Source organism: Erinaceus europaeus, chromosome 15 (genome assembly GCF_950295315.1).
Source record: "Erinaceus europaeus chromosome 15, mEriEur2.1, whole genome shotgun sequence".
Classification (NCBI taxonomy): domain Eukaryota; kingdom Metazoa; phylum Chordata; class Mammalia; order Eulipotyphla; family Erinaceidae; genus Erinaceus; species Erinaceus europaeus.
In genome coordinates, this window is record NC_080176.1 from 56,628,804 (window position 1) to 56,700,892 (window position 72,089).

Genomic DNA, 72,089 nt, shown 5'->3' on the forward strand with positions numbered 1-72,089 from the left:
TATCTTAGGAGACCTGGTCTGTATTTTGTGACTTTGTTAGAAGTGAATCACCTGGAATGGAATTAGAGAATACTATGAAAGGAATGGTCTCATTCAAGTAATGAGGGTGAATGGTTGACATCCCATGCCTGATGTCTCTGGACACAGTCTGAAGTGAAGCATGCTGAGGTGGTACTTGTTGTGTTGATTAGGCTGGGATCTGCGGATGCAATATCATTTGGTATGAATTGAGAGAAACATGCAGGAAAGTGAGCTCCACCCAAGAGGTTCCAGGACTGGGGGAAATATAGGCTTTACAGAGGAAGTGGAAGGTTCCTGCTTTCTTAGGGCTTAAGAAGGCAATAGATAGTTATTGCTATAATCATATTATTTGGCAATTGGGTTAACTTTGAAATATCCCTTATCATACACAACATCACCATAATTTATGTCCTATGACATAATTTGTATATAACTGTGCCACTGGTTGTTTCTATTCTCCCTGCTAAGTTTTTAAGAGAGTCAACATATCAAAGACTCAGCCTATGGTCTGTGCATTAAAAAGTTTGAGACATTCAATCAATTTTTCCCCTCATATTGATTAAATAATTCTGTCTTTTCTAAGATCATCTTCTCCCCGGGGTCATATTGTTGGGATTACCCAGGATTTTACCTGTAAACTCTGCATATCTTTTATTTATTGATTTATTCATTTATTGGATAGAGACATCCAGAAGAAGAAAAGAAACAGAAATGGAGACATCATACTCCCAGCTCTCTATGGACATCATAATCAAAACAGCCTAGTACTGGAACAAAAATAGGTACACAGACCAGTGGAAAAGAAATGAAAGCCCAGAACTAAATTCCCACACCTATGAACATCTAATTTTTGATAAAGGGGTCCAAATTATTAAATGGAGGAAAGAGGTTCTCTCCAATAAATGGTGATGGGAGAACTGGGTTGAAAAATGGAGAAGAATGAAACTGAACCACTTTATCTCACCAGAAACAAAAGTCAACTCCAAATGAATCAAAGACCTGGATGTTAGACAAGAAACTATCAAATACTTAGAGGAAAACATTGGTGGAACACTTTCCCACCTAAACCTCAAGGACATCTTTGACAATACAAACTCAATTGCAAGGAAGACTAAAACAAAAACAAATCAATGGGACTACATCAAATTGAAAAGCTTCTGCACAGCAAAAGAAACCATCACCCAAACAAAGAGATCTCTCACAGAATGGGAGAAGATATTCACATGTCACACATCAGACAAGAGACTAATAACCAAAATATATAAAGAGCTCACCAAAGTTAGCAACAAAAAAGCAAATAACCCCATCCAAAATTGGGCAGACGATATGAACAGACTATTCACTACAGAAGAGATCCAAAAGGCTAACAAACATATGATAAAGTGCTCCAGCTCACTGATTGTGAGAGATATGCAAATAAATACAACATGGGCTTTACAGAGAAAGGGGACTGTTCCTGCTGTCTTAGGGATTAATAAATACTTGAAATATAAAAAACTTATAGTATATATACAAATGAGGGCTTTACTCAACCTAAAAAATTGTTTCAAATTATTACATTCTGTCTGTCCAATTTTAATATTGGGTTCAAATTGTTAATACATTTCTAATTTCGAAATATTAAATCTAAAAGCTTAGACTCAGAAGAACAGAAACAATTGGTGGCGTCACTTTATAAGATACAGCTATAGGGAAATAGCATAAAAATACATAAGTTATGATGAGGTCTTGTATGATACAGCAAATCCTAATGGGATTTTCAAAGTTAACCCAATTGCCAAATAATTTGGTTATAGCAATAGCTACTTACTGCCTTGTTAATCCATAGGACAGCAGGAACCTTACACTTTCTCTATAAAGCCCATATTTTTCCCACACCTGGAACATCTAGGGTGGGGCTCACTTTCCTGCATGCTTCTCTCATGTCATACCAATTAATACTGCACCTGCTGATCTCAACCTAAGCAATGAAACCAGTACCACTTTGGCATGTTTCACTTCGGACTGTGTCCAGAGACGTCGGGCATGGAATGTCAACCCTTCAGATAAATTACTCTTGTGAGACCTTTCCTAGCTCATAGGACTCCTTAATTCCATTTTTGGGTGGTGCACTTTTTAATAAAACCTCAAAACCTAGATATAGACTAGGGCCTATGAGATAGGGCATATGTATAATCTCTTCAATGGTTATGCTATTCATAAGCCTCAAATTCACACAGCAGCAGATAATTGGTAATGAATCACCATAAATTAGAATGATCCCATATTTCAGTATTTCACAGAAGTCAGATGAGGCTATGCCTGAGAAGACTGAGATATCTCCACCTATAGAGTATACTGAATGAATGCACCACATAGGCTACTTTGGATGGACTCCAGAACCCAAATTCCTGGATGGCAATTCAGGTTGCATCCAGCTAGGCAAGCAGTTTACTCAATGGTGCTTGAAGAGATTCAATGGCCACCCTCCCCACTCTCCTGGCAAAGACAAGGATGGTTTCCTGCACTCCCCTCTCCAGCTCCCTCAAGAACAGTCTACTTAGACAAGATGACATTTTATACATAATTTCTCTTTTAAATTTCTAAATATTAATTTAATTTTTTTCTGAACTTAAATAGAGGGGCAACCTTAATTTACTTTGGTTCTTTGTCCTTGTAAGAGTTTGGCCATTCATTTAGTTAACAAATATTTATCTAACATTGAGCATCTGTCAGGCAACATTTTTATCATGATTTACTTTCAAATAAATTGAAAGCCAAAGAGATAATTTTTTTTCTTGGCTGCACATTTATGCATTTATGTTTGCATCATGTGGATGGAGAGATGAATTTCAAACCTAGTGTTAAATATAAAGTGTGTGAATGAAGTATATATTCACAGCATTGTTTAAAAGGGTAAATGTTAGCATATTTAGTTGAGTGCTAAGTTTAACAATGAGAATCAGAAATGGAATGTGTATTTGCATGACCACTGATGGTTGACTTCATTCTCTTGCATTTTGTATTTAACCCAGGAAAATCAACTTAGCAAATGTTTTTCCATGTGTTAATAGCACCATTTCAGCAAGATCACAAATGGTAGTTAAATATTTAAATTTCAATATAAAAGTATAGATGGCCATTTTTTCATGATGTCTATGATGATAATAGTTGTGCTTAGTGCTTAACAGCAAATCTCTCACTTTCCCCGTGCCCCATATCCTTCCTCTCTCTCATATACAATTTGCTTATTATTTTCCCACAGATAACCAGAGGATGAATATTTGGCGTCAAGATAGCTGGTGCCTTCAGTAGCTCAGCAGAGCAGTCTGTGTGATGCTTGTGATTCCATTTGTCACAGGAGTCTTTATGAGGGAACAGAAGATATAACGTTGCCTCATTTTTCATTTCCTCTTATCTCTCAGATTTCGGTCTTCAGCTGCTCTGTTTTCCTGTACCTCAACTGAAGTCGACATTATCAGTGCGCCACCTGCTACCACCATTACAGTTGAGGCTCTGTCAGCAGTTCCAGGAGAGTTTCCTTCCAGAGCATCAAGGAAACTCTCACTGGACAGGGAAAACCAAGTTTCCTAATAGGGTTACTTAAGTAGTGCAAAATAAAGACAATCCACAATTAATTCCAATGGAGGAATACTCTTTGAATTTTAAGACATTTATAATTGTATGAAGCATTCAACCCACTATATAGTAGCCAGTAAAAGAACAGAGCTAGTATGATTTTCGTGACTTGCACTCATGTGGATATCATGTCTCCCTTATACTCTATAGGTAGAAATGGCCAGGCTGAGGCATGCAAATCAAAGATAAATAAAGATAAATAAAAATATGAATGAGTCAGTGGAGGGATACTTACGCCAAAGAGTGCAAGGAAAACTGAATACTCACTCTAAGGCAGGAAGTAAAGAACAGAACATGGCTATGACTTAGTTATAAATATGAATTTCAGAGTGAAGAAAAGGAGAAATTGTTTGATAATTAGGGAAAGACAAAACATAAGATTATAGCACCATTTCCATTATGGGAAAACAGAGGAAACTGACTGCTGTCTATTGACCCCTGCTATCCTTTTTGATATTGTTTCTAAGAATTCAATCTTCTATCCTGGACTTAATCTACAATTAGTTTATAGATAGCACTCCCCCTCCTTTTCTTCCACTAGAATTTATCTCCCCTTTGATCATAGCTTCCTCAAATATAGACTTCCAGGAGTAAGATTTTTTTGTTTTATTTTTTTTTTACATATTCTACACATTTTTATTACTGTCATCCTACATAGATACATTCCTGCACCAGAATTTATTGTTAATTCTATACTAGTTTTTTTTTTCTATCAAGTCTCATACCTCTACTTGATCTTTAGGTTCATTCTTTTTTATTATTATTATTTTTATTTATAAAATGGTAACACTGACAAAACCATTGGATAAAAGGGGTGCAACTTCACACAATTCCTACCACCTGAACTCCATATCCCATCCCATCCCCTGATAGGTTTCCTATTATTTAACCCTCTGGGAATATGGACCCAGGGTCATTATGGGGTGCAGAATGTCTGGCTTCTGTAATTGCTTCCCCATTGAACATGGGCGTTGGTAGGTCAATCCATACTCCCAGCCTGTCTCTCCCTTTCCTAGTGGGGCAGAGCTCTGTGGAAGTGGGGCTCCGGGACATATTGTTCAAGTCGTCTGCCCAGGGAAGTGTGGTTGGCATCATAGTAGCATCTGGAACCTGGTGGCCTGTCTGGAGAATCCCAGGTTGAAAGCTGCTTCCTTTCGGAGCTCAAACTAGGTGTTGTCTTCAAGCTACATCTTGGCTCCACCTAGGTTTAGTCTTAATCATATACCCACCCTTCTTAACTCTTTAGACAAAAAGCTTCAGCACAATCCCATCCCCTGCCTCTTAGGATAGATGATGTGAACCTCCGCTCAAGATCTGGGGATCTATGAGCTACTGAGTAATGCTTTGCTGTTAGCTTTCTGTCAATCTGCCTGGCCACCTAGTATGTACATGACATCTGCTTGTCCTCTTTAATGGAAGTTGTAATTTCCTGGATGTTGGAATTGTGTTTTAAGCCCAGATGAGTAAAACAACACTAAGACCTACACGGGTTTGCTGGGTGTTCCACAATCTGTATGTTCTTCAGATTTCTCCATTATATTCTAACTGTATTCTTCTTCAAAATGCACTGGTTCTCTTTATGGGCCATGATCTCACCAAATTGCATTGAATTGATGCACAGCAAGTACTAAAGACATTTCACAACTCGCCACAGAAAAGACCAGGAAAATAATATTATAAAGTGCTTTTCAAGTCACTAAAGGCACCAGATTGATGAAAAAACAGAGTTTATATTTCTGGCCCTGTACCTTTGATGAGACAAGAAAACAGAGGAAAAGAAACTTTAGCCTGGAGGGACTACAATGGGAACAACTATAACCACGGGAAGTTCTACTCAGCGATATCCACACAACTGGTATACTCCCTGAAAAAGAAGGAGCTATTGATTTCCAAAGCATCCTATTCACCCTCTTCGATTGTTCCATCCCAAGTCATTCTTGAGGGTTTCTTTTTTTCTTTTCTTTTCTCTCTTTTTATTTTATTTTTTTGTCTTGGAGCATCTTGTAAGTTTAGAAATGAACTCTATAGTAACCTAAAACAGTTGTTGCCCAAGTGTGAAATGCTACAGATAATCTTAGGTGATACACAAGTTTGGCAAATAAACTTTAATCACATAGTGAGAAAGTTATTCCCTTTTCAATTTTCTTTACACTCTTCTCATGATATGAAGGATAAATTCTCATTCAAGAATTTCTCATCTTTAACACTTTCCCCTCCCAACCCACCTTTTTTTCTTTTCTTTTTTGTCAGAAAAGCTTAAGTCTGCAGACATTGAGCTCAGATCCTTTGGCAGGTAACAACATATTTTATTAAATTAATAAAATCACTTAGTTATATCTATTTTCATATAGACTGTCTTATTATGGAGAGTGGTGCAAAATATTGAATCAAATTTACTCTTAAAACACGTGTCTGGTTTTTGGGTTTTTTTAAATATTTATTTTTATTTATTTATTCCCTTTTGTTGCCCTTGTTGTTTTATTGTTGTAGTTATTATTGTTGTCATTGTTGTTGGATAGGACAGAGAGAAATGGAGAGGGGAGGGGGAAGACAGAGAGAGGGAGAGAAAGATAGACACCTGCAGACCTGTTTCACAGCTTGTGAAGCGACACCCCTGCAGGTGGGGAGCCAGGGCTTGAACCAGGATCCTTATGCGGGTCCTTGTGCTTAGCGCCACCTGCGCTTAACCCGCTGCGCTACAGCCCAACTCCCACATGTCTGGTTTCAAGAAAGTTGATAGGTTTGAAGAAAAACATAAGCAAATGAAAGACAGATGTTGTGTGGTATGTAGCAGTAGACCTGAGGAAAAGTCACTGAGATGCCAGTGGCTGGTTGCAGTTTTATCTGGGTCATATTTTCACATTTCTTCCACTGTCCTACAGAATTCTCTCACCCTCCCTATCCTTTATTTCCTCCTTCTCAAAATAAAATTTCAGTTGCAGTGCATCTTGAATGGCTTGACAGTAAGTACACAACTTGCTAGTATCTGTTCATTTCATGTTTGTGTTATTATTATCACTAAAAGCTCAGATATACTCGAGGGAATGAGACAGTTAGCTCACCCAGCATCACTTGGGGAAGCTGGAATGGGGTGGTGAATGAATCATATCAGCACAGAATGGGAACATAGATCCCATTCCAGTCTTACCCTTACCCCTAATATGTCCAGTTGCACAAAATGATGGGGGGGGGGGAGGTAGGGAGAAAGAAATCACAGTCCTTGAATTTTGGTAACTGATTTCTCAAAATAAAATGGCGTATTCTTTTTTTACTTTCCTTAATCTCACCTAATAGCACCAGCATATTATATTCTACACACTGAAAGCTGGGTGTATAAATCTTTGCAGACACAGTGAGGCCTTGTTGGGTTTGCCTGTTGTTTCTGAAAAGAGTATAGGGGACATAAAATGTAAGTGAATCAAGCCCTCAGCTAGCATTTAATTGATAAGAACTAAAGCTAATATTAGATAACAAATAAATGGTCTGTTGCACAGGCATTTAATTAAACACCAAATTAATGCAGTAATGACCTACTGGAACTAACAGCCAGGAATGCTTTACTGCGCGCCAGCATCTGGACGCATTCACCTTCCAGTCCCCCGCCTCCTTCCCCCGCCTCCATGGCCAGATACATTATAAAGAAATACATTCTCACATATCCTGTGTGTCCTCAAATCTGTATGTCCCAACTCATCGTGCATAACAATCTACTTTGCCCAAGAAAGCTTGACTATTTAGCAAACTCTCTACCAAAAAAGTCCCAAACCTCAGCCCTTGGGACTGCTTGAAACCCTAGTCTTGTAGCCCTTGGCTGATTATATGCTGCCTTGAAGATTAATTGCAGACAGTGTTTTAGATAATGGCTTCAGAGAAGAGCATGCAAAATCATGAAGGGAAGCTCAAGAATCAATATGTGCCTTTGTCTGGGCCTATCTGGGAGCTTTCAGTCATACAATAAAATACATAATAGGTATAAGAGATTAACTCCAGTCCGATTTACTCAACTCACCCCTATTGGATTTCACACAGTTCATCTAAACTGCACTCACATGAACCTAATGCTGACTTATGTCCACAAGTTAGAGAACAACGCTGGAGGCACTTTAGGAATGTCACTTGCATACTCAGACCATAAGAATCTCTTACACGCCATGTTCCTCTTTTGAACTTCCCTTTGGTACACGAGGGAAGACTCATTTCAACATTGCCCTTCAAACATTTTTGTCTTTCTATGAACAAGTTCATTTCAGTGAAGAAGTGATTTTCAGGCCCTAAGAATCTTTTATTGGTGTACCATTCTAATTCAGGGTGTGATTTCTCCTGATATAAGTGATCTTTGTTGGGATACTTCTACAAAATTCTGGGGTTTGGTATGGTTTAATTTTTCTTCCTTGTAGAATGAAGACAGAAAACTTTCAGTGTTTCAAATGATATGAATTATAATGTGTGTGATTGCATGTACACACAAGCATTCCTCTATAGAAAGATGCTCTGATGAGCATAGACTAATAACGCTCCTCAATATTAGGTCCTATCCACTTTTCAGACAGGATCACCAAATTGAACTTGACATAATGACTTAAAGCCTACTGATACTAGACTTAACATTATATAGTGGGGAAAAAGTGTATTATGTGTATGATTGTATCTATCAACACAGATTTTCTAGTTAGAACTAGTTTCTCTCTGAAGGACTCTCCTACTTATTTTATCATTCTCTATTCCCTTTACTTCACTATCTCTTTCACATCTCACTCTCACCCTATTCCCAAATCTATCCTTCTTTCAGAAACTTTATTCCTTCATCTTTCCACAGAACTTCCCGTGTAATTCTTCATACCTTATATTCCTGCCAATGGGTGTTAAAAATACTTTTCCCGCTGGACGCCACCGGGGCCAGGGGTGGTGTGCTCCACAGGGGGCCCTCCCCTCCCCCCACACCCTCAGACTGCACCCCAGCCTCAGCTGGCTCCTCTCTGACAGCTGCCCTTCTCTGGCTGCCCGGCCGGCTCAGATAACTCCCAGGACGCTCCTTATTGTGCAAAGCAATATCGTGAAGACAGCTGGCATTAAATTCAGCTTCTTGTGAAAAACCTCCCTTTACAAGGGTGCTCTTGTTGGAAACTCAAGATGGAAGAATACCATAAAATAGAGGTTATCAGAAGACAGAATGTGGGGTTTTACTAAAGCAGTTCTTTACATTGGCTATTAGACATTAGTTCTGTTTGTTGTACATTGGAGTTAAGTGCAAACACACGTGGTGTATGTAAAATGGACACAACAGGAATAATTGTATCAGGAGTAAACATTCGTAAAGCTGATCCATGTGTCACTTGCATGGAGGAGCAGATTCACCCGTATGACCATTCAGACTTTCTGCCTGGAGATGACCCTGCCAGCAGCAGTGTCCATCTGACACAGGGCATTAACAGAGCTTATACCACTCCAGCATCCATGCCTGCACCTTGGCTGTTCCACATGGTGCTGAGGATTTGCATGGCACGGATGCTGTTCCTGCCACTCTGCTCCCCAAGGGGAGATGACCACCCAGCCCCGGGCCCAGGCCTGCATTGCTGCTGCTACACAATGCTCTCTGGGCCACTGGGCTGCTGTGCTGTCAATGAAGATGAATGATGGTCTGGGTGTTCTGCTGGTCACCACTTACCCCAAGGCTCCCACGTGGGGGCTTTCTCACCAGCTGTGCAGAGCTAGGGGCCGAACACCCCCACTCTGGTGTAATCCTGCTACTATGAACACTACAGAGAGGCCTCGAAGGAAGAACAGTCAAACTGTGCCACATCTCAATTCCTTTGAGTAGCCAGACCTCCACAAAGCTGAGTATAATGAGCACAGCAGGCGAAGTGTGGCTGTGAGGAAAGCTCAGCCCACTGCAAGCCTGGGGTGACATGCTCTACAGCATCTTTGCTTCCTGCTGGTCCAGTCGGACCGGCTAACTGTGCTATCTGCTCTGAATTATTTTTTAATGATGTTTGTCTTAGATTATTATTCACCCCACAAAAAAATTGTATATTTACTAATCTATAGAATACAGAAAAAAAGTAAAAAACATACTTTTCCCATATTTGGGAGCTACTCTCTCCTCTGATGCAGCTTTCTAGTCCCATCTCCAAATCTGACACCATCTCCCCAGACAATACCTTTAGCCCACCTGCATGTTAGCTGTCAGCCTCAGGCAAAAACTGGTAAAGTCATGGACCCCTTTGACTATACCAAAAAAAGACATACTAGTTTTCCCCAAAATGGAGACCCCAAATCTCATCTGCTATATACTTGCCTTTAGGTTCCTGAATATTAAACAATTTGTTCTGCCTTCCACTGTGATGCTTTTTCAGCCACCAAGATGCAGATGCTACCATGACACCAACCTGGCTTCCCTGGGCAGAGAACCTCACCAATGTACCTTGTTATCCCACCTCTACAGACCCCTGCCCCATTGGGGAAAGACAGAAACAGGCTCGGAGTATGGATTGACCTGCCAATGCCCATGTCCAGCGGAGAAGCAATTACAGAGCCAGACCTTCCGCCTTATGTACCCCATAATGATCCTGGGTCCATTTCCCAGAGGGATAAAGAATAGGATATCTTCCAATGGAGGGGAAGGGGTATGGAACTCTTGTGGTGGGGATTGTGTGGAATTGTACCCTTCTTATCTTACGCTCTTGTGGATCATTATTACATCAATTAAAAAAATGAAGGTCAAAAGTAACTCAAAGAACTCCCTTAGAAGTAAGTTCTGGGAGTCGGGTGGTAGCGCAATGGGTTAAGCACATGTGGCACGCAAATTGCAAGGACCAGAGTATGGATCCTGGTTCGAGCCTCCAGCTTCCCACCTACAGGGGAGTCGCTTCACAAGCGGTAAAGCAGGTCTGCAGGTGTTTATCTTTCTCTCCCCTTCTCTGTCTTCCCCTCCTCTCTCCATTTATCTCTCTCCTATATAACAACAACATCAATAACAAACATAATAACTACAACAACAATAAAAAGCAACAAGGGCATCAAAAGGGAAAATAAATAAATTTGAAAAAAAAAAAAAAGAAGTAAGTTCCATCTGTGAGGTGATTAAGAGACACAAACCACTCCCCCACCCTCCTCCTCTCACTCTTCCTCCTCCTCTTCTAACTCCATACTCTGTTTTTTAATTAGCATATATATATATTTTTAATTTTTGGATACAGACAAAGAGAAACTGAGAAGGAAGAGACAGATAGAAGGGGAGAGATACAGAGAGACACCTACAGTAATACTTGACCAATTGTGCATCTTCCCCCCTTAGAAGTGGGGGGCTGAGGGCTTAAACCCAAGTCCTTATATCATGTGCTCAAATAGGTGCACCACTGCCAGCTCCCCAGCTCCATGCTTTGTATTCTCCCTGCACCATATGATTATGCTCATATCAATCCCAGCCAACACCTTTCAGAGAGGATTCAGATAAACTGTTGACAGTAGTTTAAGATTCGTTAGGGATATCAAAAATACCAAGGAAGATCACATGTCCAAACTCAGGTTTCAGAATCTTTTAAAGTTGTTGTTTCTTCAGAGGTTTAGCTGTATTTGGATGAGATAATCAGATTCAAGGATTTGAGAGGAGATTATATATACATATATATACGTATATATTCAAATATATGAGATATATATTCAAATATATATCTTCAAATATATGATACATTTTATTCTATCAATTATCATCTTTCTAGCTATCTTGCTAAGTATTTTCCCCAATGCCATACAATAAAAATCATCTAGATGACGTAGAAATAACAATATAGATTTTTTTTAATTGAGAATTTTGACAAAACCTCTGCTCCAGCATATGTAAAGGATCAAACCAAACTCAGACTTTACATATGCAGGTCTGGGGCTTTACCTTCTGACCTACCACCCTAGCCACTATGATTTGAAATAAGTCAGAGGAGACCAGAGAAGTTTAAAAAGTCATGCAGTGATTTAGGACTAGAATTATAGGGGAGAAACTGACTTCTAAATCAAGGTGTCTTTTGATGATGACACATTATCCTCTGCCCTGGGAGACAGCTATGCACACCACAGAAATAAACTGTCTGAGAAGAGGCAACCATGTAATAAATTTTAAATCTAAATAAAGAGATAGGAAAATTATCTCCTCCAATTTTTGTTCTTCAGTCATATGTTTTATCCCAGGATAGCAAATTGTTTACAAGCAATTACAGTAATTAAGCATAAATACACCCCAGTGAGGCAAATATTATTATCCACTTTTTAACAGATGGGAAAGCAGAAGTGGAGAGAAGTGGAATGACCTGCACAAGGCCAAAGACAGCAAGCACAGGAAAGACCCAAAACCACAGTCAACCTGAATAAGCTGCACTTTAAGGGGAGAATGACTTTTCGAAAAGGAATTAAAATAGAAAGGTGCTTGGTAACAATGACAGGCAGAGAGACACGAGAAATAACAATGGCAATAGGGAAATGGTTTGAGAGATGCAACATGGTGACACAGCCTGATACCTCAGAGGACTTTGAGACAAGGTCTGGGTTCATTCGGAAGCTCTAGATGTTTGGAATTAAAGGTCATAAACGGAACATGAGTGAGTGTACTCTATGAAACAAGGTGACCAAGGTTTCTTTTCTTTTCTTTTCTTTTTTTCAACCCCCAGTTCTGAGCAATGATCCTGAGCCCCTAAAATGAAGATTACTAGAGCCACAGAATAAGATGTGCTCATGAAGAAGACACAGTTGTCCTTTCTGAAGGGCTTTGGAATTTGTCAGTCAAATGTACAGTTGCATTAATATTAGGGAAATTACATCCAAAGGAAGATGCTGAAAGACAAGAAGGCTAACTTCTCATGCTGCGTATTTCTGTCCATTATCACATTTGACAAACAGTTTGAATTCAAGCAGAAAGCATATGGCCAAATAGAATAAGACAAGGAAAAAAAAAAAGAAGATGGCACTGAATTAACAAAAACATAGCTGAAATGAAAAGTTGATAGGCGAGGTTCATGCCACATTCCAAAAACCAAACAAATCTTTCTGTTGCAACATTTGGGAGTTTTTTTTGTTGTTGCTGTTGCTTTGTTTTAATTTTCTGTATTATTACTTATCTGCATAAGATGGATGCAACAAAACAAAAGGAATTTGCAAGTCTCTCTCAAATAGCTTTATATAGTTGTATGTGCAGGGCACAAAATGTTCCAGGCATCCAGTTCTACAGGATAGTAAGAGTAATTTATGGTGGCACTTGTTATTGCTAAGGAAATTTACAGAGTCACTTCATATCAACCATAGGAAGGGGAGAGAAAAAGAGTGTGGGGGAGTTTAGGGGGTAAGAAAAGAGAGAAAGAGAGTGAGGGGGAGAGGCATTTTATTATCAAAATAACTAGTCTTATTCCACCTCAGAGAGTCAGCTGAGGGTAAGAGCAGAATGTGTAGATGTTTTAACTCTAATTTTCTCAGAAGCAGCAAGACATTAAAAATTGTATATACCTTCTGGGAGATTTCTCAATTCAAATATGTTTTGGCTAACACTGGCACAAGTATGGACTGCCATTACTTTTCATGAAATAAATTTAGCTAATTTGATATGTTTTTTAAAAACCTACTAGAGAAAAAAACTTACATGTCAGAGAAAATATACATTTCTAAATCTTCGGTGTTGCAATGGTACATTCAATGTTGTTTTTTTTTTTCCAGTGGTGAAGGTAACAGCCATTCTGCTTTGATTGTTACCACTCCTTTGATGTTTCTATATGCTACTAGAAATAATCAACTGTTTAAGTAATAAGAAAAAGAATGGTGAAGGAAATAATAAAGTTCTATAGCTTATAAAGAACTACAAAAAATTTTACTCCTCCACAATAAGTTTTAGATCCTACTAGAAATGATCTCAAAGATCAAAATCTGAGTAAACATGGCAAAGTAGGATGGCTAGAATACAAGTTGACTGTCAATTCCTTTTTTCCTAATATTTTGTTGAGTTATAATTATACATTCTCAAATTCAGAGTATGAACTCCAGTAAAACAAAGCTACCAAGCTAAAGGAAAATTAGGTGAATGAATAAATGAATAAACCACAAGTAGTTTTGTCTTCGCACTACTTACACCTGCTTTACAGTTTAGTAACTTGAATACTGAAATCTTGGGGTCCCTTATCTCTAGCTTAGACTGTTCAGCCATCCCAACTATAATATACCTGTTGCATGTGGTAGCATGCAGGTTGAGATAGCATACACAGTAAATACCCAGGAAGCAGCATTCTCGAGCCAAAATGACTGCCTAGTCGATTGTCACTCAGGAATCTGGATTTAGGCTTGAGCATATTTCCAACTTTGTATAGCATCCTAGCATATTAATAAGCTACAAAAGAAATAAATTTATAGTAGTAGTATTGTTTGCCGAGAGAGAGAGAGAAAGGAAATTTTACAATTCTGAGAATGTGAATAATGCCCCCATTAATAACTGTCTCTCATATCCACCAAATTTCTTTCAGATAAAGGAGTTCATCTGTCAGGAAAACATTGGACATTCATCTGGATAGTGTGTTGTTGTTTTTTTTCTCTTGAGCACAAGTGTTGTTGAATAATGGTGCTGTTCCCTTCCAAATCACTGGAGAAGATCAGGCCCCTCTGGAAGCAATTACCAATCCTGGTGGTCAGTAGGTAAGCAATAGTTCCTGTTCCCAGACCTGTATTTCAACAATATGACCAAATACCACTATTCTGTAAGACTGGTTATCTACCGCATGCCTAAAAGAGAACTGTCCAGTAAAGGGAGTATCTAATGACCTCCCCAGTTGATGAATTTCCAAATTTCCAATATGACATTTGAGTAAAGTCATGCCCATTCTCTGCAGATTTTCCCAAGCCCAGATTCTAGCTCATAGGTTAGTGAAGCAGGTTTACAGGGTTTCAAATCTCTCCTGTACTTTCCTATTTTACACAAACACTTTATAATCATTAGGTGCATTGTGACACCATATGTTTCCTAGACAGCCAATGACTGAAAAGTCTGACTGCAAGTTGTAGTAACCAATTTTAACTTCCACTTTGGCACCTAGAGAAGTGCAGTGATTAGGACAGTTGTCATTGATTAGATGATTAGAATCTTTAATTGATTTATAGTCAATCCAGCTGCCATGTCTTCCTCTGTTGGTTAATCATACCCCACCCGCCCTAAAGAACTTAGGGAAAAAAATTAAATTAATTTGAATTAAAAAATTAGTGTGGATTTATAGGTTTCTTTCCTTACTTGTTTATCTATTTACTAATGAATATAGAAAGGAGGAGAACAGGAGAACATTTTTATTCTTACTCTTTATCTTCTTTTATGACCCGTTATATGTTTATAAAATTAAGTTTCGAGGGGGGCGGGCACATAGTACAAAACACAAGGGCCCAGTGCAAGAATCCAGGTTGAGTGGGGGTCAAGCCGTAGCGCAGCGGGTTAAGCGCATATGGCACAAAGTGCAAGGACAACTCAAGGTCCCGGTTCCGGCCCCCAGCTCTCCACCTACATCAGAGTGGCTTCACAGCAGGTGAAGCAGGTCTGCACGTGTCTGTCTTTCTTTCCCCCTCTCTGTCTTCCTCTCCTCTCTCCGTTTCTCTCTGTTCTATCCAACAACAACGACATCAATAACAACAATAACAATAACCACAACATGATAAAACAATAATGGCAACAAAAGGGAAAAATAAAACAACAATGGCTTCGTGGTGCAGGCACCGAGCCCCAGCAATAACCCTGGAGGCCAAAAAACAAAGAAGCAAGGTTCGATCTCCGGGCTCCCTACCTGTAGGAGGTGCTTCACAAGTGGTGAAGCAGGTGTGCAGGTATCTTTCTATCTCCCTCTCTCTCCTCCTCCCCATTCAATTTCTCTCTGTCCTATCCAATAAAATGGAAAACATGGCCACCAGGAGTAGTGGATTCATAGTGCCTCACGGAGCCCCAGCGATAACTCTGGAGGCAAACAAATAAAATAAAATTTCTAAAATAGAAATATCAAGTACACTTATAGTTCTGGTTTATTTTGTAATTTCAGCACTTCTCTCTCCTAGGCATATTATTCCTGTTCTGTCAACTATGACAGAAAAGAGATTAAGATGATCTTTCATAATTAGTTAATCTACTTGAGTGATTTGTGAATATACCACCTTTTAATTCTGTATTAACAGTTTTCCCCAGGACATATAAGATGATTCATGAGCCTAATAGTCTGGGTGGATGGTCTTTCTGTCTAAGTGCTATAGTCAATAGTGGCACGACCATGCACCTAAACTGAGAAAATTACACCAATAACCTCACCACACAGAGTGGTAGTCTCATCACATATGAACCTGACTCTGACCTTCTTTTCAAAGTAGCCATGGATTTCATGAGTGCGGGCCTCATGTCAACCATTCCACTTTCGTAAGTCAAGGTTCCCTTGTAAGACGTTTGTGTGGAAACTCCAAAGCTCATGTAAACCACTGTGATGCCAGTAGGCCTGGACATTCTATGATATCTTGCACATTTACCATGCCATCTCTCCTATTTATGACAAGCTGAAGTATTCTTTCAATCTGGAATTTTCTTAGTAGCAATAATGTACAATGTTACATTTTTCTGATGTATGCTTCCCAATAAAACAAAGTTTACATATAACAATACCATGCAGTTTTCATTAAGAAGTACTGAAATTGTGTGTATGTGTGTGTGGAGGGGATAACTTTTTTTTTTTTTTTTTGCCACCAGGGTTATTGTTGGAGCTGTATGACAAATCCACAGTTCCTGGAAGCCATTTTTTTACCTTTCTTTCTATTTGATAGGACGGAAATAAATTGAGAGGGAAAAGGTAGATAGAGAGGGAAAGAGCGAAAACTACAGACTTGTTTTACTTCTCAGAAAGCACCCCCCCCCCGCACAAGTGGGGAGCAGGGATATTGCTGGGCTTGGTGCCTGCACCATGAATCCACTACTCCTGGAGGCCATTTCCCCCCCCCTTTTGTTGCCCTTATTGTTGTAGCCTTGTTGTGGTTATTATATTTGTTATTGATGTTGTTCGTTGTTGGATAAGACAAAGAGAAATCAAGAGAGGAGGGGACGACAGTGAGGGGGAGAGAAAGATAGACACCTGCAGACCTGCTTCACCACCTGTGAAGTGACTCCCCTGCAGGTGGGGTGCCAGGGGCTCCAACCGGGATCCTTGAGCCGCTCCTTGTGCTTTGCACCATGTGTGCTTAACCTGCTGCACCACTGCCCAACCCCCCAGGGTTAATATTTCTATGGCATATGAGTCTATAATTCAAGGAATAAAATCATAGCAAATAGTTTTCTGAACATGAAACTCAAAAAGTCATATTACAGTTTTTAGAAACATTGTTTGAAAGTCAAAACCAATTTCAAATAGGTCATCAATTATTTCCTCTATTTAATCAATGTCCTTAATTAAGAATAAAAGATACCTCATGTTTGTTTCATGCATCATGCACTGACTCCTCATATAATGATTTGGACCAAGACACTATATCAAGATGATTTGTTATCACTCTGTTTTCGTATCTTGACCTTAACGCTCACTTTCTGAGCTATATATGATTCCTCCGACATGCACCAACTGCAGTTCCTTAGTTAATGACTGTTTGTCGGATCACCCATAAGGGTTAAAGTTCATTATTATCAAATACCATAAAGGGGTAAAGAATCATAGCAAAACAACGTAAGTGGGAGAAAAATGCCATCAATCACTGACCTATGCATACTTTTCTTTGCATTCTGGGCCAATTTCAGTGTCATTAGTTTACCAAAATTAATACTTAAAACTGTAGACTGCTATCAGACACATGGTTCAATTTCACTTCTTTCATAGTTTGACACATTTCATCTACCAACTTTATAAACTCCCAGAATAAGATAAAGCAAACACATCAGAATCACAAACTCTCAATTATATCTCCATGGAAGAAAAGGAAAATCAAGTGATGAATGTTTTTTCTGCTGGTAGTGAAAACTTAGATTCAAGTCACCTGTGGATCTAAATGTAATTGGAATCTAAGTAAGGAATATATACTTTTCTTTTGTGCAAATATTGCCATATAATTTTCAGTTATACTAAGATTATAGACAGAATACAGAGTTTATAAAGTTCAGTATCCATGGATGGAGTTCGTGTTCTGAACTGTGGCTTAAATTAATAGACTCACATCCTATGAGTGGACAAAGAATAGAAAGCTGAAATATGTAAGACTCTACACTATTACTAAATATTTAAAATGTCAAAGTAACTTAAAAATGGACTTAATTTGAATATGACATTTTGATACTCTGGCATCCTTTATAAATACTGCATTTCATCTAAGGAGATAGTTCAGTCTTAGAGCCTAGGACTTGCATCCCTGAAATCCCAAAGTTCCTGGAGTCACTATACACCAGAAATGTGAGACCCTTTGATCTAAATTTCGTCCTTAAGTTTAGTAAATAAATCATTTAAAATGGTATTTCAAGACATTTAACTGAAAACCATCTTTTTAGAGCTTGTAGTACTTGTGCATAGGAATGTGATCCTTAGGATATCCTTTCCATCGCCCCATTTTCCATTTTCCTGGGCTACCTCACATCTGTGCTGTTTAACATTCCTTTTCAGTACACACTAGAAAGACGTTCTTGAACTTGTCCACAGCTATTTCTAATTTGTCTGATCTTCATCAGTCAGTTTAAAGGAGCATAAAATGTCATCTGCCTCATCCGTCACTGTATGTGTGTTAATGTATTTATCTGATTCACTTCCACTGACTCGTCTCAGCTTGATGCAGTTCTGAATCTTTCCCATCTCCTAATTTATTTCAGTCACTCCTCTTGTATACCGGAGATGAATTTCTCAGGTAGACTTGTCTGAAAAGATGCTACGCTTTAGCAATTCCATAAGCAATTATCTTCCTAACTGTCTGCACGTTCTGCTTTGTATATTCACTGTTGGTTGGCAGCCAGAGAGGTCCATTTCCCCATACATCTCTAACTTAGTACTTTCCTGAAATTTGTCAGTGGAGCAGTGGTTTTACTTGACTTCTATGGGATGCCTGGAGATTATTAGTTATTCCATATCAATATGCAAGGCTGGTGTGGATACTAACACTGGCATGATGACAGTGTGGTCACCATTTTCATGATATCAAAGAAAAAGATATTCAGTCCATTTTCTTGCTGCAACAGACATGGTGAGCTGGGATGGTCAGACCAGCTTTATCCAGTGACTCAATGCAGTCAGAAGATTGATTTTCATCACCACCACCACCAACATGACTAGCTTAGAATCTAAGACTTACTATGGATATTCTATTGACACTTAGAGACTAATGGTGAGTCCTATGCACACTAAGAGATATAATGATGCAATAAATCTCACCATAGATAGCAAATACTGATTCTCATGTAGGTCATAAAGCCATAGGATTTTGTAGTAAGAATGGAGCAGTCAGATGAGACACCAGGGCACATTATTATCCACCCAGTGGGGTATTTTGCCATCAAAGAGAGGTGTGGGCATGTGCAGAGGGAGTTGGAGGACAATGTAAACAATGATATGTCCGGAATAACAAGCCAAACCACCAATGCAAATTTAACCTTAACATTGGGCAGTAAAAATTTAGATTGTAGAATCTTTTGAACTAGGAAGCATGGATTTCAATCTTAGGCAAGCAGAGGATGAGGGTACACAGGACTCTTGTCTCAGAACTGAAATGTTTCCTGTATGAATACTATACTATCAGCTCCCTCATTTCTATTCATTCAACAAAGGTTCTTGTGTGCATACTATGTGCCAGCAACATTTTGGTGCTAGGCATATGCCAGGAAACAGGACAAGAACTGTCCCTCTCAATATGTAGTATATTAGTTTTCTAGAACTGCCATAACAAAATACAATTAACAGGGTGGTTAAACAGCAAACATTTAGGTTATGCATTTATGGAGTCTGAAAGTCCAAGTTGAAGATGCTAGTTAGGGGCTGGGCAGTGGCACATTTGGTTAAGTGCACATAATACTAAGCACAGAGACCCATGCAAGGATATGAGTTAGAGTCCTTGCTCCCCACCTGCAGAAGGGATACTTCACAAGCAGTGTGAAGTGGGTCTGCAGGTTGTTTCTCTTTCTCTTGCCCTCTCTATTGCTCCTTCCCCTATCAATTTCTCTCTGTCCTATTGTATAAAATAGAGGGGAGGAAATGAAAAAAATGGTGGCCAGGTGTATTGAATTCATAGTGCCCGCACTTGACCCTCAGTGATAACCCTGGTGGGGGGAAAAATACTAGTCAGGACACTTTAGAGTTTCTCTATCTTACTTTTTTTTTTTCCTTTTCTTACAGATGACAGTTCTACTGCTTGATCACAATGGCTGGTTAACATAGGCACATCCCCTGAATTTTTTTTTCTTCTAATGACACCAGTCATATTGTATGAAATTCTCTTTGGAATGACTTCATCTTTACTCAACCACCCCATTCATGATGATTTTTTAACTTTTTATTTTTATTTTTTTTATTTATTCATTCATTTATTCCTTTTTTGTTGTTGCCCTTGTTGTTTTATTGTTGTAGTTATAATTGATGTCATTGTTGGATAGGACAGAGAGAAATGGAGAGAGGAGGAGAAGACAGAGAGGAGGAAAGAAAGACAGACACCTGCAGACCTGTTTCACCACCTGTGAAGCGACTCCCCTGCAGATGGGGAGCCAGGGGCTCAAACCGGGATCCTTAAGCCGGTCCTTGCGCTTTGCGTCACCTGCGCTTAACCTGCTGCGCTACCACCCAACTCCTGATGATTTTTAACCATATATGTGGTTACTGACCCCAATTGGGGGGAGGAAAAATTTCATTATAAAAATTTAGAAGTGGCAGAATGTAGCCCATAATGAAGAGTCAACATTTTCAGTGATGGAAACAATCTCTTGCCCTCCTACAAATGAACTCCACTGTGAAACTCTAGCAAGAGGCCTCTGGCAACCCACCATACCAGAATCCAGGAAAGTGTAACAGATACTAAAGTTGGTCTTCCTGTCATCCACATACTGTAACTTTTCTCTTTTTTTATAATAACATTTTCTAACGATGTGAGAGGAAGGTAAAGTTTCATCTCTTCCATAAAGTGGCTACTGTCGCATATGTTCCTATCAAGGATTCTCTTGATGTGCAAACACAACCATATTTCTCTTGAGTATGTTGAAGACAGGACTAACAGTGAGATCTGGCCTTGGAGCCATATGTCCAAGGGGTGATGCTAATCACAAGGTTCAAATAGGGATATAATAAGAGAAAAAAATGCTTTGAGAAATGAATGTACTATGCATAACCTGAATTGACTAGTCTCAGCAGTCTGTGGATAAAATCAGGTCACATTAATATTAATAATAATTTTTCTGGCCTGTAGCCACACCTGAAGAGCAGCAAATTCTCATCCTTCATTTCCCTGCCTCATACCCCAAAGTCTTTGATCATCTCTCAGTTATTTCTGGAAAGCCCAAGGGTGAATCTAGATCCTGTTCAGGAATGAACACAGCTCTGATCATTCTATCTAAACTCCTTGAAGAAGTTCACTGACCAGGATATTGGGGCAGCCACTCACCACCACACCACAGCTGACTATGTCTTCTGAGAGCATTAATTTATCCTTACTGTTCCCCTCATTTCTGCCAAATTTTACCACCCTTCCTTGGAAAACTAGGTAATAATAGACTACCTTCAGGTGCTGCTTGCTCCCCCTCACTAAAAATGTCAGCCAGCAACACCATTTTCTCCAGTTTCACACATCTTTTCCTAGTTTGCTCCAGAAGCAAAGAGGAGTAAGCTACCCTCTACAGTCTGTCTTCTCTACATACAAGCCCTCAAGTGAACCTACTCATGAAAATAAACAATTACGGTGAAGAGTAGAACTAGGAGTTGAGGCAGAACCTGCCCTTACAGACCCACCAAATTTCGCTTTGGCCCATCTGATCTTATCCACAGTGCTCTTTATAGGAGAACAGATTTTTTTTAACTATTTCTTTATTGGGAGATAATTGTTTATAGTTAACAGTGAAATACACTAGTTTGTATGTGCATAGCATTTCCACATAATAATACAACCCCCACTAGGTCCTCTTCTGCCGTCAGGTTCCAGGACCTGAACTCTCCTGCCCCCACCCCTGAGTCTTTTACTTTGGTGCAATACACCAAAACTAGTCCAAGTTCTGCTTTATGAGGAAAATAGATTTCTTAATCACCCCTGGGGTATGTAGGAAAATACATTTTCATCATTTCTAAAGATGTGATAGCAATCTTGAAATCATGTATTCTACTGTTTAGAGTTTGGTTACTTAAATTTATGTCAAATATTTTCCATCAAGATGAAAAAAAACCACTATCGATTGTAAATATTTTTCTAGAGACAACATGAGTTTAACCTACCTCAGTCTCAACGATTTTTAAACACCTCTCACATGCAAGTTATTTTCCTAGGAGAATGCAGAGGTCGTGTGCCAGGGATAAGAAAATCTTACCCTTTAAAATAATTAATACTTATTTTTCTCTCTCCTAAGGACTTAATGGTAACTGGTTTTGATATATTCAAGAATACACACACACATACACACACAAACACACCCCAACACTGTTGGAACTAAATATTTAATCAAATGTTATAATTTCTACAAGAATATTCAAAAGTAACAAAGTGAAGCCACAAACAGCTAGCCGGCATCATCTGCACTTCTGGCCATTGTTCAACTAGACTAGTTAACTTTACAAACCTCTTGCATTTTCTCTGTTGTCTGAATATATGTAAGATAAATCTGAATATATGTAAGATAAATCACAAGTGGTGAAGCTTTCCCCCTGCAGGTGGGAACAGGATACTCAAACCTGGGTCCGTGTGCCCTGTAATATGTGCGCAAAACTAGTTGTGCCACTACCCAGCCCCTAGGCTGATTTCTATGTAAACAAAATTTTGAAGAACTGTTGGAGAGTGGGGCCCATTGTCCCAGAAAGTCCAGGCCATTGTTTCCATGAAATCTGAGCGAGTTGACCCCCAACTCTCCCTTTGGATCCAGACAAGGGCAGGTTCCCCTGGTCTCTGGAATTTATGACAGCTGGACCCCCAAACATGGGCACCTTTCTATACATGCCACCTTCCCCCCTTTTCTTATTTAATTAAAAGCCAAGGATTACTATGTGCGGCTAACCTTAAAACTGCCAGCAAACATCCTGATTGCTCAGCTGCCTCCCTTTCCCCCTTGCTGCCCTAAAGTGCCTGCAATCTACCTCCAGAAAAATGTACATTGTAAAGCTCGTGACCAAACCTTGTATCATAACCTTTTACTTATGATCAAACCGTCTGTTAGTCAAAATGTGACTATGCATTGTGTTGCTCTATGTTTGGGCTAATGGTTACCCCAACCTTACCCCCGAGTTATGGATATATCTACCTGCTTTTTTCTTTCAATAAATAAATTTTCCCACTAAGGATTTCCCAGAGCTGACTTCCCTGTCTCTCTACATACTTTGCCCAGGACTCTCCGGGTGGCCACTCAGGCCTCTGTCTCCCCAAGGCTGGGGGAGGCGGGCAGGACCTGGAGTGGCTGGCCCCGCAAAGAACTTCCAAAGATAAATATTTTATCTCCAGAAAATTTTTTTCTCACAAAACTCTCAATTAAGTAAATTAATAATTGTTAACCTGTAACAAATAATCTAGCATTTCCCAGGACACTATGGGGCTATAAAGCTATGAAATAAATAAGAAACATACTAAACTATATTCTTTTGACTTAAAATAAGATTGAAAAGAAACTGGGAAACTGCAAGAGTCTGGACAAAAATAACAATCAAGTCATAGCATCAGTTATTGGATTAAAGCCCCACATTAGTAGTTAACAATTTTCTACAGAACCATAGTGGCAATTTGGTGGAATATTCTAAACAAGTGGTATGGAAAAAAACAAGGGGAAGTGTATGTATGTACTATATGACCCCATTTGTGACCTAGAAAACACAAGAATTCCATTGTGACAAAAAGCTTATCAGTGCTTGCCTGGTAAGGGTGATGGTATAGGAAGAGATGGATGGAATGGTGGTGTCAGAAAGAATGACAGATACTTTCCCAAACTTGGTTATGACAATGAAACAAATGTATATGACTAACAATACTTATCCCATTGTACTAATCAATTAAGTACATAAAATATTTATTTTCTGACAAATCTACCTGAAAATATATTTTTTAAGTAATGTTAACTCTTTTTCCTTTTTTTATGTGTTTGATTATATTTTATTGTCACTAGGCATCATGGCTTTAGGATGGCTTTTCTAATTAGAAAAAGACAAAGTCAGAGATTATTAAGAGACAAAGGAAAACATCACCACACTCTAAAACATCCTCAAATGCAGTGAGAGTCATGTTGAAACCTGGGTTTTGTGCATGACAACATAGGCACATGACCTAGTTAAGCTGTTTTCTTCAGTCCATATTCATATTTTTTAAAAGTAAAAATTGAGGCAACAGCCATATCCAACATTAAGATAAATCAATAATTTGCATTAAATTGATTACTATAGATAAACAGAAATAATAATGACCAACAGTCTTTATTCATGCAAAAACATGAATGAATTTTCAGCATCTGAGTAAAAATGACAAATGACAGAAGCACAAAGTTATCTTTCATTCACAAAATAGAAAGTGTTGGGCTGGGCTGTTAGCTCAGTCTATTATAATATCAACATGCATGCCTAAAACCACCCTGGGTTGCAGGTTCAATCCCTGGCATCACTGGATGCCAGAGCTAAGCAGTGCTCTAATTTCCTCTCTCTCTCTCTCTCTCTCTCTCTTGCTCTGCCTTTCTGACCTTCCTTATTGCCTCTAATGAATAATTTTTAACAGTAAACTGCTAAAAGTATAAAATATATATAACAAAATACTATGTGATATTGGACTATATAAATCTGTTGTAAGACAATGGTTTCCTGGGCAAAAGGAAAGAAATAAACTTCATGAGAGTCTCGTGTGTTTTCTCAAATTTAACTAAACTATTTCAAATTTTAAACTAGGTGGTGACTCATAGGGATGTTTCTTATGCAATTAGTTTTTACAAAGATTTGTAAGAATCCTTCCTAATGTATTCAGTATTTAATAAGATGCTTTACCTTAGCAAGTCTTGGAACTTAAACACTCAATTAATAGGTACATATTGTCAGACTCCATAAACAAAGCATGACCATGCATATACTCTCTAGTAAAGGTGCACTTAAAATAAAAAGACCAAATGGGTTGCAAGTGCAAGAATGGGGAAAAAATAAATCATGAAAGCAATAAGCACAAAGAAGCACATTTAGCTACTTTAATGTCAAAGTAGACTTTGAATCAGGAGTATCATCAGCAGTAAAGAGGAACATTTCATAATGATCAAAGTGTCAACATAACAAACTAATGGGAATGGGAGGAAATCATTATCAAACAATAAACCTTGATCACAAAGCAGGTAGGTATAGAAGACACAGATATTCTAGAGCTGTTTGCCTTGATAAATTATAAGGACAATGAGATGTTAATAGATAACCGTGTTCCTGTCTCTTACACCCCAGTTTCCTGTACCTCCCACCATCCCAACATCTAACTTAGTGTAACATACCATCTTTGCCACCTGTTAGCCTTTCAGTGTGGTCTTTGTTTTCCTGATTCTGGTAAGTGTCCATGTGTTATTATTGTTTGTTAAGGCTCATCTGACCAATGTGGAACATCCTGATCTCATTCACCTTTATCATAAAAGCAATACCCCTCTGAATAAATGGAACTACATCAAACTGAAATGCTTCTGCACAAGCAAAACATAAAGACACCCTACTGAATGGGCCACATATCAGACATAGGGCTAATAGCCTAAATGTATAAGGAATTCACTAAACTCAGGTGGGGGGGACTTATTAAAAACTGAGGAGCCCAAGAGATAGCCTGATTACTTTTTTGTTTTTTGCAGGTTCTTATACTTTCCTTGTGTATTCTTTACATAAAAGCAAAACTATCCCATCTGGTAGTTGTCCATCACAATTCTATTTCACTTACCATAATCACCTTCAGTTACATATCTGTTTTGTTCTGAAAGATGCAACCTTATCCTTTTTGATCACAGGGGAGTACCATTTTGAAAAAGGATGTGGTGACTTACATGTACTATGCAGGGGTACAAAAACACACCTACAATCTTATAATCTTGCATTATATAGCTAAATAAGATAATAAATATATATATATTTTAATGGGAACAACATAAAGAAGATATCCATATGACCAACTTATAAAAAAATTGTTCAAAGTCACTGATTATTAGAGAATTGCAATTTAAGCTAATAATGAACAACCACTTTACATCTGTGAGAACAATATGCATTGGAAAGAACAGAAATTTAAAAATGCTGACAACAGTATGTTTAAAGAAGAACTCTACTACACTGTTAGGGGGAATGTAAATTGGTTCAAGTCCTATGGAAAACAGCCTGGAGACTATTCCAAACATTAGAGAGGGATCTACTCTAGGATCCAGCAACTTCTGTCAAAAGAACAGAAAAACACCCATGCAAAGAAACTTATTTAGGGGCCTAGCGGTGACACACTGAGTTAGGCGCACATAGTTGAGTTAGTACAAGGTCAAGGAGCCACACATGCATCCCAGGTCGACCTCCCACTCCCCACCTGGCAGGGGGGACACTCTACAAGCAGTGAAGGTCTATAGGTGTCTTTCTTGCTCCCTCTCTATTATACTCTCTTCCCTCAACTTCTCTCTGTCCTAGACAATAAAATGGTAAAAATGGGCACAGGAAGCAGTGGATTTGGAGTGCAGGGACTGCATTCCTGGAGGCAAAAGATAGAGAGACTTATTTACACTTACGTTCATTGGAGCTCAATGTATAATAGCTCAAACTTGAAAGCAACCGACATATACAACAACATGAGTGATTAAGAAAGTTGAAGCAGGGGGTCGGGTGGTAGCGCAACGGGTTAAGCGCACGTGGTGCAAAGCTCAAGGACCTGCATAAAGATCCTGGTTCGAGCCCCCGGCTCCCCACCTGCAGGGGAGTTGCTTCACAGGCAGTGAGACAGGTCTGCAGGTGTCTATCTTTCTCTCCCCCTCCGCTTCTCAATTTCTCTCTGTCCTATCCAACAACGAAGGACATCAATAACAACAATAATAGCCACAGCAAGGTTACAACAACAAGGGCAATAAAAAGGGGGAAAAAATGGCCTCCAGGAGCACTGGATTCATGGTGCAGGCACTGAGTCCCAGCAATAACCCTAGAGGCAAAAAAGAAAGAAAGAAAGAAAGAAAGAAAGAAAGAAAGAAAGAAAGAAAGAAAGAAAGAAAGTTGAAGTATATATACACAATCAAAAAACATTCCTCTGTAAGAAATAGTGAAGTCTCCTCTTTTCCCAAAGATTCATGTGACATGAGATAAGTCAGAAGATGATCTTACTTATAGGTAGAACTTAAGATGCAAGTAAGTTAGATGTATTACAGAAGAGCAAAAAATTCTGGCCTAGGAAGGTGGGGAGTGTTCGAGGTACACAGGAAATGACAGTGAGGAGACCTTTGGGTTGATGCTGTGAGAGGAGAGCAGACACTTAACAAGGAGAGGAAATAAACTGTACTTATGTGCCAACAACTGTCATCTAAACCATTATTTCCCCAATAAAATTATTTTTTTAAAAAACAAAAATCTAAAACTGATTTCTCTGGGGCTAGTCAAAACAGATTCTAATACAGGTTTCAGTTTAAAAAAAAAAACTGGATTTCTTTTTTTTTTTTTTTTTTGCCTCTGGAATACAGAGTTATTACTTGGAAAGGCTCAAACTCAGTTATCTTCCACAACCCACCACTCCAGCCCTGACCTGCCTGCCTTCAAGCTCTTTTGACTTCATATTTATAAACTTCTATCCTATAATGCCTAAGTATTTGCTCAAATGCTAAAGATAAGTTGTTTAGACTATGAACCATTTATTTCTGCCACTATTTTCAACTTGCTCTTTTGCTTCAGTATTTTTCTCTTTGATTTTATGTTTATGCTTAAATCAGGAATACAAATATTGAACTGAAAAATAAATTGATACATAGTTGAACCCATGTGTGATCAGAAAAATCAAAATCATTTTTCTTTCCAGACAAAAGTATTAAAATGAATTGCTATCCTGGCTAAGTGGAGACATTACGGTGACATGAGTAATATTCCAAGTTGCTGCAAAAGGCTGCAGTATTTGCTGATTACTCTATGGTAACTGTGTCAGAAACGGCTTGGGAACAGATTTCATCTTCTAAAATTATTTCCTCCGAGGAAGAGAAGCTGGCATCTTGATGATTGTGGAAGAATAAACAGAACAAAGTAACTCAAGCAACTGACATCGTCTGGGGACCAGTACAAACTACCAACTTCACTGGCCGCTGTCCATCTAGTCTTCTCTGTTAATTTACTTGTTGATTTATGCGATGGGTGTATTTATCCTCATCTTTTCCCCTGTTCACACTTTATATTTTTAGAGTTAGATTATTTTCCCTGCTTCAGTTCTCTGTAGAAGGAGGTACAGATCCATGTAACCTCTGGTGCAGTTGCAAAGGAGACCCTGCACCTGAAGAAATTTTGCACCCATTATAGCCACAACCATCTAAATGACTATAGGTCACCAAGAGGCTGGTCACAAATGAAGATATATGCAAACAGTATTTCCAATTTAAAGTTAGAAGTGTGCAGGTGGTATATAAGCATTTTTCAAATTGATTTTTATCAGCTGTGTATCTATGTGTGAACAGTAAGATTTGCATAAACCATGCACAGAAACAACCACATCATTTAGTTCCAGTACACACATGTTGTCACATGTGGAGAAAGGATTCAGTAATACAAATAAATGTTTTTATCGTTTTGGTAAATATGTATCATTTAATATTCACTGATGACACATCAGGCCATGAATTAGATACTTTGGGGACTATAAAGAAGAATTACTCATAGGTTCCCCACCCCCTCAATAGCTTATAACCTAAGGGTAGGGATAAACCTACCCAAGGACCCAAAGCTTTACTGCCAAATAGAAATTGATACTCCAGGAAGGAAAATAAAATGTGCCATGGGAGTCTGAGAAAGAAGTGACTAACCCTTGAGAGTGCGGACAGTAGAAGAGCAACATTAAAGGAATGACTTATGGGAAAAGCAGTATTTTGAAATGGGCCAGACAGTCCAGCTGGATTTCAGTAGGGGTGTTTGGTGGAGAATTTTTCCATTAAAGTGAACTGCATGGAGAGAGCTGAAGAGATATGAGAATAAGGCATATTATTGAACAAGGGTCCCAAAATGACAGAGCCCTGGGGCAATGGGCGGGGGTGTGTGTGTAAATCAAACTGTTTGCAAAACAAAGACACAGTAGGCCTCAGCCCATTTCTACTTATCTGCCCTTCTGAAGAGTTCAGTGATGTGGGGGTACTTAGGGGCCTCCAACTGTCCCTGGTTGCTCCGTATTTATTTATTTATTTATTTATTTATTTATTTATAATATTTATTTATTTTGAATAGAAGGAGAAAGAGAGATATGCCTGATGTACTGTTTTACCCCTCTTGAAGCTGTCTCCATGCAGGTGGGGGCCAGGGGTCTAAATCTAGATCCTTGTGCACTGTAACATGCACACTCTACTCTGTGCACAGCTGCCTGGCCCCTATCCCAGTTGCTCTCAATCCAGCTCTTAACATTTCTTTTTTCCCCCACTACCACCAGTATCAAATGATGGCGCTCTTTGAGAGTGGGGGCTGGGGGCATTAACTGGGACATCTTCTATCCTCCTTGAACCTTTAAGTGGCAGTAAAGTTTTCCTTTATGCAATTGCTGACATGACAAGGTTCTGACTTTCTGTAGTACCAAGCAACAGGTCTCTTGTCTGGTTTCATCATCACATGTGGATATGCCTAATTTGGGCAGAACACTAGGCTACAAAAGGAAGTTCTGGGAGATGAAACTCAAGCTGTGCAGGTTTCAAATATATGCAATGACACTGGGGAAGTGTCTAAAGAGTTTGATATGGTAATGGTACACTTGAGTATGGTGACAACAGGGAAATGGTTTTGGACATGATTACCTCTACAGATGTGCTGGAGAATGGGCCCACTGTCCCAGAAAAGTCCATGCCATTGTTTCCATGAGATCCAAGCAGGTTGACCCCCAACTGTCCCTTCAGGTCAAGAGAAGGGCTGGTTCCTCCAGTCTCTGGAATTTATGATGGCTGGACCCTCAGACATGCGAGCCTTTCTACACATGCCACCTCCCCCACTTTCCTTCTTTAATTAAAAGCCATGGATTACTGTGTCACTTTAAAGCTCCAGCAAACATTGCTCAACTTTTCCCCTTTCTCTTACTGCTCTAAAGTGCCTGCAATTTACCTCTGGAAAAATGTACATTGTAAAGCTTAGGATCAAACAGTCTGTCAGTAAAAATGTAACTATGGATTATCTTGCTCTGTGCTTGGGTTAATGGATACTCCAAACCTCCCCCCCCCCCAGTAATGGCATATATATATATTTTTTTTCCTTTCAATAAACAAACTGCCTTCTGAGGTTTTTCCCAGGGCTGACTGAGTGTTTGTCTCCCCATGGTGCGCATCGCCCTCAGCACAATGAGCTGCCCCTGGTCCCACGGGGGCCACTTTTGACTGCAGTCCCTCAATAACTGGGGAGACAGGCGGATCTAAGAGTGAGCCGGCACAGATGAAACAATTGAAAGGTAGAATTTAAAAATTTACTAAAGGTTACACAGTTTGCAAATAACAGAATAAGTATATATGTCAGAATCTTAATCCATTATCTTATATACTCTCAATAATAAAGATATACCTTGAAGAACAAAATACTATATTCTTTCCATTTCCATGCTTAGATGGTAGATAAAAGAGACACAACTCACTGGATTAAGTCACAACCTTGGTTGTTTTATTCTAAATGACAGAAAACAAGAACTGTTTGAATCAGATTCCTACAGGAGAATGGATGGGTTGTACTAGTCCGTCACTAAATCTTACAAGAAGTGCACAAGTGGTTTCAAGGAGCTACTGTCAAGTAGAAAGCAGCAAGAGCTTACATCATTTATGATGTTACTACAGTGTGTGGGCATCTAGTATCAGATACTGGGAGGTGATAAGGAAGGCATGACTATTTCACCTACTTCCTATTTCACCTACTAAGCAATAGTTTGCAGTGAAGAGAGATGGGGTTCAGGAGCAAAAGTAGGGGGAGAATATCACAGCATTAAACAACTTTCTCCATTTCCATGTTATCGCCTATGTTGTGACAGAGCTGGAACCTGGACAGTCTAAGAAAAAGTAGACATTCAACCCAGGGGACTATCCATTCCCAGTTTTAGTTTTGTCTTATTTTCTTCTTCTTCACCTTCTCGTTTTTGTTATTGTTTTTGTTGTTGTTATAATTATTGTTATTACAGCTAGAGCACAGCTCAGTTCTGGCTTATGGTGTTGCTTGGAATTGAACCCAGCTCACCAGAATCTCAGGTCTGGGAGTTTTTTAATAGCAAACGTATGCTACCTCCCCATCTGTTTTCTATTTTCTCCTCTTTCTTTACTCTAGCCCCAGAATGTCACTGGATCTCTGAAATGTGCAGACTATTTAAGTAACTCCCGCCATGGGCAAGACAGCTATCTAGAAGAGGAAATATTTTTTTATTTCTTTATTGGGGAATTAATGTTTTACATTTGACAGTAAATACAATAGCTTGTACATGCATAACAGTTCCCAATTTTCCATATAACAATACAAACCCCACTAGGTCCTCTGTCATCCATTTTGGACCTGTACTCTCCACCTCCCCAACCCAACCCAGAGTCTTTTACTTTGGTGCAATATGCCAATTCCAGTTCAGATTCTATGTGTGTTTTCTCTTCTGATCTTGTTTTTTAACTTCTGCCTGAGAGTGAGATCATCCCATACTCATCCTTCTATTTCTGACGTATTTCACTTAACATGAATTTTTCAAGGCCCATCCAAGATCAGCTGAAAATGGTGAAGTGACCATTTTTTATAACTGAGTTGTATTCCATCATTGTGTATATATACCACAACCTACTTAGCCACTTATGTGTTGTTGGACACCTGGGTTGCTTCCAGGTTTTGGCTATGACAAATTGTGCTGCTAAGAACATATGTGTACACAGTAGCTTTTGGATGGGTGTGTTGAGTTCCTTAGGATATATCCCCAGGAGAGGAATTGCAGGATCATAGAGTAGGTTCATTTCTAGCCTTCTGAGAGTTCTCCAGACTATTCTCCACAGAGATTGAACTAATTTACATTCCCACCAGCAGTGCAGGAGGGTTCCTTTGACCCCACAACCTCTCCAGCATTTGCTGCTGTTACCTTTTCTGATGTATGACATCCTCACAGGAGTGAAGTGGTATCTCATTGTTGTCTCTATTTGCATTTCTCTGACAATCAGAGACTTTGAGAATTTTTCCTGTGTTTTGTTGGTGAAACAAACTGGCGGTGGTGGCTCAACTGGTAAACTGGTAAACTGCCAAACTGCCATACTGTTACCGGCCACTTAATCTCTCTCTAGGATCCTCTCTGTCCAGGAGCCACACGTGTTTGCACTCACTGGTGATTTGGTGGGTTCCTGAAGTCATTCTAGTCCTAGCTTGTCGTGGTCCCAGATGATCTCCTCTAATAGAGGAAATATTATGAGGGTATTCCAAATCATATCTTGATAGGATTTTACTCCAGACATAACCATTTGTAAAGCTTTTTTTCTTTAGATCTCAGCTATGTTGTCCTTTGAGGCAATTTTCTAAAACTATTCCAAAATCAAATAGACACATTCCATGTTACTTGGTTTGAGAGTATCAGTGTCCCAAAGGACAAAGATAACGGTAACTTTATGTCCCTCAAAAATGGTGTCCTTGTGTTCAACACTTGAACTTAGTGCAACATGGGTGGTTAATAAACCCACTATTTATGCTTTCATCAAAGGCATTCCTACAACCATAGCAAAACGAAAGTGTGGCTGAAGAAGACTTCATAACTTTTTCACTCCCCTAAAATATAATACAGAACCCAAGACAAAATGCCTGCCTGGAGGTAACTTTTATGTTCATTAGTGTGTAACTAAACATTAGCATCATAACCAATTCTTCCCACTGCATTAAAAAAAATGACCATTTTTGTATATTGTCATCAATAGCAGTGCAAAGATGACCTGACTGAGACTGACCAGACTGTAACTGAACTCTGGGTCCCTTGGGCCACTAGGTGATATTTATTTACAGTGACAAGATGATCTTTACTTTACACTTGTTTCTCTTTGGACTGTACACTCACAGCTCTATCCATAAGCCAAAATGCAGTTAGGCCGGCTCTTTCCGCTCTGCACTTTAGTTAGCTGACTAGGTGTCAGCATTAATTTCTTGGCTGTGGGGAGGTTTGGTCTTTCTTGCCCTGGGGATGTTTTCTTGACCTTTCTAGTCTTGTGGTTGGGAGAGGCTTGGGCTTTTCTCACAAGCTCCAAACATTTTCTTTATTTTCCAGTGCGATGATTATCTCCTATGACATTTACACGGATCCCTTCAGTTGAAGCTAGAACTATAAACATGCAAGGAGCCTCAGTGACCCAGAATTCTTTTTCTATTTGAACATGCCAGTTAATAATTCTAATGGGTTTTCAGCATGAATTTGTGATTGGAGCCTTCTGAGTAATATTTTGCTTTGAAAATAACCTCTCTGTGTCTATCTTTGTCATATGAAACCTTCAAAAGTATACTTTGAAAATAATGTTCGAGCAATAATTATATATAAATAATTTTGTGACTGAATTCTACAAGATTTTGTGTGTGTGTATGTCTATCCCTCTCAGTCTTTCAGGAATCTTTTACATACAGTATCTCATCTTACATTTTATTTTTTAATATTATTTTAATGGAGAAAAAGAAAAGAGGAGAATAACTATGAGAAAGGAAAAGGTAGCACAACTCTGGTTAGCCATCTGTGGAACTTCTTCTAGGGTCATATTGCTACTGCATAGTATTAGATCTTGAAATCAGGACCTCATTCAAATATATATTCTTTTTTAAAAAAATATTTATTTTATTTATTTATTCCCTTTTTGTTGCCCTTGTTGTTTTATTGTTGTAGTTATTATTGTTGTTGTCATTGTTGGATAGGACAGAGAGAAATGGAGAGAGGAGGGGAAGACAGAGAGGAGGAGAGAAAGATAGACACCTGCAGACCTGCTTCACCGCCTTTGAAGCGACTCCCCTGCAGGTGGGGAGCCGGGGTTCGAACCTTACGCTGGTCCTTGTGCTTTGCGCCACCTGCGCTTAACCCGCTGCGCTACAGCCCGACTCCCTCAAATATATATTCTAAGGACCATCCCAGACTTATGAACTTTGAAAATTAGAAATTCAAAGGATATGTCCTGGCTATGTTTCAAGAATCCCCATAGAAAAATCTTCTGCTGGCTATTTGGAGAAATGCAACCACATAATGATTTTTTTTTATCTTTATATATTGGATAAGGACAGCCAGAAATCAAGAGGGAAGGGAGTGATAGAGATGGAGAGAGAGACAGAGAAACACCTGCATCACTGCTTCACCACTTGCAAAGCTTTCCCCCTGCAGGTGGGGACCGGGGCTTGAACCTGTGTCCTTGCACATTGTAATACATGCGCTCAACCAAGTGTGCAACCACCCGGCCCTCCCACAGACTGATTTTTGAATCCTGAAGATATGAATAATCTCTCACCACTACTACAAACATAGTAAGACCGTTTTGACTAATATTTTCACATAAATCAGCAATAGATTCTGGTTTTCATTTATTCATTTGCTGCAGAGGTTTATTCACAAGAATAAAATGTTCACCTTCACCTATCCAGACAGGGTATATACCAGACATCAGTAAGGGTTTCACAAGGAAAGTGTTTATTGATATTTTTATAAATAAAAATATATTAGCATTATCTTACTACACTATAAGCTAACTTTCAGCCACATCAGTTTAATGTACTGAAATCAGATTCAAATGATTTAACAGTTACCTCCTCTCTTTCTAGTTCTAGGGTTTCTCCAAAGCAGATATTCTATAAATAATATAATTAAACAATTTGTCACACTAGAAAAAAGACAATATACGTACTTGTCTATTATAAACTTCAACATTACTCAGAATCCATTGTCAGGGAATAGTAAAGTCTCTAGATTTATTTAATGAGGAGCTGCACATAAACGGTATTGTTTTATTTTGTTCTATCTTTGCTTTTATTGTTTGCACTTACCAATGATCTGTTTTTTTTCTTTTCAGTGAACCTTTGATATATATATATATATATATATATATATATATATATATATATATATATTTTTTTTTTTTTTTTTAAGTCAGTGGCCCTGAATGATATAGTTACAAATAGTCAAAGTTCCTAAAAAGGAGAGGGAGAAAGAGAAGGGGGGGGCAGGTCATGGAGAAACATTATTATAGGAGAAAGTGCAATGAAAGATTTATTTTCCTAAAAGGCTTCTTGAGAGTTAATTACTTCTATTGGAAAAATTTGCCCTGATAGATCACTGGCTTAATGACAGGCAATGATTTCCTCTGGTAAACACCTGGAAGCAATTGCTTCAGATGCTTACCTGGTCTCAGGTGTGTCTGAGAGCAAATACTACAGCAGTAGGTGTTTTGGGCATAAAGTTATGAAAATGATTGGCAGGTGAAGTAAAGAATGTTCCAGAGATCTGAAAGGTTTCTAAAGCAAATCGATTCAGCAATTCATTACAAAATATTTAAGTACATCTTCTCTACACTAAATAGAAATGGGCATACATATTCCCTGCTGCGTTGGGTCCATGCCATTTAAAGCAGAAGTTCAATGCCTGGGGAGAAAGGAGGGAAAGGGTGGAGAATGGGAAAGAAAAAAGGAAAAAGGCAAGGACAAGGGAAGGAGGGAAGAAAAGGAAGTTGAAACACATTAGTTTTTGACTGTCTGATTTTTTTTCTTTTTTTTTTGGAAAGGGATATATTTAAAATGGGAATTCAGAGAAAGAGTCTATATGTGATGAATAAACAGGGGAGATTCTAAAGATGGTCCCTAAAGGAAGAAGAAATGGAAAAGAAGAGAAGCTTTCTACCAAATAGTATTATTTTTCTTAAAACAACTATTAACCAGAATGAGAGAGAGAACTAGAGGATCACTATGGCATGTGTTGAGGGGATGGAACTTGGGACCTCAAGCACACAAGACCAGCACTCAACCTCTTGGGAAACTCCTGAGTCACCAAAGTGAATTCTTCTAGAACTCATCCTCTTGACACTAGACCCTAGCAGGCAGAAAGCAGTTGCAGACCTCTTCAATATATAGCATTCGATTTAGCTCCCCTCCATGAACAGATAAATCGTATCATCATTTATTCCCAATTTCACAGCGCCTTTTGATACTGAAGAAAGGACATTTCTATTACACATAAATCAATCCATTTCTTTCAAAAAATTGATTTATAGTGATATATTTAAAGCATCTTTCAAAGAAAAAATCTTTCAGTCCCTGTACAAACTGCCAAATCATGTGTTAAATTTAAAAATAGAGATGAACACTAAAATTCATCAGAGTGTAATAATTGAGCTTAGACTTAAAGAAAGAAATAGTAACAAATGCTAGATACAGGAACTAAGTTAACTAGATCTCTCCAATCCTGTGAAACAATGGCTCTGCAAAAGACTCTCATGCCTAAGGCTCCTAAATTCTGAGTTCAATCCCTAGCATCACCATCAGCTAAAGCTGAGCAGTGTTCTGGTCTCTCTTAATTTTTTGCTCTCCCATTAAAAAAGAAGGAGGGGGAGGAGAAGGAAGGAAGGAGAGAAAGAAAGAAAGAAAGAAAGAAAGAAAGAAAGAAAGAAAGAAAAGAAAGAAAGAGAGAGAGAGAAAGGAAGGAAGGAAGGAAGGAAGGAAGGAAGGAAGGAAGGAAGAAAGAAAGAAAGAAAGAAAGAAAGAAAGAAAGAAAGAAAGGAAGAAAGAAAGAAAGAAAGAAAGAAAGAAAGAAAGAAAGGAAAAAAGGAAAAAAGAAAGGCTGGGGGGGTAGGATAATGGTTTTATAAAAGACTTTCATGCCTGAGGCTCGGAGGCACTCGAGTCAATCCTAAACTCCACAGTAAAAGAGACCTGAGCAATGTTCTAGTCTCTCTCTCTCCATTCCTCTTCTCTCTCTCTCTCTCTCTCTCTCTCTCTCTCTCACACACACACACACACACCTTCTTTGTCCTCGTGTTATCTCTCATTAAAATTAAGTATTTAGAAAAAATAACAAAGTAACAATCCATTCTCTTTCACTTTGAATGAACACCATATGATCATTAAGGAAATCCTATTTCCTTGCCAACTCTGAAGTAGGTAGAGATTGTAAACAAGCAAAAGGAAATTTCTTTCATAGTGGTATAGAACTAAAAGAACCAATGTCCAAGAATCAGTTATTTTAACATACCCAAGATCACTTGGGATATAATTACACTTCTGGTCTATCCATTGTGGTGGAAGTATAACTGAATCCCAGAACTTCATTATATTATATGAATCCCAGATCATCATTATATTTATCTATCATCTATCCTCTCTTTCTCTCTCTCTCTCTCTCTCTCATCTATCTATCTTTAAGCCCACATTGATCAGCTTTGGTTTATGGTGGAGGACTAAACCTAGGGCTTCAGAGCCTCAAGCATGAGAGTCTCTTCGAATAACCATTATGCTATCTCTATTCTATCTCAGATTAGTCTGAAGTCACTTCCTTCTTATTCACTGTTCTTTTTTAAAAATGGTAAAAGCGGGAATCCAATGGTAGCACATCGGGTTAAGTACACGTGGAGCAAAGTGTAAGGACCAGAATAAGGATCCTGGTTCGAGACCCCGGCTCCCCACTGCAGGGGAGTCGCTTCACAGGCGGTAAAGCAGATCTGCAGGTGTCTATCTTTCTTCCTTTCTGTCTTCCCCTCCTCTCTCCATTTCTCTCTGTCCTATCCAACAACGATGACAACAATAATAACTGCAACAATAAAAAAACAAAGGCAAAAAAAGATAATAAATAAATAAATATTTTTAAATAAAAAAATAAAAATGGTAAAAGCTTTATATTTCATATCTTTAATGATATAGTTGTTTTTTTTACAATATATTCAATTACTAGTATCCAGTAGCATAACCTATTTATCAGAAAAAGTAATATAAGTATTAGATATCCACGTTTGTGAAAATCAGAGAATTATTAGACAAAAATATCCATCTTCATTTCTGTAGAAACTAGTTTTGGGAAGAAGTTAAATATCTATGTGTAGGACATTACAACCAAAACAAAATTCAGTAATAAAATGTATGCTATATATAGTTATAGTTAGGTTATATATCTTAAAAATTGAGTACAAGTGAGATTTTTAATCATTATTTTAAAAATAATAACATATTAATAATATTATATACAATATATAACATTATAATACAATAATATTATATAAATTTCAGATGTTCTTTTTGAAAAACAACAAGAATACGCAATGCTATTTTAAGCATGTGTTTGAGGCTGTGAACATAGTATGTACTCATTAAGCAACTGTCGATTTCTCTGTCTCTACCCAATAATAAAATAAAAATAAAGAATGTGGAACAGCTTTCAAATAAAATGAAAGGTGAACAATAAAATACAGACCAGCACTACCCCAAACTCCAGCCACCTGTGTTATGTAATTTAGCCACCAGCCAAATTGTAAGTGTTCAATAGATCCATCAAAAAAAAAGGGGGGGGGGTAGATAGCACAATAGTTATGCAAAGAGACTCTCATGCCTGAGGCTCCCTAGTCCCAGGTTCAATCCCCAGCACCACCACAAACCAGAGGTGAGCAGTGCTCTGGTAAAACAACAACAACAAAAAGGTTAAAAAAAAAAAAAAGGAGCTGGGGAGGATAATAAAAGCATGTCTTCTGCATCCCACAATGACCCTGGGTCCATACTCCCAGAGGGATAAAGGACAGGAAAACTATCAGGGGAAGGGATGGGATATGGAAATCTGGTGGTGGGAATTGTGTGGAGTTGTACCCCTCTTATCCTATGGTTTCGTTAATGTCTCCTTTTTTAAATAAAGAAAAAAAGAAAGAAAAGGAAAATAAAGTAAAGAAATCTAAAAAAAAAAAAAAAAGCACATCTTCTAAGAAGATTATAAGTAAATTCAAATAAGAACAACAATGAGATATCCTTCATCCCTATACAGAAACCATAATGAAAAATGTAGAAACAAATTCAGTGAAGTTATAGGAAAAAGAAATTCTCACACATTGTTGGTGGGCATATGAATCAGTACAACTTTTTTATTTTTCTTTCTTTTTTATTAGAAAGGACAGAAAGAAATTGAGAGATAAAGAGGGACAGAGAAAGACGAGATACCTGCAAATCTGTTTTGCCACTCATGAAGTGTCCCCCCTGTAGGTGGGAGCAAGGGCTTGAACCTGGATCCTTGTGCTTGGTAATAGGTGTGCTTAACTGGGTGTTCTACTGCCCAGACCATGGAACAACTTCTTTGGAAATAAATAAAGAGGTTCCTTGAGATGTGCAAATTAAATTTACATAGCATATAGCCTAGCAGTTTCCAACAAATTTCTAAGGGCACAATGCAGTATTGCTAAGGTCTCAAAGTTATTTATCCCATACAACCATAATTTCATACCTATTGAATAACATTCGTGTCTGGATCCTTAGGCCTAGTGCGTGAGAAAGACTGAACTAAATAAAAAAATAATTTGAGAAAAAGAAAAAGGAGTATCAATGTAAGCCAAGGAACTTGGAGAGTCCATTTAAAGATATATAATATTGAAAAAAACTTAATCCTTTGGAAAGAATTCAGCTAAAGGAAAAATTTTAAAGAATCATTTTTACCTCATGATTCCCCTTAAAGACTTTCAAGTGAAAAGAGAGAAGTTTAAATAGCAGTCCTAAACAACACTTGGAAAGAGGTGATATAGTCTAGTATGATTAATTATCAGAATGAAAGGTAGTGATATAATAGCTGTCAGGATAAAAAACATCATCTATCTCAGTTGAGCATACAGAATACTAATCAGTGTCCTTATATACCCTTAAACCTTCATGGTCACTATTTATGTTTTGCTCTGAGCTATTCTTGCATATTTGAAACCATGACTTTGTGGAATATCTCTGAATGCTTTGCCATCTGTTCAGTCAGTTCATCCCGATCACCCCACTGCATGAGTTGGACTCCAGGTCCATTTCAGTGTGCCCTTCATTTACAATTCTCTCCCTATCATGTAGCAAATATGTCACACTTGGTTTTCTTCATTTTTTATTACTATTTCACTTCTTCTTCTTCTTCTAGCGTTTGCCCTTCTTCCGTAGCCAGTCAACAGTGTCAGGTTGAGCCTGATGTAAAGTTTCGAGACCTCCTTTGAATCTGGAGAGGTGGCAGTCGTTGACTATGTGGGTCATAGTCTGTCTGTAGCCGCAGGGGCAGTTCGGGTCGTCTCTGGCTCCCCAGCGATGGAACATAGTGGCTTTATCACTCTGATCTCATACTTGTGTTTCTACAGTGCTCAGCTGGAGGGTTGGACTTATTTTATTATTGTTTAAAATGTGTTTATTTGATGAGAAACAGAATCAGGGCATCATTTTGAGAGATGAGGTGTCATAGATCAATCTCAGGATCTCACACATATGGATCTTGCACCCCATCATAGAGACACCTCCTTGGTCTAAGGGTGGGAGTTAGAAATATACTGAGAAGGGGTCAGGCAGTCACGCACTGGGTTAAGCACACACAGTGGGGAGTGTGAAGGCCAGCACAAGGATCTGGGTTTGAGTCCCTGGCTCCCCACCCACAGGGGGGTCATTTTGCAAGTGGTAAAGAGGTCTGCAGGTGTCTTTCTCTCTGCTTCTCTGTCTTCTCCTTTTCTCTCAATTTCTCTCTGTCCTATCCAACAACAACAGCAACAATAACAACAATGGAAAAATAAAAAGATGGCCTCCAGGAACAGTGGAATCATGGTGCTGGCACTGATCCCCAGTGATAACCCTGGAGGCAGAAGAAGAAGGGGGGGGGGGTGGAAGAGAAGGAAGAAGAAGGAGAAGGAGGAGGAGGAGAAGGAGAAAAAAGAAGAAACAAAAAATAAATATACTAAGAGAGACTGAGTGGTAATATACCTGGTAGAGTGTATACATCACCATTCAGGAAGATCTGTGTTCAAGGCCCCTGTTCCCATCTGTGGGGGAGGGACTAGGCTTCACAAGTATCGCACAGTATCGCAGGTGCCTCTTTTTCTTCTCTCTCTCTTTCTCTCTCTCTCTCTCTCATTTTCTCCTTCTATTTCTCTCTGTCTCTATTACAAACCTAGAGAAAAATGGCCACTGGAAGCAGTGAAGTCACTGTGTAGTCACTGAACCCTAGTAATGGTTCAACCCTGGAGGCAGTAAATAAATGAATACTAAAGATATAATAAATGTATACTGAGGACAGCTGTTCCTGATAATACAAAGTGAGGAGGCTCACTCCCTGTTAGCTGAGAGTAGGCCTTTTTATAAGTGGGAGACTATCCATTGGTTTTTGTCAGTTTCAGAGCAAAGAGACCTAAACAAGATGTAACAAGATTTGAAATTAAAGAATACTTTGAAAATGGAGTTTGAGAATGTTATTTTAGGATGGAATAGAAGAACTTAAAACAACTTGGATCAACAACAGTAGAGAATGTTCCATCCTCCGAAGCGAGGCTGGGCAACATACTCTATGCTACACCTGAGGAAGATGGGTCCTGATATTGGGGCAGCTTGGAATGTTCCTACTCATGACCACAGAAACATGAGCTTGGATCTTCAGGGATGTAGTGGTCACATAGGCTCCTAAGCTGAAAATGGGCCCCATATCAGATCAAATCAATGGGGTTTACAGTCAACAATATTTATATACCTTTCCTGTATTTGGGAGGTACTCTCTTCCCTGAATCAGCTTTCTGGTCCTTTTTCCAGCCATGACATCATCTCCCCAGACAGTAACTTAGATCCACCTGCATATTAGATTTCAGGCTCAGGAAGAAAAAAAAAAAAACTAGTACAGCCACAGGCCCTTTGGAATATAACTAAAATATGCATAGTAGCTATCTACAAAATGGATGACCCCACAACTCTTCATATGCACTATTCCAGCCTTTAGGTTCATGATTAGCGAACAATTTGTTTGGATTTATATGTTAACTCTTTTCAGCCACCAGGTTCCAGATGCTAGCATGATGTCAACCAGACGTCCCTGGACAGACAACCCCACCAATGTGTCCTGAAACTCTGATTCCCAAGAACCCCACCCCACTAGGGAAAGAGAGAAGCAGATTGGGAGAATGGATCGACCTATCAATGCCCATGTTCAGCAGGGAAGCAATTACAGAAGCCAGACCTTCTACCTTCTGCATCCCACAAAGACCATGGTACCATATTTCAGAGGTTACTCCAGTCCTTGCGCTCAGCACTATGTGCGCTTAACCCGGTGTGCCACCACCTATCCTACCCCCTCTTTCTTTCTTTATCTCTTCCCCCTCTCTATTTCTCTTCATCTCTATCATAATAAGAAACAAAAATGGGAAAATAGCATCTATGCATGGTGCAATCTTGTATAGGCACCAGACTCCAGCAGTAACCCTGGTGGCAAATTAAAATAAATTAATTTTTTAAATTTTTTTTTATTTAAGAAAGGATTAATAAACAAAACCATAGGGTAGGAGGGGTACAACTCCACACAATTCCCACCACCCAATCTCCATATCCCACCCCCTCCCCTGATAGCTTTCCCATTCTCTAGCCCTCTGGGTGCATGGACCCAGGGTCATTGAGGGTTGCAGAAGGTAGAAGGTCTGGCTTCTGTAATTGCTTCCCCGCTGAACATGGGCGTTGACTGGTCGGTCCATACTCCCAGTCTGCCTCTCTCTTTCCCGAGTAGGGTGTGTCTCTGGGGAAGCAGAGCTCCAGGACACATTGGTGGGGTCTTCAATCCAGGGAAGCCTGGCCAGCATCCTGATGGCATCTGGAACCCGGTGATTGAAAAAAGAGTTAACATACGAAGCCAAACAAATTGTTGAGCAATCATGGACCCAAAGCTTGGAATAGTGGAGAGGAAGTGTTAGGGAGGTACTCACTGCAAACTCTAGTGTACTTCTGCTTTCAGGTATATATTTGCAGTAGTTTATGGATATGTTTGAACATAAGCTCTTTCTCACAGAAACTGGTGTATATCTAGGTTTTGGGACTTTGTTAGACGTGAAATCTCTGGACACAGTCTGAGGTGAAGAATGTTGAGGTGGCAATCGTTGCGTTGGTTAGGTTGTGATTGGCGGATGCAATATTATTTGATATGGATTGGGAGAGGCATACGGGAAAGTGGGCCCTATCCAAGGGTTCCAGGACTGGGGGAAGTAGAGGCTCTATAGTGGAGATGTGAGTTTCCTGCTGTCTTAGGGTTCAAAAAGACAATGGATAGTTAATGTTATCATCACATTATTTGGTAATTGGGTTAACTTTGAAAAGTCCTTTTGTTATGGTTTGCTGTACAGTATCCAGTATCTTGTATATAGCTGTGCTATTGGATGCAATAAATATTTTTAAAAAGAATGTGGGGCGAGTCAGTTTCTCACAAAGTAGAGCACATGCATTACCATGCCCAAGGACCTGAGTTCAAACCCCTGTCTCCCGCATGTGGGGAAGGAGGCTCTCTACAAACAGGGAAACAGGCTGTAGGCCTCTTTCTTTCTTTTTTCTTTTTTTTTCTCTCTCTCTCTAAAAGAAATGGCCACTAGAGACAGTAGATTTATTTTGCAGTCACCAAGACCCAGAAATAACACATGGTGACACACAAAAAAAGTGTTTTCCTTTTCTATCCTCCAGAAACCATGCATGACAAGGATTTACTCTCTTATTAGATATGTGATTCTATTTATGGATCAAATGAGGAACCAGAAGTCAATATAGTTTAAGGATAGTAGTGTAGTGAAGATGCCTTCTTCTTATTCTTTCTCTCTCTTTTTGTTTGAAGTTTTTCATGCCCTGAGAAGGCTTCGGACCCACCTCACAGAGAAGAAATACAGACTTGCATATGAGAACTGTGGTTTTATTGTGAGTTGTCAATATATTTTACTCAGAATCTGGGATTAGGAGAAAAGGTGGACTTGCCTAGAGATTTACTTTGTCATTTGGACAATCCAATGCACATTAAATTAAAAAACCAACAAAAAACAGTGGTCTCCTTGGTAATCTCAGAAAGAGTTGAGAAAACATCAGCCTTATTCTCTTATTCTATGTCCTGTCCCCACAGGTTTAGAGCTAGTGTCTGCTATTGTCCTCCACTTGGCAACAATCCTACCCTCTGCCAACTCTTCAGTATGATTTCAAGCCAGGGAAAAGACATTATAAGGACGGGTGAAAAACAGAGCTTGGGACATTAGCATTTCCAGTCTACCACAACAGGAATCTCAGCATTTTCAATATATATTTAAAATAACGGAGCAAGACAGGCTGCTGCCTTCCCTCAAAATTGCCAACGTATGCTCCAAGATCTCCTGCATTTTGCATTGTGTCAGTCTGTGTCAGAGGTTTCAGGAAAGGTAATATAGAAGATGAATGAAAGTCTATCATTGCAGTGCCAAGATGAAAAAGTGACAGCTCATAATGAAAAGAAAAATAGTTTCCATTTTGGGCCTCTGTAAGTAAGAAAGTGACAGAGTCTTGGGAACTGTGAGTCTGAAAAATGGTCCCTTTGACAGACATGCCAGTAAGTGAGAGGGGCCCAGATATAATACCACAATAATATAGGGAATAATGATTATTTTAGGCACTGCATGATTTTGAATAAATCCTTGACTACCACTTAGAAAATGGAGTTGAAAAGAATCTAGGATGAGTGGTGGATTAATTTAAGGAATGAATGACCACATCTTTCAGTCTTTTAAGCCTAAGTTGGTTAGACTTACCTTTCTTTTTTAGAAGTGACCAATAATAGCCAATAATAATAACAATAACAAAATTTGATTTCTCAATCCTAAGGGGGAAAAAATCACTCTAAAATCTTACTCTAGGATTTATACCTCTATGGTCAAAACATCAGTGTCTGAAGATAACAGTATAATACATCGTTTTTCTTTGATTAATATTTTATTTATTTATTAATGAGAAAGATAGGAGGAGAGAAAGAACCAGACATCACTCTGGTACATGTGCTGCCAGGGATTGAACTCAGAACCTCATGCTTGAGAGTCCACTGCTTTATCCACTGCGCCACCTCCTGGACCACAACACATTATTTTTAAAAATCAAAAATTATCTTTGAAGATGTTAACATTATCTGAGAAACTATTTTCATTGTTCTTAAGTAGCTGAAATTTAAATGTAGTCTTTGATATAAACACCTTTGCAATGCTTAAAATGTTTTACTCTGCAAAATTTCTCCTTCCACATTGACAAAAACACAACCAGGAGCACACTTCCAAGTTACTTGTGCATTTGCTCTACTGAGAACACATGCTAGTGCATTGATTTTCTTAAACCAAGATATACAAAATTTATCCAGGAGTTGAGACTCCTAAAGTTTCCACTCTCTTGGTTTCAACCATAAACTAAAAACAAGTAAATAAATAAACGATCACTAACAGAAGTGATTGCTGCCCATTGAAAGTGGAATTATGGAGCCTTGAGGAGAATATGCAATTATTTATCACAAAATCTTAGAACAGAAAGGGAAGATAGGTCTGGGCTCTTGCCAGCAGTTCCAATAGCCGGAAGCTCAATGGCCCTGACAGACCAATCCCAGCTCAGAAGCCTAGTTGTGAAATGAAATTCCTGATTTTTGTTGAATTTAATTTAATTGTACAGAGACAAAGAAGAAGTGAGAGAGGAAGGGGATATAGAGAGGAAGAGTAAGAAGGAGAGGGAGAGGGAGAGAGACTAGGAGTACTACTTTACTGCTTTCCCCCTGCGACTAGGGGCCAGGGGCTTGAACCTGTACACGGTGACCTATTTGCTCAATCAAGTGCACCACCATCCATCCTCAAGATTTCTGCTTTTAAAATCACCCTTCTTCCAGCAGGCATTCTTTGATTCTATTTGGGCCCCTGGGAAAAGAAGGAAAGGGCCAATCCTTCCTTGAAATGATAGCTTTGCACCTGTTTATACTCACCCTCTTTGTCACCAGTGGACAAACTTGCTCCTAATCTTTTTTTTCCCTAAAAAGAAACTGAGTTTAAAATAACATTAAAAAGTGTCATAGAGAAGCTGGGACACTGGGATGGTGGGGGTAGATTAGCATAATGGTTATGCAAAGAGATTCTCATGCCTGAGTCTCCAAGTCCCAAATTCTATCCCTTGCACCACCATACACTAGAGCTGAGCAGGGCTCTGGTAAAAATAAATAAATAATAAGAGGGAGGAGAGAAAATTTGGAAGGAATAGCTCACCAGGTAAAGTGCATGCCCTATCATGTGCAGATCCAGGTTTGAATCCCAGTAGTTCTGGTGTCTATCCCCTCTGTCTCTGCCTTATTTTCTATCTGAATGAAAAAAGTACTCTGAAGTAGTCAAAATGAGTACATGGAGAGCCAGTACTTGGTTTCCTTTAAAATCCAAGTGTACCCAAAGCTCATAACAGGAAAGAAAAAAGTTTCCAGGGGAGGAACAAAATGCGGAATCCATAGTTTCTCTCTGTCCTGAGAATGCTGCAGCTATTCCTTTCCTTCTAGCATAGACTTGGCTACACAGCAACTATTTGCATTGTATACTGCACATGAATTCTAACAGTAGATCAGAAGACAAGCCTGGAGAAGACCTGAGTTTGCGTATAACACAGCTTTTTAAAGTGTTTTCTCTGAACTCTTTCTATAGATTTGTACTGGGTTTTATTGTTGTGAAAATCGTATTAATACCCAACAAATTCCTTAAAAAAAAAAAAGTAGACATTCAATGAATACAAGTTTCTGTTTCTCCAGAGCTTACAGTTTAATTTTAATTACTTGTTTCTTGGGTCAAAGTTACATAACAGTAATTCTGAAATATGGAGAGATAATAAGGGAGGAAGACATGAAGGAACAGGCATTTCAGCTACTTTTACAACAGGAATTGGAACAACAAGAATAGTAAGCTTGTATAAGCTAGGTTTTTTGCTTTCTTTAATTTCATTTTTAAATAGATTATGTCTCTAAATTACAATGGTGCTGGTTGTTGAAATACAGAGCCTGGGGCAATCACTGCCACCCACCTTTCCTAAGAATATTTCTAAGAAAAATCCAAAATAAGAAAGACAATGAGTAGAACTAGGAAAAGTACCATTTGGTATAACCAATCTCAGAAAAGAAAAGACAAAGTTTTGGATGAATACAAAACAGCAGGTCCTGATTCTGAGACGTATTAGTCAGGGACAATCTGTCCAACTAAGTGCAGGCAGTTTCCATTCTCAAAATAGCAAAGCAGAATGGACAACAAGTAAGGAGAACAGATTGTATTATGCTGGGCACAGAGCAACTTAGAAATGGTGGTGAAAAGATGCCATGAAAGATCTCCCATTTCTTATGCTTGTTCAGCAAGGACTAACAGTATAAAGAGAAAGAACATTTTTCTCGAGGTGCTGGGAAGAAGAAGAGCTTCCTACAAGGAAAGCTTTGCTGGCCCTAAAGAATACTGTGTGTACACTGGAATTCAACATGCAAAAACATTACAGTTTGAGAGGTGAGAGGATAAGAAGATTTCTCTAATGCTTGGTTTTTTTTCCCCACACATTCCTGACAACTCCATGCCTAGTTATTTGCACACTTCCAGGCCTGTAGATATAACCCTTATGTTCCCTCTTCCTACACTCTGCATTCATTACTAAGAACCAACACCCACCTGGCCACCATGAGCAAAATACACACTCACATATGCATGTAGAGACTCTGTCCAAGTCATGCACACATTCATGTGCACACACACACACACACACACACACACACAAACATCAAAATTATCAAAACTCAAATCACCTTCAAGTTGTGACTCAGGCTTAAGTATCACACTCTCTAGTTAACCCCTCATTATCAGTGAATTACTAGAATATAGATTTCGTCTTCCAATGATTTTGGCAAGTTATCAGTATAAAGCACCACAATTCTTCTCAAATGAATACAAGAAATTGGCAGTCAAATTAGTGAGAAAAAGTTCAGAAAACACCCCCCCCTGCACACTGCACACACACACACACACACACACACACACACACACACATCAGTGGCATTTTCCCATGCCAGTGAAAGGTGCAGAATAAAAACAATATTTAAAAGATCCATGTTTATGTTAAAGGAGGTAAGATGTCAGGCAGGAAAGGAGGATTAGAGCTTCAACTGAACCTTAAAAAGCAAGGATTTGTCTTAGATAAGTGAAGACAAGTGAGAAACAATTTTCTAAGTTTCTAGCAGAGAATTCTGCCTACAAGCAGGGGGGAATTTCCTCTTGTTGACTTGATCAAGATAGACTCCATATTTAGCAGCCCCTCAGTGTAATGAATCAGGCTTGGTGAGGGTTCTAAAGACTGAAATAGAATACCCATAGTCACACTCGTGGTTGAGTGTAGTTGCAGGATTAATCAAATCTATGGATCTGAGTTTGCCATTTACTTCTAGCATCATAACAAATGGAAATCATAAGCCTGGTCAATGAAAAACCAAATCATTATGATTTGGCTTGTGTGCTAGTTAATTTATTGCTTCTATACTTCAAGCACATCTTTGGCCTTAATTTATGATACCCTTAACTGAGTCAACAGCAGACAACAATTGCTTGTTTGTGAGCTGGATCTTGGTCTAGAAGACTCTCCTCCCACTTACCAAGTTCCTTTTCACTAACTTTTTTTTTTATAAAAAGGAAACATTCACTAACCTTTTTTCTACAACATTAAAAGTGTTGTAAAAGTGTACTTACTTTTGGTAGAACCTTTATAGGACCTTAGTATTCTCTTTTATCCATTTTAGAACTGACTACACTTTATCTATTATAGTTGTCAATTGTTCAAATTAAATCTTTTAGAATTACTGAATTGTATATCTGTAAGTTACTAAGATATCCCTTTTAAAAAAATTTAATGTGGTGCCAGAGAATAAATTTAGTGCCTTGAATTTAGTCTATACTTATGAGCATAATCAAAATCTGATTTTTTTCATTCTTTTTATTTTGAGAGATAGACACAGAGAGAGAGAGAGGAGAGGGAGGAAGAAGGAGAGGGAGAGGGGGAGAGAGGGAGAGAGAGAGAGAGAGAGAAAGAGAGAGAGAGAGGCCTCAACACTGCTCCATCATCTAGAGACCTTCTTTTAGTGCTCAATGTGGTACTGGAACATGAGCTTGATCTGGTACACACTCCATAGGGTTATCTGTCTGCCAGTCCAAAGGGAGTAGATCTTGGGGCCCAGGTGGTGATACACTAGTTAAGTATTCACTTTACAGTGCACAAGGACCTTAAGCCTTATGCAAGAGGTGCCTCAAAAGATAAATTAGATACTTGTACAAGATATTGGATACTGTACAGCAAACCATAACAAAAGGACTTTTCAAAGTTAACCCAATTACCAAATAATGTGATGATAACATTAACTATCCATTGTCTTTTTGAACCCTAAGACAGCAGGAAACTCACATCTCCACTATAGAGCCCCTACTTCCCCCAGTCCTGGAACCCTTGGACAGGGCCCACTTTCCCGTATGCGTCTCCCAATCCAAACCAAATAATATTGCATCCGCCGATCACAACCTAACCAACGCAACGATTGCCACCTCAACATGCTTCACCTCAGACTGCGTCCAGAGACTTCACATGTGGAATGACAACCCTTCGGCTTCATTACTCGGGTGAGACCTTTCCTTTTATAGTACACTCTAATTTCATCTCAGGTAGTTCACTTTCTAACAAAGTCCCATAACCTAGATATACACCAGTTTCTGTGAGAGAGAGCTTATGTTCACACGTATCCATAAACTACTGCAAAATATATACCGGAAAGCAGAAGTACATTAGAGTTTGCAGTGAGTACCTCCCTAACACTTCCTCTCCACTATTCCAAGCTTGGGATCCATGATTGCTCAACAAATTGTTTGGCTTCTTATGTTAACTCTCTTTTCAATCACCAGGTTCCAGATGCCACCAGGATGCTGGCCAGGCTTCCCTGGATTGAAGACCCCACCAATGTGTCCTGGAGCTCTGCTTCCCCAGAGACACACCTTACTAGGGAAAGAGAGAGGCAGACTGGGAGTATGGACCGACCAGTCAATGCCCATGTTCAGCGGGGAAGCAATTACAGAAGCCAGACCTTCTACCTTCTGCAACCCTCAATGACCCTGGGTCCATGCTCCCAGAGAGATAGAGAATGGGAAAGCTATCATGGGAGGGGGTGGGTTATGGAGATTGGGTGGTGGGAATTGTGTGGAGTTGTACCCCTCCTACCTTATGTTTTTGTTCATTAATCCTTTCTTAAATAAAAAATTTTTTAAAAAATTAGATACTTGTCAGGAAAGATTAGAACCTGATCTAGGTGCTATTCTGGATAAGAATAATCAAGTCCCTGGCCTTCCCTGTAGGGAAGAAGCTTCACAGCCAGTGAATCAGTGCTATAGATCTCTCTCTCTCTCTCTCCCCCTCCACCTCTCTCTCCCCCCTTTCTTTCAATTTCTGTTTCTATCCAAAGTACTAGATTGTAAGAAAAGTAATGACATATTTTTCTAAGCAAAAATGTGTCATAATTTTCCTGCCAACCCAATAAATTATAAAAGAGTAGACCTTAAAAGCTCTCATCACAATGAAAGATTGTTGTAATTATATGAGATAATATATTTTGACTAAATGTCATAATTCAGCAATATCTATATCAAATCATTATGACAAATTGCTCAAATTTATACAGTGTCATTTATCAACAATATCTCAATCAACCTGGGGGAAAAGTGCCCTATTCAAACTAACATATAGTTTCTCACCTGACTGAAGACTGACTAATGAATAGACCTTCTCTTTCCTCAAAAGAGAGCTGCTTTACTTTAATATGTGAGGTAAAGTTAGGTGTGGAGTTACAGAAAAAGACAGAAATACAGCAAGGGACCTAAAAACATCTTTAATCATTAGTCTAATTCTCTAACATGTCAACCATCAGTATAGAAATTGTGTATATTTTTTCCAGAATACTGCTCAGCTCTGGTTTATAATAGTTCAGAGATTAAATCTAGATTTCAGATTTTCATGCATGCAAATCTGTTGCCTAGCCACTGTGTTGTCTCCCAGGTCCTGTGTAATGATTTGTGCTGAATATTGGTTTACCAGTTTGCTTTCAGATATAGGCCCACCTTCCTCATTTTCTCTTTTTAAAGCACAGAAGCTAATTCATGTGGTAGTTCACTGACTAGTTTCACACCAAATAAAGCCAGTGACAAGAGAATTGCAGAATAGGAAAATGAGAGGAGTTTGGGTCACCTCCCTTAAAACCTGTATTGAATACCTTAAGCAGAGATGTCTCTCCTTCTTGGTGGTATCAGCCAAAGTAGTTTCAATTCCTTTCAGTTAGCCCTGAGCCTTGACACCATCATCTCCTTTAGTCTTTCTAGTCCTGGGTTAATAGCATCCTTCTACAGTTGATAATATCTGGCTTTGCCATTTTTCTACACTTTTTAAATAGTTATCCAGAATAAGCACCTATATCAGGTTCTAATTTTTCCTGAAAAGTCTCTAATTTACCTCTTGAGGTATCTCTCACATAATTTTCATTAATTCATATCTCAGAATGTTCTCTGATACTATCAACTGCATTTAATTTCGTATTTAATTAATTTTTATAGATAATATCATGGCTGCTTTAAAAAGAATGTCACTTAACTGAGCACACATATGCTGTGGATCACTATATAACTTCCTTAAAATTATTACCAAGAGTCATAAATGAGTAAATCTAAAGTAAATCAGCATTTCTTTTGCACTTCTACGCCATGTTGGAACACTTCCATATGCTCAAAGAATCAAAGGATAGAAGAATGGATAAAGTTTCTCTTGAAAGTTATCTTTTCTTTAAAAAAAAAAGAAAAGAAAAGAAAGAAAGGAAAAGAGAAAGAAAAAAGTCTAAATGCAACTGAAGTAAATGTTTATGAGTATAAATATTATACTTAAAAGCATTATATATCATATATATCTAAATGTTATTTATAAACACATCTGTCTTAAAACTGTTCTCGTCTTGCCATCCATACTTTGCTTGAACATCTTCTCTCCATTTATTCCTCTTTTTTCATACTTTAAATTTGTTTCATATTTCTATGGCTTGTGTTTCTAGGTCTGCTTTACTGTATATCACCTTGTTGAGAGTTAAGTATTCTTGTTTCTTTCTATGTGGCACTCCTTCCAATAACTCTTGCTAGACAGGTATGGTAATGACAAACTCCTTTAATTTTTGTATGTCTAGGTCTGTTTTGATTTCTCCTCCATGTCTGAATCACCTTGTGAGGATAAAGTATGCATGACTGGCAATTACTACATTTTAAAAGTTTGACCATACCACTCTACTCTCTCCTGGCCTCCACAGTTCGTGCAGAAAGAAAATCTGATGCATATCTGATTGTATTGCCAGTATAAGACACTTTCTTCCTTTCCCTTGTAATTTTTTTTTCTTTGTTCTTGATTTTTGATAGTTTCACAATGATATGTATTGGTATAGGTCTATGTGGGTTTAGGACTTTAGGAGTTCTCTCTGCTTCCTGAACATATATATCCTCACCACACCCCAAATTTTGAAAATGTTCTGCTATTATTTCTTTGAATATAGTTTCTGTACTCCTCATTCTCACTTTCTTCTGAGCTATCTATAATTCTGAATTTTTTTTTTCTGATGGATTCTTCAACCTCACAAAAAGTTCTTTCACTTTTCCATATCTTTCTCCTTCTACTTTGAAGTCAAACTGTGGCAAGTTTGCTATCTATGATGTTCTCTCTTTTACATGGGTAAGTCTACTTCCTTGACTTGCTATTTTGTATCCCTGCAATGCATGCAAAGTGTTCTTCATACTCTGTAACACTTTTTTCAAGGTTTCCATTTTCCTACCAAGTGAATCTTTAATGTTGTGGATTTCTTTTTTAATCCATATATTCATAATGAATTGAGAGTTTTGTATTTCTTCACATTCCCTGAGAATGAATTTCCTAAACTCATTCTCCGTAAACTCTTCTGGACATATAGTATTATGTTCCTGGACTTCATCGTGATTTACAAAGCCAGTGTTTTCTTAGTTTTATCCATGTGTTTTGTTTACTGTTGTTTTCCATAGATAGTTCTACGTTCTGCTTTATATGTGACTTAAGGAGGAAGAGAAAGGCTTTGAAGTCATTTGATATTTAATAAGGCTCCTAATATCCCTTACACAGAAATCTACTTTGGACTGGAATGGGGGTGGAATATCTCAGGTCTCTTTTTCTTCCCAGGCATATTCCTGAAAGTAAGAATGCTGCTCTGAAGTCAGTCATATTTTATGCCTGGAAGGTAGTCTGGCCAGGATTACCAGGGTCTCTATGGCAACTGGCACACCTTATAGTTTGATAGGCTCCATGATGCCACAGGATACTATGTACTGTTTCTAGATTCCTCTGGAAGACTTCTTGGAGTTTTCTCAGGAGCCTGCAGTTTATATAGCTTTACACTATAGTTAAGACCTCCTTTTGTAAAACCACATAATTCCTTTAAATTGCAAATATGGCACCTGCTAGCTGTTACTGCTTGAGTCCTTCTTTCCCTCCCCTCTTGCTCTTGCTGTCCACATGCAATCAACAACTTTCAGATAGTGATGTTCCTTTTTTTTTAGAATACCAGAAATACCAGATGTTCTCTGGCGAAATTCATTGAGTTCTTTTATTGTAATTTTTTTTGTGAGGGAGAGTGAACTTTCCATAACTAAGTCCCCATCTTTCTTTTAATTCTAGCAACCTTCTGTGAGTTGTTCTTTGTTTTTTCTATTTTTCAAGAAGGATAACCAAGACTCAGAGAACTTAATGTTGACCAGTTGGACCATTATATTAGAACTACATTTTGAAAACAGTTATTTTAAGCTTAAGGTTCAATTTATATGTTCTGATAGAAGTCCAGGTATAAAGAAAAGGCTAGGGTTTAAGTAGTATACAATAAATGAATATCTCAGCAACTCACTTGGATTCTGTCCTTCTTTACCATGCCTTTAACCCAGATTCCAGCATGACTCCTACATCACTGAAGGAAATTTTAACATTGTGTTATCTTTTCCTCTTTCTGCCTCTCTGTGTCAAATAAAATAAAGTAAAATAAAATAAAAAAATAAATTAAATAAATAGCATAGCCTCAGAGGCACTTGCTGAGCCATTAGGCAAATTCTGATAGTACCAAGATTAAATTCAGAGTCTTATATGTTGAGGGCCAGAGACTCTAGAAGCAAGCCTTACTATTTCTGATTTCTACCTGGCAGCAGACCATAGATCAAGAAAGGGCACACTTGCAGCAACTGCACAAAACATATTCTGGAGGGGAAAGTGGCTACACACGAGAAATGAGCTTGAACTCTGCAATGGCATCCACACGGCCTAAGTGTCTTTTTAGCATATGCCATCTCCCTAATAGGCTGGTAATTGCGTTGGTACCTTGGTGGAGAGGAGCCTTCAGTTTGGGGTACCTTATTAAGATGTCGATAGACCCTTGAGAGTCCCAAAAGGAGCAGAGAGATGATTACAGGGGCTGAAGAAATTGATTTATGAGGCAGGATGGAAAGACTGGTACTGTTACCACTTGGATAAATGATAGCTAAGGGAGGCATAATGATATCTATAAATATTTGTAGGGCGTAGGCAGTGAGAAGAGAAGGGATTCATGTGCTACTGATAGAATACAATAGCCTCTGCTCCCCTTTGCTGAGCTGCTGGGGAAAACTTTCTGACACCAGTGTCATCAGAAGTGCAGGAAAAATCCACCACAGGGGAAAAGGTGTAAGTGACAGCCTAGGATCACTTCAGGCCATACTCCAAGAAAATTTAGAAAGTATGTTGAAGGGCATCTTCTGCTTGGACACGGGAATGGAGTGGAGACAACAGTCCTGGGTGGTGACTCACCGGGTAGAGAACACACATTACTATGCATGAGGACCTGGGTTCAAGTCCCCAGTTCCCACCTGCAAGGAGAAATCTTCACCAGCAGTGGAGCAGTGCTGCCTGTGTCTCTCCCTTTATAAACACAAAAGAAGGGACTCAGGTGGTAGCACAGCTGGTTAAGTGCAGGTGGTGCAAAGCACAAGGACCAGTATAAGGATCCAGTTCGAGCCCCCAGCACCCCACCTGCTGGTGAGTTTCTTCACAAGCTATGAAGCAGGTCTACAGGTGTCTGTCTATCTTTCTCTCCCCCCTCTCCATTTATGTCTTATCCAATGATAACAACAATAATAATAACTACAACAATAAACAAGGGCAACAAAAGGGAGTAAATAAATAAATATTTTTAAATGACCTCTGAGAATAGTGATTTTTGTAGGCACCAAAACCAAAACATGAAAAGGAAAACAAAAGAACATAAAAAAAAAAAAAACATACACTGGAGGCACCACATGGTACAGAACTCTTAGTGGTTCCCTTGGCACCAATCAGATTTGCTTACTGTGTCCTCATTCAGACTCTTCCCTTCTTTGGAAAGCCTCCTCCCAGATTCTTTCCATCCCTCTGACTTTCACAATTAAAGAAGAAATCTAGTGGAGCAGGCACTAAGCTTGATGGAACTACACAGGTAAGAAAAAATTCACTATTTTCAAGCTTACAGGCGGCTTACAAGTCAGGCAAATAAACACTTAACATTAATTCAGTATAGGGAGTAGAAGATATATGTTTATACATCTTTCCCATATTTGGGAGCTACTCTTTTCCCTGATCCAGCTTCCTGGTCTTTTTTCCAGCCATGACATCATCTCCCAGACAATAACTTGGATCCATCTGCATATCAGATGTCAGGCTCAGGGGAAAACAAAAAACCAAAAAAAACTTGTATAGTTATAGGCTCTTTGGAATATAATTAAAATATGTCTACTAACTAGCTACAAAATGGATACTCTCCCCAACTCTTCATCTGCACTATTCCAGCCTTTAGGTTCATGATTAGTCAACAATTTGTTTGGCTCTATATGTTAAATCTTTTTTCAGCCACCAGGTTCCAGATGCTAACATGATGCCAACTGGACTTCCCTAGACAGACAACCCCACCAATGTGTCCTGGAGCCCTGCTTCCCAGAACCCTGCCCCACTAGGGAAAGAGAGAGGCAGGATGGGAGTATGGATCAACCTGCCAATGCCCATGTTCAGTGGGGAAGCAATTACAGAAGCCAGACCTTCCACCTCTTCATCCCATAATGACCCTGAGTCCATATTCACAGAGGGTTGAAGAATAGGAAAGCTATCAGGGGAGGGGATGGAATATGGAGTTCTAGTGGTGGGAATTGTGTGGAGCTGTGCCCCTCTTACCCTATTTTTTTGTCAGTGTTTCCTTATTATAAATAAAAATTTTTAAAAAGAAGACAGATGGTGACAATAATTGTTCAATAAGATGACATTAAATTTTACCTGTACCCTAGAAAATAGTACAGGGTGGGTAGTGATGTACCCAGTAGACCACACATGTTACAATACACAAGGGCCTGGGTTCAAGACCCCAGTCTCCACCTGCAGGGGCAAAACTCCGCAAGCAGTGAAGTAGTACTGTAGTTATGTCTTTGTCTCTCTTCCTATTGTCCCGCTCCCTCTTGATTGCTCTGTCTCTATGTAATAAATAAATAAATATTTTGGAGTCTTAAAACATATCAGTGCTTAAGAAGTCTCTCTCTCTCTCTCTCTTTCTGTGTGTGTGTGTGTGTGTGTGTGTGTGTGTGTGTGTGTGTGTGTGTGTGTGTTTCTAGGGCCTCTCACACACATGAATTTAGCACTCCCAAGTCAGTTATTTTTTGGTTATCTCTGTCTACCTGTTTTAATGAGTTAGACCACATGCATAAGATTTCATGACTTCCAGGCAGCATTTTCATTCAGATATAAACAGAAAGAGAGGGAGGGGTAGAGATAGCATAGCACCACAGTCCCCCCAGTGATATGACACTCCCATGTCGTACCAGGAACAAAATCCTGGTCAGGCACACAGCAAAGCAGATGTCTTACCTGATAAGCTATTCCTCTGGATCTCTATTTTTTCCCACCATGGTTATTACTAGAATTCAGTATTTGAGTGCAAGTATTCTACCATTCCCTTTGTGTGGCAGATGTGACTGGTAGGATCCAGGTTCTGATGTGACACAGGATCAAGTAATCTGCCTCCAACTACCATAAGTAGTGAAGGACGAATCCTCTGAAGGGCCAATGCTGGTAACATCCCGCAATGGGACGATACTTAACTAAATGCTGACTCTGACCAGATTTCCCAGATAGTAGTCACTGTCCAAAGTACGCATTACAGAAAAAGAAGCACGAGGGACATCAAAGTATATTTTCAATAATACAAACATCATAAGTGTCAGGATACATTTATTGGGATGGAGAATGTCAGAGTACATGGATCTGGGCAGCTAATGTCTGATGATCTAGGGCATTGTTCTAAATGTCATGAATGCACCAGCCTTCTGGAATCACGTGAAATGACATGCCTAGTCTCAGGTCCACTTTTGTTTATCTCCACACTCTGAGAGAAGCTTCTGCTTCTCTTGGAGTATATGAACTTTAAAGGTGTTGCTTATGATGTCTGTTAACTAGTTATCTGTTAACATGTGAGCTCCACCTGGCATCGTCATACCTGAGAGTGAAGGGAGCTTGTAGCAAAAAGAGAAATGAGGTTTTGCACTTGAGCTTTTGTACCAAGGAAGTGGAACAACAAGAGAAAGAGCAGTGCAATACATATGCCAACAAGAAATCAAGGGGTCTCCAATAATGAGCAAGAGGCAGCATGAAATCAGGGCCTCTAATAGCAGTGGTTGTTTTCTGATGGACAGTAAGAGACAGAGAGGGATACAGAGGAATAAAGAGAAGTAGAGACCACTGCAACACTGTTCAGATGGGGGCTGTGGGCTCTTGCCCAGGGTCCTTGCACACAGTAATTTGTACACTCTATGAGACGACCCAGCATCTAGCCCCTGGACCCCTTTTATTTCTGTTAAGAGACATAGAGAAAGTTAAAGAGAGAAGGGAGAGACACTATAGTACTGGAGCTGCCCCATCCCACACACACGCAACTTGTGCCCATGCCATAGGACTTCTAGGTAGTGCCAGTTATCAAAGCTATCCTAACTTAGATCTTGCATATAACAGGGCAGAGACTTAGGTGAATGATTTTCCATTCATACACATTTTGTGCTCCAAGAATTGACTTATTGCAAAGACATACACTCCCCCTATGACTCAGATTGGATGTGCAGGCCTACACTTTCTCACAACTCCCCATAAGAATGACAAATGCAAGCCCTTGTGTACCAAAGCCAAACATAGGCATGCCCTCTCTTGCCCAAAACTGCTGGAGAGAAGATACAAAGCCTCCAAAACCCATTTTTAGTTTCAGAAATGTGTAACTGAGAATAGATTTTGCCTCCTGAGATCTGTTAGCTATGTTTCCTGAGCACTGACTGAGATGTCTCAGAAACAACCCCAATTATAGGACCATCTAACCTAGAATTGGATGACTCCTTTCCTTATTCACGAGCTGAGCCACCTGCTGAGACATCCTTACCTTCAAAGCTGAATTATGCTTACTATCGCAATAACCTGAATAATATAAATTTTCTTATGGTAACAGTGTTTGCATATGGTCAATTAATCAATGTGTGTGTGTGTGTGTGTGTGTGTGTGTGTGTGTGTTTATGTAATAGGGACCTTGCTCATGTATGGTTTCACTCCTGTGAATAATTTTTTGTTGCCTCCAAGGTTATTGCTGGGGCTCAGTGCCTGCACCATGAACCCACTGCTCCTGGAGGCCATTTTTCCTCCCTTTTTGTTGTCCTTGTTGTTGTAGCCTTGTTGTGGTTATTATTGTTGTTGATGATGTCATTCGTTGTTGTATAGGAGAGAGAGAAATGGAGAGAGGAGGGGAAGACAGAGACGGGGAGAGAAAGATAGACACCTGCAGACCTGCTTCACCACCTGTGAAGCGACTCCCCTGCAGGTGGGGAGCCTGGGGCTCAAACTGGGATCCTTACACCTGGTCCTTGCGCTTTGCGCCACCTACGCTTAACCCACTGCGCTACCGCCCAACCCCCTCTGAATAATTTTTATTGAGAAAAAAGACAAGGAGTTATAAGGAGAGAGAAACCCACAGTCCAAAGTCTCCTCCAGTGCCAGAGTATCTTCCTGGTGGTGTCGGGTCTGGAACCTGGATCGCACACATGGCACTGCATATGCCTTACCCAGTGAGCTATCTCTGCCACAAAATAAAGTGAAGAAGTGGATTGCAGTTAAGTAAAGAGAAGCTGATGTATATGGGAAGGTTCTGTGGAAAGATGTTGCCTCTTTCAGAAACTTGTTAGGAGAGCAATGTGCTTGAAATCTCTAGGGAGACAGAAAAGCAAGGGGTAAGATGAGAGAAACATTTGCTAGGATTAAGACATATAAACCTGAAGGAAAAAAAAAAAGGTAATTTCTGACTCAGTTTCCTTACCATGAAAGATGAAGGAGAGGGCTAGAAAGGTAGCTGACCTGGAAGCAAATCTGCAAGCCTGTTTTTCCATGGGCAAGACTCAGGTTTGAGTCCTGACTCCCACAGAACTAGGAGGTGCTTCCATAGTATGGTATCTATCCCTCTGTATCTTCCTATCTGAAAAGTATGTTCTGTCCAGCAATAAAACCCCAGTGAGGACAAAAGCAAAGATAAAATGGAGGGGAAAAAAGTAGCAACTCCCTTACAAAGATGGTCACACGACACACGCACACTCTTGATTACATGGAAGAGGTTTAATAACTGAGCAACATCCCCAGAACTGGGCCTTGAACTTCATGGGGAGACAAGGGCTCTTTAAAGAACTGGTAAACAAATGTATTGAGGTCACTTGCTACCCACAAGTAACTTCCTGTAGCCAGTTCTGCTGCTCTGTGGATTGATTATAAGTCAGCACTGACAGATCTTGAGGCTTCAGAGAGTGTTGCAGGAGAAGCCCACCCCAATTGAAAGTATTACGCTGTTGGTCAAAAACGTGAGGAAAAGTGAGTCATGTGGTAGTGTAACAGGTTAAGCGCACATGGCGTAAGGATCCCGGTTCAAGCCCCTGACTCCCCACCTGCAAGGGTGTCACTTCACAGGCGGTGAAGTAGGTCTGCAGGTATCTATCTTTCTCTCCCTCTCTGTCTTCCCCTTCTCTCTTCATTTCTCCCTGTCCTATCCACAATGACAACAACAATAACAACAACAATAAAACAAGGGCAACAAAAGGGAACATAAATAAATATTTAAGAAAAAAAAAAGAAAAGACGTGAGGAAAAGCAGACCTCCTGAGAACTTGAACCCACACCCAGTTCTCAGAGGCGATGGGTCAGATCATGTGCCTTAAACTTGAACAGGATCTGCCTGGCATGCAGACCCATGGCACCTCACTGGGGCCTGCATGAGGCCTGTCAGTCTGACCAGGCTGTGGAACCCAGCCCCCAGCTCACAGCACCACCACTTGTGGCAGCTGCCCTTAGTATGGACCGCTAGTTAAGGAAGGATAAAAACAGATTTCCCAGACCAACTGTATTCAATGCACTATATTTTTCATACGTTTAATGGAACAGAAATTTTTATTTTAACCGACATTTATAGGCATAACCAGTGTTCTGCTCAGGGAGCAGAAACCTGGCAGGGAGCGATAGCAGGTATAGGAATCATATTATTTTTATCATAAGATTAGGGCACTCTGTTTGTCTCCCCGAAGGCTGCTTTCTCCTCCTCCCAGCCTCAAGAAACAACAGATTATGGATGGAGGTTCCTGCTGTACAAAGCCCCTGCTCTGTTAACCCTTCCTCCATTGCAGTCCAGACACCAGAGATCCATTATTTAATGCTAATGTTTTGTTTTTCCACTGTCTGGCTCTGGGAGATCCAGATTCTTGGCGCCACAGACTCAAGCATCAGCCAAAGCAATAAAGAGGAGACAATTCTTCATTATCATCCCTGAAAGCTACTTGGTGTCAATGAGGGAACTGTGGTTTGGGCTGGTTTGTATTCCAGTGTACATTCAGCAAGCTCATTCTGAAGTTGTAATTTTACGACAGTTTTATCTACTCTAACCATCCCTGTCTCCTACTGAGCTTTTGCAGACCAGAGCTTTTAGATCAACAGAGAACAAAAGTTAAGGCATAAAAATGAGGGCTGAGTGGGGGAACACATAATGGCTCTGAAAAAGACTCATGCTCGGAGGCTCTCAGGTCTCAGATTCAATCCTCAGCACCATCATAAGACAGAAATGAGCAGTGCTCTAGTCTCTCCCTTTATTTCTCTCTCTTTCTCACTCATTCTCTCTGAATAGAATAATTTTTAAAAGATCTAGTAATAAGTATTTGAGACATATATGTTCTCTTCTTAACACACTTTTCTCCTTTCTCACCATGTTTCAGATGACAATCTATCTCATGACTCTCCTTTCCCATCTCTATGTCTTAACTGCTATTTACTTCATTTATGAAGAAAATTCTATGGGGAGGAGGAGTATCTCAGCAGGTTAAGCGCACATGGTGAGAAGTGCAAGGACCAACGTTAAGGATCCTGGTTCGAGCCCCCAGCTCCCCACCTTCAGGGGGGTTGCTTTGCAAGTGGTGAAGCAGGTTTGCAGCTGTCTATCTTTCTCTCCTCCTCTCTGTCCTCCCCATCTCTTTAGATTTCTCTTTGACCTATCCAACAACAGCTATAACAACAATAACAATTAACAACCACAACAAAGGCAACAACAAGGGCAACAAAATGGGAAAAACAGCCTCCAGGAGCATTGGATTCGTAGTGCTGGCACAGAAACCCAGTGATAACCCTAGAGGCAAAAAAAAAAAATAGGGGTCCAGGGAGCTAGTTCACTTGTAGCACAAGAGCCTTATTATTTGTGAGGTCCTTAGGTCAGGCTCCAGCACAACACAGTTGCATCATGGGTAGCATGATGGGAGCACATTGGATGTTAAGATGGTGCTGTGTTCTCTCTCTCCTTTGCAAATAAAAATATTAAAAACATTGTGTGTAATGAGGTCGGTGTTTAATATGTATGAAATCCAAATTCATTCCATGGTGCTACTTTAAGAATAAAAAAAGGAAAAGAAAATCCTGGCTAGGCATCAGGATTCTAATACTCAGTGTATTGGGGGGAAAACAATACCCTTCACAAAGTGTATAAATGTAGCACAGCCAATCGAACAAGGCTGTGGTTCTGCCTCCAGTGTAGATGTCCTTCATAGATTACAGAAATAAAACTCTCTATTTATTCTCTGTGTCTTTTGCCCCCATACTTTTAGAAGCAAGTGGAAAAGTGAAACTGAGGCGAAATCTTCATTTCATCATTCTGTCCCTCTTGAAGGCATGCAAAGTAAAGTCTATGTCTTTGAGTGATTGAATCTTTGTTTGTAGTTGCATGAACACCCAGTGTGGACCTCAGGTTCACTTTCTAATTCGTGCTTACTATTTGCACAGCACCATTTGCTGAGCTTCTGTACAGCTGGCCAAACACACTTAGCTGACCACTCTCTTGGACATTGTGTGTAAATGTATATTGCACATCAACAAAAACACCAACCAGTACTGAGAAAGCCAAGGACAATCCTATGAGACTAGTCTCAATATTTGTAGTGAAATGCAGATAAATTCACCTTGTATCATGGTGGCCATGATAATCTACTTTCCATATGTGACTTCAATCAGGGTTTGAAGTCATGAAATACAGTCCCTGGCTCAGAAACTACAGTAAAGCTGTTCAGTTCCTTCAGTCTGGATCTGATGTTGCAAACCATACTTGTTGGAACTTATGAGCAAATCACAGATGCTGAGCAGGTGAGCTTTAAAAAATGGGGTTCCATATGAATAATCTGTCAAACTACAGTCAACAAAAAAAGCTATTTCTGACTCCAGGCAGAATGAGTGATTACTTTGATAACAAATTAAAACAAGCCTGAAACTTGGAAATTACCAGAATTAAGCTGTCTCCAGTGAATGACTAAGCTCTTACCCCACCCCCCAGCACATTTTCTTCTGTATTAGCTATAAAGTTCTTCATTAATAGAAATTGGTTCATTGCTACTGGCCACAAGGGGAATCTAGTGAATGTGTGGCACTAACTTCCAACCCGATCAAGAAGACAACTTGTTCTAATGTGAGTGCTTGCTTGGGAACTTAAAAATTCTTTATGTTCCCTTTGGCTTCTTGCATATGATGCCAACTGTAATGTTCAAATTTTAAATGTTCAAATATTTTCTCTGTATGGGATGTTTATGGCCCTAAATAATTTCTAGATGATTACTGTTTTTAATAACTATCTAATTACTGTATTAATCAGAAATGTCCTCTTGCTTATAGAAGGTATCAAGGGACAGAGGTAAGAAATGAAGATATTCCTGTCGCTAACCACTTTCACAGTACTTCTGAGCTTCCTACTCAGAAAACACAAAGTTTTTGCTAAATGGAAGTCTCCATTCTCATGTGAGGGGAAACAGTTCAGTCTCTCTACTAAGTGTTTGCTCAAAGCATTCAAAATGAAATGGGTGCCCTGTGACCTCCCAAATTCCTGTATACCCTGGGGACACAACTGAAACACCCTTCTGTACTTGAACTCTACACAGAGGAAAACATTGCCATTTGGTGACAACTTTATTCCAACATTTTCTGTTAATGCTCTGCTTCTTGCTCTCTGATCTATGTAAGATGACCTTACATAACAATGAATCAGAGGGGTTAATATTCCAAAGAGGCTGTGTTCTTTCTTTTTTGTCCTAGCCTTCCCAAGGTCTCATTTCATAAGGTGACCCTTGCCATCTATTTAGCTAGCAAGCTTTGTCTAAATCACAATGGCCATCTTGCCTGCTGCCCCTCCCACCCTCCTCTCTAGGGTGGGCTTTACTGGATATGTTAAGATGTGGAAGTGATAACGCACTATCTTCTCCTCTCCTCTGCTCGTTCTTATGGCAAGAATGTCTCTGTCTGTGTCTGCGTGTATATTTTTATGTCTAAAGAAATAATGAGATAGTAGCCAGTGAGAGTTTTCCAAAGTATAGCAGAACTGCAGTGATATTTTTTATGTTTGATGAAATGGTAATTTCCCTGCTCCTCTTTCATACTGAACTTGATGGACAGGCCCTTCTTTAATGTACAAATAATCTTTATGACCCTTGTAAGCAGGTCTGATGATACTCAGCTGAGTAATGTACCAGAACTGAAATTTCCATCTACTTGATGTTTTGCACAGGGATTTTGATGAAGTCACTGTCACCTGCTATTAACTTAATATCAAGTCTTAATAGGGTCCCTTTCTCACCATCTCCACGCTGTTGGGGTCCAAATTAATTACTAAGTAAAAATTCTGCCACATAAATCCTCATTTCCTATGGAGGAAAAAAAAGTTCTCAGCTTCATTTGAAAACTCAGAGAGCAGTCTGAAAGATTTGCCTTCAAAAACATCTGAGACTTCTGTGAATGAATAAGGAAACTGGAGGTCCCTACAAAAGTGGGGCTTGCTCCCTCATGCTTAAATCCTATAATCATTCACAGCACCTTCTGACTCATTTTCAAAAAATCACCAGGCTCTTCACTTAGTGCTCTACTGGTACTAAACTATAAGTAGGGATAACAAAATGTTCTCTAAAAAATAGCTTTGTCATTAAGTAGCAGATATATCCAAAACCATGAAATGGGATTTAACTAAATATTTCAAAATCCTGATATTCTGTAAAAAGCGGTAAACTAACAAAAATGTAAGATTTAAAAAAACTCTACTCAGTAGTCATTTGGCACTACCTAACATAACCTAAAAATACATTATTAAGTGATCATATCTTGAAAGGTCCATGGAAAGAGAGGAAGAATATGAAGGCATAAAAATAATCTTGGGTCTGGGTGGTGGCACATCTGGTTGAGTACACATGTTACAATATGAAAGGACCCAGGTTCAAGCCCCTGATCCCCACCTACAAGGGGAAAGCTTCACAAGTGGTAAAGCATGTCTGCAAGTGTCTCTCTGTCTCCTTCTCTACTTCCTCATTCCCTCTTGATTTCTGGCTGCCTCTATGCAATCAATCAATAAAGACAATAAAATAAGTAATCAAAATATATTTAAAAAATAACTTTATTTTAGTCACACAAAATTTGATTAGAATGGCATTGATAGTGAATATGGGATATTTGAGATGTTCAGGACAATAGCAATAGTAGAAGTAGAATATCCTACAATAGTCAAGAAAATGGTGAAAGTCATCCCAAAGATTTGGTAAAATATTAGAGATAATTATAAGTCATAGTTCTTTTTTTTTATTCGATTACTTTTTATTGAGATGTCATTGACATATAACATCATGTAAGTTTAATGTTTGCAGCACTGTTGATTTGCTGCATTTGTATTTTTCGATAGGCTTATTGCATAGTCTGAGCAAGACCTTTTCACTGCACTAATATAATTATTTATATTCTGTGGCAAAAAACACAAAAAACAATTAAGGTCTAGTTTCCAGTTAGCTTTCAAATACATAGTGCAGCACTATTGACTATATTGTGTTGTGCATTCAGTCTTCAGAATTTATCTGTCCTCTCATTGTAAATGTGTACTTTCCATGAACATCTCCATAATTTTCAATTCTTTATTGAAAGCTCCAAGGAGAAGATAATTGAAGAGGGTAGGGAAAATATTAGTGTTCACCGACTGAAATTTATAGAGATAATTTTTAGAGATAAATAAGTTCTGAGATAGTTGAGCCTCATTAACATAAAGATCTCTTAATTTTATCAAGTGTTAACACAAAATATACCTCTTAGGAACTTTTCTTCTAAAACCAAAGCTTTAAAGATTTCACTCACATCCCACTGGATTCCTTTTGTTCTTCCTACTTAGCATCCTTCTTTTCCTTCTTTTAAGTGCTCACATTTCTAGGTTATCTTTAGTCAATTTTTTTCTTTTCCTCCAAAGGATCCTAGAGTGGATTTATCAGCTTAGGAGTATGTGGGAAGTTCATAGAAGTTTGTAGTTTAGTTTCGGATCCTTGGTAAATAACTGACAACTAGGAATATGGGCTGTAAGCTCCTGTTCTCTCACTCTGGTGAGATGAACCTACTGCAGGACCGAAACTGTAGGATTCTCCTAGTCAGGCTGCCATCACCCTTCACAGGGCCCAGCCAACATCTCAATCTCACCTAGTTTTTTCCCCTTTTCATCCACATTCTTGTATAATCTCTTTAAAAAGCCACTTACATATACTTCAGCATCTCTGGACCTTCTTCTGGGGAATTAAGCTAAGACAAATTCTTGTTGAGATTTAGCCACTTGAAGATGTGAATTAAAAAAGAAATTATATTTGTTTTTTATAAATTATTGTACCCCACCTATCGGTTCCATCTACTATTTCTGTTTGTCAAGGAATATATTCATTATTACATAGGTACAATACCTTAGAGCCATTCTTACCCATTTTTTATTAAATGGTTCATTCGACATTTGCATTACATTGTATAATTTAGGAAACTTGTTCATTCATTTAATGTTATTAAATTCTCAATATAAACTTTAACAATATCCAGATTTGATCAGCTCAGTCTTAGAGTGAGGCACAAATGATAAAGGAAATTAAATAGCTAGTAAATTGAATAATTGGAAGCAGGAACTGTGCTTCTGACATTGATTGACGACTCTTCTACAAGGCCAGATGTTCCTCCTTCAGGTTATCTCTCAGATGTCTTCTTTCTAACTTTCTTCCACACAACTTTGGTCCAGAACCTCAATAACCTTTCTCAGTCATAGCATTCATCTACTAAATGGTGTCTCTTCCTCAATTTCTCCTGCTTCCTATCTGTATGCCCTGCCAGAATAAAATTCTGACATCACACCTTATACTCACTTTCCTGTCATGTGGATCCTGTAGACATTTTTAATTTTTAACTCTTAATTTCTATTCTTCTTCAACATATTGTTATTATTTTTTTACTGAATCATAAGATGATCAGACTTAACAGTACATAAATGGAGTTTTAAAGCTGTAATAAACACCTAAAATACAGGAGACTGACATAATAACCAAGCAATGATAGGCTATAAAAGTTATATGAGGGTCAAGGTGGTGGCATACTCAGTTGAGCACATATGTCACTATGCACAAGTACCTGGGTTCATGCCATGGGTACCAACATATAGGTGAGGAGCTTCACAAGTGGTGAAGCTATGCTGCTGGTATCCATATTTTATCTTCCTCTTTACCTCACCCCTCATCCCAGTTTCTTTCTCTCTCTATCCAGCAAATGAATGAATAAATTTAAAAAAATTTAAAGTATAGAAGAAGTTTGTGATTGGTGCACCTGGTTAAATGAACACATTTCAATGTGCAAGGGCTAGGGTTCAAGTCCCTGGTTCCCACCTACAGGGCGAAAGCTTGACCAGTGGTAAAGCAGGGCTAAAGGTGTCTCTCTGTCTCTTTCCCTCTCTAGCTCCCTGTTGCATTTCTATTTCTCTCTGACTCTATCCAATAATAAATAAATAAAGATAAATTATTTTTTTAAAAGTTTGTGATTGTAGGCCCTTATTCAACAACTGAACACTAAGGCTATAAAGCCCCTGTATCCTTTAGAAAAAATGGCCATGCAGTAGAAGAACAGACCCTATGAGTAAGATGTTTTATATCAGAAAGGAGGTTAGACTGAAACTCAGTAATATATGTTGGAATAATGATTAGCTTTTGGAATGTCCCCTTAGAAATTATAAAAACCACCTCTGAGTCTGCAGTTATCAACATAACCCAACCTATGTTAAGAGCCAGCTCTCTTTCACAGGGACCTTAGAAGTGTTGCACAGAAGGTGGAAGAATCTTCGTGTGTTTTTTTTGTTTGTTTGTTTTTTATGATATGTTTGTGTTTTTTGATTTTTTGGTTTTTTATTGTTTTTTAATATTTTTATTTATTATTGATAGCTACAGAGAGAAATTGAGAGGAGTAGGAGACAGAGAAAAGGAAAGAGACACAGAGATGCCATCAGCCCTGCTTTACCACTCATGAAGGTTTTCCCCCTGCAGGTGGGGTCCAGGGGTTGAACCTGGGTCCTTGTGCACTAGAACATGTGCACTTAACCAGGTGCACCACTGCCTGACCCCTGAAGAATCTAGATATGACAGAATCTATGAACCCTGAGAAGAACAGGAAATGGCCTCAGAGAAAACCACCAGAATTTACAGATATTTTCTTATATTTCTTTCTTTAAATATTTATTTATTCCCTTTTGTTGTCCTTGTTGTTTTATTGTTATCGTTTTTGTTGCTGTTGTTATTGATGTTGTCGGTGTTGGATAGGACAGAGAGAAATGGAGAGAGGACGGGAAGACAGAGAGGGGGAGAGAAAGACAAACACCTGCAGACCTGCTTCACCGCCTGTGAAACAACTCCCTTGCAGGTGGAGAGCCAGGAACTCGAACTGGGAATGAGGAAATAGAGGAGACAGAGAGACACTTGCAGACCTGCTTCACCACTTGTGAAGCTTTCCCCCTGCACGTGGGGATGGGGGCTGGACCCTGGTCATTGTGTATTGTAACATGTGCACTTAACAAGGTGCTTTACAATTTTTTTTAATGCAGCAGAGTGGTTTTTTTTTTTTTTCTTAAAGTGGTGACTTTCAGCTTCTCCTTTTTATTTTTTTTATTTATTGGGGAATTGATGTTTTATATTTGACAGTAAATATAATAGTTTGTACATGCATAACATTTCCCAGTTTTCCATATAACTATACAATCCGCACTATGTCCTCTGTCTTCCATTTTGGACCTGTACTCTTCCCACCACCACCACCCACCCCCCCAGAGTCTTTTACTTTGGTGCAATATGCTAATTCCAGTTCAGGTTCTACTTGTGTTTTTTCTTCTGATCTTGTTTTTCAACTTCTGCCTGAGAGTGAAATCATCCCATATTCATCCTTCTGTTTCTGACGTATTTCACTTAACATGAATTTTTTTTCAAGCTACATCCAAGATCGGCTGAAAACAGTAAAGTCACCATTTTTTATAGCCGAGTAATATTCCATTGTGTATATATACCACAACTTGCTCAGCCACTCATGTGTTGTTGGACCCCTGGGTTGCTTCCAGGTTTTGGCTATTACAGACTGTGCTGCCAGGAACATATGTGTACACAGATCTTTTTGGATGGGTGTGTTAGGTTCCTTAGGATATATCCTCGGGAAAGGAACTGCAGGATCATAGGGTAGGTTCATTCTAGCCTTCTGAGAGTTCTCCAGACTGTTCTCCATAGAGGTTGGACCAATTTACATTCCCACCAGCAGTGCAGGAGGGTTCCTTTGACCCCACATCCTCTCTTGCATTTGCTGCTGTTACCTTTTCTGATGTATGATATTCTCACAGGAGTGAAGTGGTATCTCATTGTTGCCTTTATTTGTATTTCTCTGACAAAGATTTGGAACATTTTTTCATGTGTTTGTTGGCCTTTAATTTTTTTTTTTTAAATGAAAGTGAAGAAACTTGTGTCAGACTCTGACATGCTGCTATTGGTGCTTGTTTTGTTAGTAAGGGATGACCGAGGGGATAGTGGTTCAAACCCTGCAATGCCTGCATTCTCCATTCCACCACCAAACACAGTGCTATATCCCGAGATAAATATCCAGTACTTATTAATAATAATATAAAAACCTAATACCAGGAACTTATGTTAATGAATAAAAAGGATACAACTATTCATGGATACTAGTGCACAGTAACTACATAAATAATATGAGAAATAAACATCAAGGAAGAAAATGATGATTATGTTTAATATCACAAAATAATTATTTTTAACAGCTATGAGTTGAATTATTCAATTAAAAAAAGTGAATAGAATACTATAATTAGTTAAGACATTTTCAGAAAATACCACAGTTCCCCAAATTGTTTTCATTTATGAAAATAAGTAAGTGTATGAAATATATAAGCTAAACTCTTCATAAGAAATTTATTGTTTTCTTAGTTAATGCAATAAAAATCTTCCAGTGGTTATGTATTCCCTTAAGGGCATAGAAAATATCAGCAAATAATGTTAACAGCCACTGAAGGCAGGAGAAGCCAAGCTTTGGGGGGTTTATGACATCCACAGCACTCAGGAATGTTTTCATAAGACTGCTTCTTCAGGAACCCTGATTTGCAATATTGGGTTCTGGTGGCCCTTAGAAATTTTCCTGCTGCATCAGTCAAGTTGCCCCAACATGACAAAACCTGACACGGTGGTGTGTTACAAGCCAGGAACACCACGGTTCATAACCCATTAAAGTGACCTTCAGAGACTTTACCTTCCCCCTCTACTGGCCTCCACAGCTGCTAACTGTATCTCAGCAGAAAGTATTTACCTCCTTTGGTACTTCTCCCTGATAAGAATTCAAGGATCGGTTGTAGTAAATCCAACATAAGTCCTTCTGGGTTACTATCATTTAACTTCCTTCTGCTTGTACCTTCTTTTTTTTTTCTTTCTTTTAATTTCTTTATTCCTTCTGCTTGTACCTTCTGACTGATCTCTTGCCCTTTTACCCACACCACCATGTCTGGTTCAACATCATATAATGAAGTCATGACTTTTTTTTGTCTCTGTGTTCCCTTGTACTGGCCTTTACACTCTTTCTTTTCCTTTTCTTTCTTTCTTTCTTTCTTTTTTTTTATTATTGGATAGAAACAGTAAGAAATTGAGACAGGAGAGCGAGATAGAGAGAAAGAAACAGAGAGATATCTACTGCTATACTTCACCACTTGTGAAGCTTCCCCCCCTGCAGGTGGGGACCAGGGCTTGAACCTGGGTCCTTGCGCACTGTAATGTGTGAGTTTAATCAGGTGTTCTACCTTCTAGCACCCTCCTTTAAGCTCTTTCACTGGGTTTCTATCTCGCTAGACTGTATGCTCACCCTGACTCCACCCATTGTAACCCTCCAACCTACCTGCATCTTGGCTCCAACTTGTGTTGCAACTTCAGTCTTGCACCAACCTTAACTCTAGAACACTGTCTCTCTCTGCTCCATTAAAACTTTCACTTAGTGCCCAAACAGTATAACTAGTCAAAAAAAAATGCACCTCATACTTGCTTTGTGGTTAAAGCAACTTCTCCTTTTTTTTTTCCTTCCTTTCCTAGGGTTTCACTCTTCCAGGTTGCCCTTTTCAGACAGAATGAGAGACAGATGGACAAACAAAGGGAGAGAGGAAAAGATCCCAGGTCACTTAAGCTTTCCCTAGTGTGGTGATAGTGGGGGACTAGCTTGAACTTGGGTGGCACAAATGACATCTCAGGTTAGCTACCTTGATGGGCCAGTGAAGTCCATGAAAAGAATGGCAAATGGTGGATCTAACTGTGGATGATCCCTCTCAGTGCCACAATGCCTGTTCATTATGACTTACCAGGGTGCTAAGACACTCCCTATACTTGAATGTGGGACATAGTCTGTTCTGCTTTACTGCTGAGGCCCCTAAGTATAATCCTCATCCCGCAAAGAACTTGGTGCTCCATTTATAAATGTGATTAAACAAGTCACAGTGAAGAACCTATATTAAAAGTTGGCTATTGTTAATATTATAGTACTGATTAAGTATTGTAGAGAAGAGAAAAAAGAGAGTGATGATCATTGTAGTATGCGGAATGGTTTACTGCAAGAACTAGAAGGGATAAAGTGGTGAACAGGAAAGGATAATATGTTTTCCAAAGTTTCTGGAAATGTATCTCCACAGATAGATGGGAATTTTCAGTCTGGGCAACTAGCCTAAAGCACTGGCTTCAGTGGATGTAACATAAACTAAAGCTTCAAGACATTCCTTTGTTAATTTAATTTTGCTTCTCATATATAATTAGCTTCAACATATTTTCTCCTTTTATATTTATAATTATATACTATTACCTGAGTACATTGTGTACCTGAAAACATCTATAACATATAAATTTTTTTTAAAAGTGAGAGAATGAAGTAAATGAATAAATAAATTTTGATGTTTCTCCTACTCCCATTAATTTGTCTCATATAATCCCTGAAGGATGGGTGGTCCTGGCAAAGCAGTACACTATCCAAGTGAGTTATTTTGCTGGTCTCAGGAATCTTTCTTACATGATGACTAGACTCACAAATCCATAGTAAGCTTGAAGTATGGCATCATAAGTGTTAGCAATGTGACCAGAATCCTTCAGAAAGAAATAGATAAAGCTGAACACAACCCCCATATCCCACTTTTAAAGTCTAATTGCACTGGTCAGAATAAAAGTT